Source organism: Enhydra lutris, unplaced genomic scaffold (assembly GCF_002288905.1).
Source record: "Enhydra lutris kenyoni isolate GAN:26980312 unplaced genomic scaffold, ASM228890v2 scaffoldscaffold55, whole genome shotgun sequence".
NCBI classification, from domain to species: domain Eukaryota; kingdom Metazoa; phylum Chordata; class Mammalia; order Carnivora; family Mustelidae; genus Enhydra; species Enhydra lutris.
The window spans coordinates 11,971,851-12,041,660 of NW_019154139.1; the positions used below are offsets into that span (position 1 = coordinate 11,971,851).

At 52.1% G+C, this 69,810-nt stretch overlaps 2 protein-coding genes across 4 annotated transcripts; one reads left to right on the plus strand and one right to left on the minus strand.

Moving 5' to 3' along the window:
* Nucleotides 1–8,952: 8,952 nt before the first annotated feature.
* LOC111157648 (apolipoprotein L6) lies at nt 8,953–17,966 on the minus strand. Its single transcript, XM_022519252.1, has 5 exons — nt 17,944–17,966; nt 15,405–15,486; nt 13,319–13,439; nt 10,548–11,379; nt 8,953–9,711 (listed from the first exon to the last, which is right to left on the minus strand). Exons 2-5 carry the CDS (start codon nt 15,466–15,468, stop codon nt 9,613–9,615), a joined length of 1,116 nt encoding a protein of 371 aa, XP_022374960.1. The 5' UTR covers nt 15,469–15,486; nt 17,944–17,966; the 3' UTR covers nt 8,953–9,612.
* A 6,987-nt stretch (nt 17,967–24,953) lies between these two features.
* Nucleotides 24,954–53,721, plus strand: LOC111157500 (myoglobin). 3 transcript variants are annotated; one of them, XM_022518946.1, is made up of 4 exons: nt 24,954–24,995; nt 44,541–44,643; nt 49,607–49,829; nt 53,247–53,721. In XM_022518946.1, the coding sequence occupies exons 1-4, from the start codon at nt 24,977–24,979 to the stop codon at nt 53,391–53,393; spliced, it is 492 nt and encodes a 163-aa protein (XP_022374654.1). In that variant the 5' UTR covers nt 24,954–24,976; the 3' UTR covers nt 53,394–53,721. The 3 variants fall into 3 exon arrangements, with proteins under 3 accessions (XP_022374654.1, XP_022374655.1, XP_022374656.1); XM_022518947.1 differs by lacking the exon at nt 24,954–24,995 and adding an exon at nt 40,420–40,448; XM_022518948.1 differs by lacking the exon at nt 24,954–24,995 and having other exon boundaries at nt 44,294–44,643; nt 53,271–53,721.
* The last annotated feature ends 16,089 nt before the right edge of the window (nt 53,722–69,810 follow it).

Genomic DNA, 69,810 nt, shown 5'->3' on the forward strand with positions numbered 1-69,810 from the left:
CGTAGGGTTGTGTTTCTAAAAATAGAAAATGAGCCCCCACCCCTGTCTAATTTTAGGAGGAAAAAAACAAAATGGTGGAGGTGAGTGGGGGGATGGGTGACACAGGTGGTGGGGATGAAGGCACTCGCTTGTCCCGATGAGCACTGGGTATAGTGCATAAATGTGCTGCATCATTACTGCACACCTGAAACTAATATAACACCGTATGTTAACTCCCTGGAATTAAACTTCTAAAAAATAGAAAATGACCAAAAACTCACTATCCTTACTTGTTCCGTTACAGTTCTAGTGCATTATGGGCATAGAGTGCAACCTAGATAATTTCTTTTTCTGTTTTTCTAATTTCTTGTGATTTGCTTTGTAGACAAGGACCTGGCCTATTTTTACAAATGTTTCCAAACCCATCTGAAAACCTCCATTCTCTGTTTGTCAGGAACAAGATTATCAGTGCATAGCAAGGTTTTCCATTGCGTCACGTAGGAGGAAACCCTTCCCTTCCCTTTTCCTGTGCGGAGGGAGCTCCGAGAGAGGAACGCCTGGCCTCTCTTCATCTTCTCCCAGAGGAAGAGGGATTTGTCAGTTCATTTTTGTGGGAGTGGGTTTGTGCACAGCTCAGCCCTTTGCTCAAAACTCTCCTTAGGACCTGCCTGCTTCCAGGAGAGCGTGTGTTGGCTTCTGCTCCCACAACTACACGTGTCAGGGAGGCAAGCCCACGGCCAAGGCTGGCAGTCGCCCAGCATGCTGGCGCCTCCGAGGGAGAGCTGCCCACTTGTGGCGTGGAATCCTCAAGCCCTTGTGGCTTGCCGAGAAGGCTCCCCTCACTCTCCAACGGCCTCATCAGCCATGAAGGTCATATTTTGACCATCTCTCCATCAGCCTCATTGTTGTGTCTATTTCGGGGTTGCTGGTGTGAGCCGAAAACTCTGAGCAGTAGACTAAGAGTATAAGGGGCAAAATGATACCCGGAGATTGTGCTGCTAATGCCTACATTTGGGCCTTTGGCTTTGTTTATGTAGGTCATGTGTGGTTATGAACTTGGCAGCTCACAGAGGCAGGTGGCCTTGTCCTCACGAAAGGCTGCTGTCTCTCTCTCTCTCTCTTTCACAGGTATAGGTCTTGGTTGAACCAGCCTTTGGCCTTAGTAATCGGTGCAGCTCAGGAGGTAGATCAATTACAGGAAAGAGAAGCTCGGCTTATAGCTCTTCTAGATATTGATAGATGGGAGCGAGAGCCCATTTTTCCCCTACTATTAGGGTAGTTTCTCAGCCAGGCTGTGCACAGCAGTCTCAAATTGATGTCGGCCATTAAAAATTCATGACATTAAAAATTCACTGGGCGATGATTTTTTTTTTAAGATTTTATTTATTTGACAGAGAGAAACACAGCGAGAGAGGGAACGGGAGAAGGAGCCCCTGGGCAACGATTTTGAGTAGACATTTTAGGGGTGTCTGGGTGGCTCAGTCATTAAGCGTCTACCTTCGGCTTAGGTCATGATCCCAGGGTCCTGGGATCGAGCCCAGTGTCAGGCTCCCTGTGGGGAGCCTGCTTGAAATTCCCTCCCCACCTTCCTCTCCCCTTCCCCACCTTCTTCTCCCCCTCCCCCCATGCATTCTCTCTCTAAATAAATAAACAATCTTTAAAAATGTGTAGATGTATCATTTAATCAGGCAGTTCCACTTCTGGGGGGGTGTACTCAAAAGAATTGAAAGCAGGGACTCCCCCCTGATATTTGTTCTCCCTTGTTCCCAGTAGCATTTTTCTCACAGCAGCCCACCGGTGGAAACAACCTGGTGGCCACAGAGGATAGATGGGTAAACAAAGCATGGTGCATCCGTATGACGGAGAGTTAGCCCGAAGAAGGAGGGGAGCTCTGACCCGAGGTCTGATGTGGACAGACCTTGAGGACATTATACAACGTGAAATGAGCCAGCCACAAATGGACAAATATTGTGTGATTGCACTTAAATAAGGCACCCAGAGTAGGCACATGCAAGGCACTGGTTACCAGGGGCCCCCCGGGGAAGGGGCTGCTGAGTTGGTGCTTACTGGGGACAGTTTCGGTTTCAGATGATGAAAAAATTCTGGACATGGACATTGGTGATGGTTGCACAACATTGGTGATGTGATTGCACTTTGTGCCGCTGAACCCACATATAGAAATGGTTTCAATGGGACATTTCATGTTACGTTTATTTTACTGCAATTTTTGAAAAAGAGAAAGAGAATTGCCATTTATCCAATTTAAAAAAATCCATTCGTGTCACGCATGAGTAAGCTGTGTTCATTCAGGGGCCCCAAACTCTGTCCTTCTTTCCTTTCCTTTTCTTTTTGTTTCCTTTTCAAAAGATTTTATTTACTTATTTGAGAGAGAGAGAGCACAAGCAGGGTGAAGGGCAGAAGGAGAAGCAGGCTCCCTGCTGAGCAGGGAGCCCGATATGGGGCTCCATTCCAGGACTCTGGGATCATGACCTGAGCAGAAGGCAGACGCTTAACGAACTGAGCCACCCAGGTGCCCCTCTGTCCCTCTTTTCTTAAAATGATTTTAAGCCACCTTCAGGACCAAGAGAAGGTACCAGGGAGGGGCCAACCCTGAATTCCTCAGACTTGTCTATGGGTTCCAAGGCGCATCACCATGATGAATGTCTTCATCCCAGAAGCATCCCCGTGGTTTTAGAATCACATACTCAAACCATGGCTTCACCTGAAGAAGGGTGGTAGATTTTATAAATAATCATTTTTAAAAGGAAGGAGGCAGAGGATTTGGCCAAGGTGCTGCTGGTCAAGCTGGAAGCAGGCACCTGCCCACAAAACCCCACAACGTTGTTGGGGGGTGGGGGGCTGCTGACCTCCCTGGGAATCCAGCTGGGCAGAAGCCACCTGCAGGGTAAGTCTCAGCTGAGAAGCCGGGCGGGGGACACCTGTGGTACTCGCCAGAAAGCTGCCTCTGGGGTGGTGTTGAAGTCACTGGGATGGATCCCCACTGACTTCCCTCTGATGGCTGAGCTCCACGAGGACCAGGAAAGGAGCTCACGCCGGAGCTGGGAAGCGATGCCTGCAGTGCGCCCTCTACCGACAAAGCTTAACATGCAGCCCGTTAACTAAGGAACCCGTCAGGAGCCCAGCACTCCAGGTGGGTTTGGAGCTGAATCGCGGTGTTGACGACGGGCACAGGGACAAGATGTTAACAGTTGTGAATCTGGGTGAAGGTCTCTGAGAGTTCTTTGTACTATGTCTGAACTTCCTGTATGTCTGGAATTATTCCTATGTTTAAGCACTTAAAGAACCCGTTTAGCTGAAAACCAAAATAAAACGTTGGGGAGGATGCTTTTTGACTTTAAAAATGGCACTGGACTCCGGAAGAGAAACTGATTTTGGACTTCTTTGATTTTTTTGGACTTTAAAAGATTTTGGTCTCTTTGAACTGTCATCTCGTGAGGACAACACGATTCGATTTCAGACTCTTTGAAGTTCTAATTTGCAAGGAGATCAAATTTTAATATTTTTTCCTAGATATTTGCAATGGAAGGGGGTTTACAAGCAATGTGGGAGTTCTCGTTGTTGACTCTACTGTTGGACTATCTTTATGCTAAATCTTGATCTCACTGCACAATCTTTGAAGAGGTATATTCGACAGGGTTTGCTATCTCTTGGGATGGGAAATGGGGAAATTCTGGTTATAGGAAGAACTTGGAGTTCACTAATTAATGTTTTGATCTGACCCATTTCAAAACCTTTTGTCAGCTAGCTTCATACGGGCCACCAGCAGACCCAGGATGACCCAGGCAGAAGTGGTTGGTCCAGAGGGAGCAGACGGGTGAAGCTGAGAGCAGGTATCTTTTACTGGCTGGTTGCTTGCCATCTGCTGACTATGCACTTGACCGAGAAACCCACTGCTTGTTTAAAAGATGGTTAGAAGTATGGGGCACCTGGGTGGCTCAGTCAGTTAAGCATCTGCCTTCAGTTTAGGTCATAATCCTAGGGTCCTGGGATCAAGGGTCTTGTTGGACTCCTTGCTCCGTGGGGAGCCTGCTTCCCCCTCTCCCTCACTTGTGCTCTCTCACACTCTCTTTCTCTCTCAAATAAATAAATAAAATCTTAAAAAAAAAAAAAAAGGTTAGAAGTAGTGGAAGGATCACTTATTCCCTTAGTCCTATTTCCATGTAGAGGAATTCCATCCAAGTAAAGCTCCTGGCCTCTTTCCACCCGTGAGCAAGTTATATGGTGGACAAGTTGGCCAGAAGGAAATGCCATGAATTTGAGGTCCTCTGGCCTTCCAGGGCACTCAGTATCTGTGCTCCTAAGCTTACAGGGTTGGCCGAAGGTTGTCCAGTACTGTGCATGGCAAGGGGTGAGGCCATCTAATTGAGGAGTGAAGTAGAAGCAAGCCAGCTTGGGTATGCAACCCAAAGTCACTTCCTCCAACAACTCTAATCAAGCTGATACTTTCATCTCCACCTGCCTGACTCTGGTCTATTTCTTCATTGGCTCTGGGTCTTCGGATTGAGCCCCACGTTGGACTCCCTGCTCAGCAGGGAGTCTGCTTCTCCCTCTCCCTCTGCCCCTCCCCGCCCCCTGCTAGTACTCTCTCACGCGCTCTCTCTCAAATGAATAAATAAAATCTTCTAAAAATTTTTCTGTAGGCACATTTAAAAGAACAGGTGGAACTGATTTTAAAAATACATTTAATTTAATGCAATCTGTCCAAAATGTAATGCAATCTGTCCAAAATGTTATCATTTCAACATGTGACCAATTAAAATTATTAACCGTATTTTTTTTTAAGATTTTATTTATTTATTTGACAGAGAGAGAAAGATCACAAGTAGGCAGTGAGGCAGGCAGATCAAGAGAGAGGGAAGCAGGCTCCCTGCCAAGCAGAGAGCCCGATGCGGGGCTTGATCCCAGGACTCTGGGATCATACCTGAGCTGAAGGCAGAGGCTTCAACCCACTGAGCCACCCAGGCACCCCTGGATTTTTTTTTTTTTTAATAGGCTCCACAGCCAGCATGAAGCCCAATACGGGTCTTGAACTCACGACCCAGAAATCATGACCTGTGCTGAGATCAAGAGCTGGACACAACTGACTGAGCCCCTCTGACACCCCATTAATTGGATATTTAATGTATTTTGTACACTATGCCTTTGAAATCCAGTGTGTATTTTATACTCAGAGCACATCCTAACTTGGACTTGCCACATTTCAAGTGCTCAATAGCCACATGGCTAGCGGCCGCCATATTGAACAGGACTGGTCTACATGGTCTTGCCTATCAGGGAAAGGAAGCTAGTTTTCCACCGTAATTTTGTCTAGGTGAATTACAACTGTGAATTAAGGCTATCTCTCCCTTTCTCCTCCTCCCCGCAAACACACATCTTTTTCATTTTCTCAAGAGACCAAGAAAGGGTTCAAATCACTTTCTGATACCCTTTCTGCTAGAGAGCTATTTCTTGGAATATAACATGTGCGTCCACTAGAACACGTGGCCATTTGGTTCTCTTTCAGCTGAAAGTTAGATTTTAGACTCAGGGGACTGTGATTTACAGATGACCATATTTCACATTTCATCACGAATTCAAGGGCCACCTGGAGCTCATGGTTGAGGGTGGACCTCAGTGAGCTGGGGTGACACGGGAAGGCCCCTTGAGGCCACCCCCAACTAGTCTGGGTCTCTGAAACCTAGTCAGAGCCCCTCCCCCATCCCCAGGGGACTTGGGGTTTAGCTTACTGACGGAGACTCCTAATTTCCTTCTAGTGGGATGGGGGGCAGGGCATGAGCAGGACGGTTGATCTCCTTTTTGCTGCTGTCACCGACCTCAGAACGGGCAGGACAAATTCATCGGCCACTTTGGGAGGCCCAGCATCTTGGAAAAGCCTGGAGCTTGTGTCCATGGCGGCATCGAGGGGCACCTGACAGCTGTTGGCTCCGTTCTCATCTAACCGTGCGATCGTGTGCGTTTTCTTTGACAGAGAGATTACATCTCAGATCCCATCGGCTTCTCAGGACTCCTGGGCCCCCCACAAAGAACCGCGCTCAAGCTGTTAGAGAGAGGACAGGAGTCGGGTGGGGTCCCCCTGAGCAGCACGGATGGCCAGCCGTGGTAAGGACGGGCATTTCTGTCACGTCTGCCCACAGTGGGCACTGCACCTGCACGCCCGCACGGATCCCCGGGTTTCACTCCGGCCTCACCTCGGGGCTCACGCACCAGAACGCGGACACCGAAGCAGGCAACCGAGGGTCGCAGGCGGCTCTCCGATCTCCACTCTAACTCACTCTTTTCCGTTTCCTCCCAGACAGTCCAGGGAAGAAACGAAAGCCCCCGCGGAGGGACGCCCTGTTCTGGGCTCGGGATGATTATGGAGAGCGCGCCTTTAGCGCCATGAGGATGCTCGTGCACGATATTAAACGTGGAGAAAACTGTTTATTCACTTCCTGTGGACGCACAACGAACACATCTTTTAGAACCTCTAGAAGGCAGAAGGAGAGGCTTATTGGAGCCGGAGTCGGGAAGGACAGCGGCCTGGGAAAGCCTCTTCACAGGGAAGAGCGTGCTCCGGAGAATGAACCGTGTCTACAGGGGTTCCGCCTTACTTACATCTTGTAAAAGCTCTAACCATGACAGATTCGCATGCAGGCAGGAATCCTGGGTTTACCAGAAAGGAATGCGGGCACGAGGAGCCGTGAAGGGCATCTCAAGGACAAGATGGCTTTCCTGCCCGGGGCCCGTTCGCAAAGCAGGTGTACACGGCATGGCGCATGCGCGGAGGGCCCTAAATCAGGCTTCTGATGGGAACCGTCTCTACACGGTCATGTTTACTTGGAAATCTAAAGTGGCTTCCCACGTATCTCAGGCCTTCAGAGAGTTTTTCTGTCCTCTTTCTGCTCGTGAAGAACTTCTGAGAGGCAGCGAGAACAGCAAAAGCAGGAAGCGCAGTGGCTCAGACATGGCATGGCGACCGTCTAAGCCCGCGAGGGGAAGGGGTGGGAAACGGGACTGGCAGGCTCTGGCCTGAGATGGGGACAATGGCTCCCTTTCCCCTCCACTCTTTATTTTCTTTTCTTTTTTTTTTTTTTTTAAAGATTTTATTTATTTATTTGTCAGAGAGAGAGAGGGAGAGAGAGCAAGCACAGGCAGACAGAATGGCAGGCACAGGCAGAGGAAGAAGCAGGCTCCCTGATGAGCAAGGAGCCCGATGTGGGACTCGATCCCAGGACGCTGGGATCATGACCTGAGCCGAAGGCAGCTGCTTAACCAACTGAGCCACCCAGGCGTCCCTCCCCTCCACTCTTTAAATCTTTCCTGTTTCCCATGATATATTTCACTACTGTATTGGGGGGGTAGGTAGAGACTCCCCCTTTCCCTTTATAGGGTCCTTCTTTATCCAGGGACCCCAATTCAGGGACTTTATTTTAAAAAAAGAAGTCGTAATAATCATGCAACAAGCTTTTGGCACACAGATAGTCATTTTACCACTATGCATAAAAAATTTTTTTTAAGATTTTATTTATTTATTTGACAAACAGCGATCATAAGTAGGCAGAGAGGCAGGCAGAGAGAAAGGGGGAGGCAGCCTCCCCGGAGAGCAGAGAGCCCGACTCCGGTCTCCATCCCAGGACCCTAGGATCATGACCTGAACTGAAGGCAAAGGCTTTAACCCACTGAACCACCCAGGTGCCCCTGCATAAAAATTTTTTGAAATAATCTAAATGTTCCTGAAAGAGGAGGGCAATCAGTGCAGCCCGGGCTGCTCTTCATCTCTTGCCTCCTTTCTCCATTCGCGGACCCCATAGTGCCTACCGCTCAGGCCAGCCTCTGGCACAGTAAAGGCATGTGACCCAGTCCTGACCAATCAGAGTGGTCTCTGGACCTCTGCCTGGCTCCTCTTCTCTTGGGAGCACCCAACTGGAAGGACAGCACTGGGGGGCGGGGGTGGGGGGTAGGGAGTTGTTGGAGGGGCTCTTTTCTGAACCTGATGAGGCCTGTCATCAGGTTGCCATGGAAAGACAAAGACCTGATGACATCATTTTTATCCTCTATCCAGACACACCTGAAACTTGCTCTACCCCTAAGTTGTCTTAAGCACGAATCAATAACCTCCCTTTTTTGTGTAAGCCAGTTGTAGGTAGCCTTTGGCTACCTAAAATGGGAAGTGATGACTAACACGTGTCTAATTTAAACGATTGCATATATAATCAAGAGAATATTTTGTAACATTAAAAAAAAATCAGTAAAAACTGAGTGAAATAGAGAATGGTAGGAAAATATTGCCAAGTGGAAACAGCAACACAGAAAGTTCTAGATCTGTGAGCAAATGAGGGAATTGAGAATGAGAGAGAGAAAACTCTGGGTTGTAGGAAAAAATCTAGTATGAATCTTGAGGGAGGGTCCCCAGTGGGCAGTCTCAGGACAAGTATGGAAGGCTTGAACACTTGAACACCCCAAAGCAAGAGAAGCACAGGATGGAAATTCTATGCCAGACTGCCAACAACCATCACCCTTGGTTCATGCATTATTTCTAACCCTTATGTGGTGCCTGGGTGGCTCAATCAGTTAGGAGTCTGCCTTCGGTTCAGGTCATGATCCCAGAGTCCTAGGATCGAGCCCCACATCGAGGTCCCTGATCAGCGGGGAGTCTGCTTCTCTTTCTCCCACTCCCCCTGCTCCTGCTCTCTCTCACTCTCTCAAATAAATAAATAAAATCTTTTTTAAAAATTTCAAACATAACTCTTATGTTTTACTTGCCTGAATTTTATTTTATTATTTTTTAAAGATTTTATTTATTTATTTGATAGAGAGAGAGCACAAAGAGGGGGAGTGGCAGGCAGAGGGAGAAGGAGAAGCAGACTCCCCCTTGAGCAAGGAGCCAAATACGAAACTCGATCCCAGGACCCTGGGATCATGACCTTAACTGAAGGCAGACGCTTAATCAACTGAGCCACCCGGTGCCCCTGCCTGATTTTTAAAAACTTGAATTTAATGTCCATGCACTGCTTTCAAAATAGTAGCTAAAACATAAGAAAGAAGTAGGTTGAAGACAGGTGATTTGGGAAGCCTGGAGAGGTCTTTGCAGATTCCGAGGACATCCTAAGTTGCTCTGAACTTGGGGAGGAGAGGAGGGCTCCTGGGCCTCTCTCCTTCCGGATGGAATCTGGTCGAGCAGGATCCAGTGAGTGCAAACCCCGGTCTCACCCAGCGTTACCTCTGATGGGGAAGGGAGGAGCACAGCAGGCAGCCGGGGCCACGGAAAGGTGAGCTCGAGGTGTCCCTCACCTCAGGGACCCTCTTGTCCTGTCCTCTGCGTGGGATATAGAGCCCACACGAATCGCTACATGCTTCATGCAGACCTACTGTGTGCACGTGAGGGAGTGGGACACAGGAGAAGCAGCGGGAATGAGGCAGCGCCCGAGCGAAGGGATGGGGGACAGTGAAGAAGCAACGTGGCGAAGGACAGGCAGGACAGGCGGACCTCGCCACAATCACTCACTGACGGCGCCCTCAGGCCACAGTTTGACCTCCTGGTGGCTAAGTCTCCAGGCATCGCCTCTGCCAATCCAGCCTGTCCCTACCCTGTCCCCTTTAATTCTGCTCAGAGGTGCCTGGACTCAGCCCGCCCTAATCCTCTTCTGTCACCACACCTGCCTGGGGGCGGAGCCAGAGACCCCCAGCTCCTTCTGAAGATGAGATCCTGGGCCTTTTCTCTTGCAAGAGGTTCTGTAAAGAAACAAAAACACCAGTCACTGGAGGGCGCTCGGGGCAGCCTGGCGGGCGGCTCTGTGTGCTGCCTCTGCCGGCAGGCTTCCTGGCTTGGTATCCTGACTCCGCCACCCCCAGCTGCGAGTCACAGAAGCTCCCAGTCTCCGACAGCTGGTGCTGGCCTAGCGGAATTTCTCCTAGTCCTGGAGGCTCCAGCCAGTTGGGTTTCTGGTGGGCCCTCCCCCCGGCTCTGCAGGCGGTCACCTTCTCACCGTGTCTTCTCACGGACTTTCCCTCTGTGTGGGCATAGGCAGAGAGAGAGAGAGAGCCCTCCTGTATTCCCTCCTCCTCTTAGAAGGACACCAGTCTCATAGGATCACCCCTTCCTAGGACCTGAGTCAGTCCCAGTTGCAGTCCCAGTTGTAGCCCCTCTGGGGCTGACGGCTTCAACCTGTGAAGGTTCGGGCATACATTTCAGTCTGCGACACTCCCTGTGGCTCAGTGGCCTCTTCTGCACACCTGGGAGGACCCTGTTTCCAGCACATGGACCTCCAGGAGCATTGAGACAGAAATAGAAGCCATGACCAGGTCTGTCCAAGACAGGTGCCATTATCATCGAGAGGTCCCTGATGTCATTTGGACGCCCCCTTCCTGGGCCACCAGGTGTGCCACATCCTCAGGAACATCCAAGAAAACCACACACACACACACACACACACACACACACGCGCGCGCGCGCGCGCGTGCGCACCAGCTCCCTTAACAACCTCTCCTTAAATCTTGGTACCCATAAGCCCCGGTTAGTTCTCCCCGCCTCCCTCCAGCCCTACCCACGAGGGACGCGGCAGTGTCACCTGCTGCTGAAGGCTCTCGTAGAGCTGAGTGAGTTCTGTCAGCTGGTCTTCCAGCTCCCAAGCATGGGCCCTCAGCTCTTCCGCCATCTTGGTTCTTGCTCCTTCCTTCAGTTGCCTCCAGTCGCTCAGGAGGGTGACCATGTCCTGGCAGAGGGAGAAGCCAGTCACAGCACCACACAGCACGCGAGCACTTTTCTTTAACAGCACCTCTGTGCCCTTAAAGACCCTTTGCACCTGCCTGCTCCTTCGGGCCGAGAGTTGGCGGGTGGTCAGGAGACGCTTGGCGGCAGTGGCCAGGCGTGGGTGGGCTCTGGCCGCCTGAAAGGCACATATGTTCCTCTTGACATTCCTGATGTTACTTCCGCAATTGAAGGCCTTCTTTCCGACACTCATGGCATGGAAGACCTTTCCCTGAGCCTCCTTGACCTCGTGGTCACAGGTGAACTCTAGGCTGCTGGCCCGGGTTTGAGCTTCTTGATTCTGGAAGTGTTCCATAACGTCAGTGAAGATGCTGGTGAGGCCGGCTGCTGTCCCCAGAGCTTTACCAGCGGCAGAGAGCACAAGACTTCCTCCTATTGTTGCTGGCGCGAGGACCAGACCCAGGATGCTCATGGCGTCTGAGACCACAGTGATGGAGGTGGCCACCATGTTGGCCTTGGTGACTGTTCTGTGGGCTGTGTCTATGTCATCTGCAAGGGCATGGAGCTCTCTAATTTCCACTTCTAGCTCCTCTTTGAAGATGGGAAACTCCTTCAAAAATATTGTTTCTTCAGCCGACAGGTCCTTATCTTGTTGCTGCACACCTTCACACAGAAGAATGTCCTCCTGGTCCCTGTGGGTGAGCAAAATAAAGGTTTTGCTTGAGTCTCTCAGATGGGAAAGTCACATTCTCAGTCAGGCCCACTGCGGTTTCTGGATGTTCTTGCCAGTCTTGAATCCTTCCTGCGTCTCCCTGATACCTCTGTCACCTCTCACCTGACCATGGGGGAGTCCCAGAGCATTGTTGGGAGCCGTAGCTTCTATGAAGAGAAGAAACACATAAGAGCGGTTTCTGGAGGGACAAATGGGAGAAACAGAGCCTTGCCTAAGAGATGGAGAAAGTGGATTAGACCCGAGGGGCGCGTGCAGCTTTATTCAAAGAGACTGACACCCAGGAGGGGCAGTGAGGGAATGCTGAGAACGGAGACAAAATAAAGAAGCTGGGACTAATGGGGGGACTGGTGTAGGGAAAGCAGGAGAAAGAGGAGACCAGGTGGAGGTGAGTCAGAGGGAGGAGAGGCCACATTGTGCAACGTAGCCTACACCGCCATGACCTCGAGTTCGGCTTCCGCAGTGGCCTTTGCTTCCTTCTGGGGTTGAACACTGAGAGGGGTGAGGTAAATTATCACTAATATTCCGAAGGTTCTCCTCGGCACTTGGCCAGCTTTATTGGATGACAGATAGGATGGGTCCTTCATGGAAGATGTCAGGGACAAAGGGCCTCTCTTCCCCGGGGGTCTCACAGTACAAAGTATTAAGGGATCTTCGTCACCCCAGCAGAGTTTGGCCTTTATGGGATAGCAGTGTCGGGGAAGAACAAGCCTATTCCTCCGGGCACTTTCCTCATGCCGAGGACCATTGGTGCATCTCCAGGGCGAGAGCTTAGGAGGCCCGGTGATGGCACTCACCGGCCTAGAGGAGAGAATCAGAACTGGAAGGAACCCCAGGGTCCAAGCTACTGCCTTTACTTGTCATCAGAGGGAACAGAAGCCCAGAGAGGAAACGGGACTCGCCCAAAGAGACGTGCAAGGTGGAGATGGAGCTCGGAGCCCACCGCCCCCCTGGGTTGCCTCTCTCTCCTCTGTCAGCCGATGTCAGGAGTTCCCCACCGGAGGCTATATGCATATACCTTTCAATCTCTCTCTCTCTTCACACACACACATATGTAATTTCTCAATGGAAAAGGTGAAAAACCAAATATACTTCCAAGGAAACCCCTTAGCGATAGTAACGAACGTACTCAGGCCCCGTGATCAGTTAATCACCTGCTGTAAATCAGTTCACAGTGCAGAAGGCTGCTGGGGGCTCGCAGGGCAAAGGGGGAAGGGATGAAGGCCAGGAGAGGGGACACTGCTGAGGACCCCTACCCTTTGCGGATGCCACAGTCAGGCCATCCCTGCCCTTGTGTTTCCTCAGGGTGAGTGGGGACAAGGAGACAAAAGGACAAGGAGGTGCAGGAACAGACAGCCCCACTTTGTGTCCCTGCCAAGTTTTGTCTTAGTGTAGCTGAGAGAGAACAGGTGCTGGGCTTCTTGTGCTTTCGAATGAGCCCAAACGTCTCCGATGTGGACTTCCCGCCACCGCGCTTCCTCACAGGGCCCCAGGGCTGGCTGACAGGTGCAGCGTGGCCGTCCCCCTCCAGAAGCCACCGCCTCGCAGACGGCTTCCCCGGCTCACTCAGCGGACTCAGGTGGACTGTCCACATTGTACTCGAAGTTTGTGGTGGGGGGTGTCGGCTGCGGAGTGGCCCCCCAGGGCCAGGCTCCTTCCATGTGGTGACACCAACGGGCTCTTTCGGTAACGGCTGCACCCACGTGGGCCCCACCCCAGAAGCGGGGCAGTTTCTGCCTTTCCGGGCCTACTGCCCGATGTCGGGCACCTGACGGATCTGGCCTTCTCTCCAAAACACGCAGCTTGGCCGTGGAGTACTCGTTCCCCTGTGGATATCAGGAGGATGCCTGGAGCGTTTCAGCTGGAGCCGCCCTCCCCAGGGACAAAGCCCTCCCCATTACCTCGGGCATTCCGTCCCTGCCTCGTCGTCCAGAGGCTCCTGCCACCCCAAAGTTGAGCTCTTTTGGTCCATGGGAGGATTAGAGGCGTGCTCGGGGGTCACACGATGTTCTGCTTGCACACCTGGAAAACAAGGTTACCGCAGGTGCCAGGAAACCTTGTGAATTTCAAGATACGCCTCAGGATTTCAGGTTACGTAAAATCAAAATGGTAATGAAATACTGGCAACGTACTAAATATTTGCAAACTACTGCCCGCAGTTGCTTTAGTGCAGTACGCACAGAAAGTCAAGTCCTCAGCTCAAGAATCTGTCACGTAGCCACATACCCGAGGAATCACCGCCCTGATCAAGATGTAGGAAAGCAGCTTTCTTTGACCCACTCGCAGTCGTACTCACCCCACCCCGGGGGGTAACCAGTCTTCCATAACCATTATCAGTTCGCTTGTTCTTAAACTTTATATAAATGGAGTCATTTGTTTGTTTGGCCTCTGTCACTCAACTTAGTGTGTGTGAAATTCGCTCCTGTTGCGGGTATCACTGGTTTTAAAAATGATTGCTATGGAGCGTTTCATTCTATAAATACACTGCAGGGCGCCTGGGTGACCCAGCCGCTTAAGCATCGGACTCTTGATTTCAGCTCAGGTCATGATCTCAGGGTGGTGAGATCGAGCCCTACGTTGGGCTCCAAGCTCAGTGGGGAGTCTGCTTGCCCTTCTCCCTCGCTCCTCTCTCTTTCTCTCAAATAAACAAATACACTACAATTTGTTGATCTGTTCTTCCGTCGATTGACATGTTTGGGTTGTTTCTGGTCATTGACTATGATGAATGAATTGATTATATTGATTAAAATTCATTTCACAGAGCATGGCAACAACTTACAAGGTCCCTTTGTATAAATTACATTCCAACAGACATTTTATATTCTATTAATAGTGTGAGGACTGCAAAAAATCCTGCCAGCGCATACAGGTGGGGTCTGAAATCCATCTACTTGCCAAGTGTTGAGACCTGGGGGCCAGGGATGGCGGGGGTGCTACGTCTTATCTAGAGAAGGGAGCACTTCGATTGGGTGCGTGCTTGCTTGCACAGAGTTGCTATCCATTTTTAAAAAGATTTTATTTATTTATTTGAGTTGGAGAGGGAGAAGCAGACTTCCCAATGAGTAGACAGCCCAACGCAGGACTCGAACCCAGGGCCCTGGGATCATGACCTGAGCCAAAGGCAGACACTCAACCAACTAAGCCACCCAGGTGCCCCATTGTAAAGAATGTAACCTCAGAGTTATATCCACTCGCAGGCTGGGTGGACTTTTTCACTAAGCTCCAGGGCACTGAATGGGCTAGCAGTGGCCTTGATCTAACTTAGATGATTGGAAAAGAGACTCCAGATTTGCAAGACAGAAAGCAAGGAGACCAGTTAGAAGCTGTTGTGGTGGTTAGAGCAAGAGAGGACAGCCACTTGGATGAGACTAGCAGACCAATGAGAGAGACTGTGTTTGCAGGAAGCCCCGGGATTCCTCAGGGGACATGGGACGTGGGAGAGCAGAGGCCAGGATGACTTCAGGCTGAGTCAAATTTGGGGCATCAAGGACTGTTACAGGGAAGATTTTATTTCCTGAGATGGGAAGGGTCGAGGTTTTCGGGCAGGAAATAGACTTCAGTTTGGGGTGGGTTAAGTTGGACGTGCCCATTAGACATCCAAGCGGTGCTGGATAGAGGATCCCTGTTCTGGTTGGGAGATTCAATCTGGGAGCCATCTGTATAGAAAGTACTTAAAGCCATGAAATTGCATAAGAACCATAGGAAGAAAGTACTGGTAAAGGTCAAGTGTGGTCCATGACTGAGGTCCGGAGTACCCCGACAGGTAAGCCCAGGAAGAAGACAAGAAAGCAGCAAGAAGTGGAGAAGGAACAGTGGGTGACGTACAAGGAGAACAAAGAATTTGACATTTTGGAAGCCACATCTGGTGTATCTTTGTATTTTTAAATGTTCTGGGAGGCATTCTCCTTCCCATCTTCCTCTTACAAAGACATCCGTGGATTCTGCTTTACCTTCTAACGAAAATGGCTGGGATGGAGGAAAGCTTACCTTGGCAGATTTCAAGGATCTCTGCTACTGTGAAGCTCAGAAGGGCGTCTCTGCTCTTTTCCATATCAGAAGAACAGGGAGTCTGGCTGGGAAGAGATATTGTTTTAACCTTCCAGAGGAGGAAACCGACCTATCGTTAATATAGAGACAGTGTGGTAAAGGGGATTGGAAGTCCCCCTCTGCCACTTACCAATTCTGAAATTTCAAGAAAATTAACTCACTGCTGTTTATTTTTCCTTCTCTGTGAACTAGCTAGGAAAATGCTAACCCCAAATAAATAAATAAATGTTGAGGAAAATACCAACCCCAATAAATAAATGCAGGAGGTCCTACACTTTCTGCAATTATAAACAGGATAAATATCCTCTATCGAAAGGAAAAGACCCTGATATCCATTTAGAAAGCAAAACCAACCACATACATGGCTTATAGGAGATAGATCTGAAGTACAGTGACCCAGAAAAGTTAAAACTAGAATAGACAAAGTTCGAGCAGCCCAGGAAGGTAGCCGTGTCTATGAAGGGTAGGTTAAGGGCTCTATATGGTGGGACTGTTGGGTATCTTAATTCTCGCGTTAACCACACGAATCTATACATGGGAGGAAATTGCCTAGAACTAAATACACACACATGCTCACACACATGCACGCACGCACACACACACACACACACACACTCCAGTGGGAGTCAAGCTGGTGGACTCTGAATAAGTCCGTGGTTTGTATCAATGTCAATTTCCCAGTTGTGCTACCCTAGGACAATGTTGCAAAACCTTACACCAGGGAATCCGAGTAAAGGGCTTACATAGGTTCTCCCTGTATTATTTCTTACAACTGCATGTGAATCTACCATTATCTTGAAATGAAAACTTAAAAATACCATAGCATCCACCTATTGGAATGGCTAAAATCCAGAACATCACAACCCCAGATGCTGGTGAGGATAGATATGGAGAGACAGTTACCCTCACGGATTGCTGGCGGGAATACAAAGACACTTTGAAAGACGGTTCCGAATTTCTTAGGAAACTAAACATACCCTGACCATGCGGTCCAGCAATCACATTCCTTGATATTTACCCAAAGGACTTGAAAACTTGTGTCCACACAAAAATCTGCTCGCAGGTATTTATAGCAACTATATTCATAATTGCCAAAACTTGGAGAGCACCAAGATATCTTTGAGTAGTGAGTAAGCAAACAGTGGTCCAGCCAGATTAAGGAGTATTAACCAGCACTGTAAGAAAGGAGCTATCAAGCCATGGAAAAACCTGGGGGAACCTTAAATGCATATGACTAAGTGAAAGTAGCCAGCCTGAAAAACCGTTCTGTGTGATTCCAGCTATAGGGCATTCCGGAAAGGCATAATTCTGGGGACAATAAAAAGAGCTGTGGTTGCCGGGAGCTGGGGGGAGGGAGTGGTTAATAGAGCACGGAGGATTTTTCGGGCAGGAGACTACTCTTCCAGATTCTGTAATGGTGGATGAACCCACCTCATTATACATTCGCCCAAACCCATAAAGTATACAGCACCAAGAGAGAAACCCAGTGAAACTATGGACTCTGGGATATAATGGTGTGTTAGTGTAAGCTCACCAGCTCTGACATGTGTCCCGCTCTGGTCTAGGATGTTGATGGGGGGGAGCTGTGCATAGGGGGAGAAGAGGGAGCCAGGGGGTGTATGGGAAATTTGTCCTTTCCCCTCACTTTTGCTGTAGATCTAAAACTATTCTAAAATATGAAGTCTAGGGGTGTCTGGGTGGCTCAGTTGGTTAAGCGACTGCCTTCAACTCAGGTCATGATCCTGGAGTCGCGGAATCGAATCCCGAATAGGGCTCCCTGCTCAGCAGGGAGTCTGCTTCTCCCTCTGACCCTCCCCCTTCTCATGCTCTCTCTCTCTCTCTCTCATTCTTGCTCTCTCCCAAATAAATAAATAAAATCTTTAAAAAAATAAATAAAATATGAAGTCTATTTAAAAAAAAAAAGAAAGAAAGAAAGAAACAGCCAAACACGCAGATACAACAGGGAAGCATTCTCCCTTCTCCAAGTCTACCCCCTCCCCCCAATAAACCTACAGTCCCAGGAACCCTGCTGGTTGTCTTTGCACTTTGGAAACAAGTCACTCAGCCTCTTTCTTTCGCCAAGGATGACCCTCATGGGAAACACGGGTCACCAGCGAGGACTCCTACACTCTGGGGACTGACCCTCTGGTCTAGCTCCTGTTGTGGGGGGTCCCCAGCTGGAAGAGGGGAGGTGTATTCTGGTCTGTCCTATCACCTTCGTAATCTTGTTTCCGTTTAAACTTCAAACAGCCCAGGAGGAGCAAGTCCTACCCTGATTTAAGATCAAAAAAGTTGAGCTTCAGGCCTTTCCCGAGGCCGGAGCCCTGGCAAGACCGGGACATGAGCCCCCGTGGCCCTGGTCCCAGACCTTTGTCCCCAGCCAAGTGCCTACAGCCCCCCTCCTCCGCCGCCGGGCTGTCTCACTGAGGCTTCGGGGGCCCAGGGGGAGAAGGACCCCCATCCCGTGCCCTGTCCTCACCTCTCCGGGGCCTCTGGTCTGGTGGGGTGCTGCGGGGGGACTGATGTGCAACGCAGAGTCTCCAGCAGGTTCTGCTGGTTTTCCAGCAGGATTCCACCCCCCCTCGGGGGAAAGCCCGAGGCTCTACTTGGCCTCTTCTGAGTCAGCTGAGAACTTGGATCCGAGCTTCGTGGGCACAGAAATGGCACAAACTGAAACAACACTTCCCGCAAGAGCAGGGCTTACGGAGAAATGGTTTTCACTTTTGTTTTCCTTGTTTACCTCTTTCTCTTCTAGCCCTTGTAGTGAAGGAAAGCGGCGCAACCGTAGGCAGAGGCCCCAGCCCCCGCCGCTCTGTCCTCGCGGTGTGCCAGGCGCAAAGACAGTGTCCAGCAAGGCGAGGACTCGGTCCACGGCGAACTGTTTCTCAACGGCCCTTGGCCTCGATTCCGCAGCTGTGAAATGGGTATCAATACAGCTCTTGCGGCCCCGAGCTGTGGGGAGGAGCCCCTCAGTGCCCAGTGTGGACAGAGCGCCCCGCCAAGGCGTCACCGGTGGCCGCTGTGGGTGCTGTCACGTCATTCTCCTACCCTCCGAGCTGGGGGACAGGCGAGGGCTGATGTCTCGAACCTGTAACTGTGAATTGCCGAAGTCGCTGAAGACCGAGATGTGTCTTCGTAATTTGGGTGGTGGAGGGACCTGACCCTGACCCCCCCCCCGGGCGGGGGGTAAAGACATGGTTTTTGAGTTTCCTGCTTCATTTGCATATTCGTGGCTATCTGGAGAAATAGTAGCATGTGACCGATCAGGGCGGCGAGGGGGTTGAGAAGCATTTCCGAAACCTTCCCCTGAATCCAAACCATGGGCAACTCTGAAACACAATGGGCCCCAAAGGTTTGAGATACAGGACTGTGGTTGTGACTCTCCTGCATTACAGCTGGGGAAACTGAGACCCCGGGGCGTGGACGTCAGTGGCTCCCCTGTGGCCACACAGCTAGGAAACGGCAGACCCAGTTCTGGCCTCTGTATCTGTGGGAATGACCTGCCACGCCGTTGTGTGCCGAGATCTGTGTCTCCGTGTGTGTGTGTGGTGGGGGGGGAATCTGTGTCATTTGGTCATGTTGATAAGGCGAGAAGCCCTGGGTTGTCTCCCCAACCCTCCCCCACCCTCTTCCAGAGGCCACACTGGGGGCTGTTGGTGGCAGACCGGGTGGCCCAGGCAGCCAGCCCCGGCTCTGCGGGTGTCCTCTGGACCCTCCGGGCAGGGAGGAGGGATGAGGGGCAGGTGGGCTGCTGAGCTGGGACTTGGAGGAGTCTGAGGTGCCCCAGAATCCTGGCCTCCCGTACTCTGGACAGAGGCTGTCCTCCAGCCGGGGCGGCCGCCCTCCGGCCTCCCTGTGGCTCTCCCTGGCAACGGACCCAGATGCCGAGGCTTCCCCCAGGGACCAAGGGTCCTCCTCGGGGACCAGGCTGGCCACTGGACCAGGCTGGTGTTTACCACAGCAGGGCTGGTGATGCAAGACCCCCAAGAGGCGCGGGGAGAGCAGAATAATGTCACGTGCAGGACGTGCCGCTTCTGGGGTGACACAGAAAACACGTGGTTTGTCACCGAGCGGCTTCATTTTGTAAACCTCACCTCCCCTTCCTCGGGGGCCCCGACCCTGCTGACTACAAACTCACCCGAAGCTCCCTCTGTCTCTTGCGATTTCAAACACACCGTTTTGGGCAAAGTTGGCTACTCGGCGGGTGAATGTTTAGGCAAATTCGTTGCCGTGCCCACTGGGGACCTGGCTCCAGTCGCTGGTGCTGGAGAATTAGGGAGCTGACGGCCAGACACTTCTGGGCTGCCTGGAACTGTGGTTTGATTAAGTTTTTCTAACACAAGTCCTAGAGATTGATTCAAGCTAATGTAACTGAAGAATGTTCTGGATCACCCCCGAGGCAGCTCCAGCTTCAGAGGTGCAGCGGACCCAGCAGGCCTAGGAGAGGGGCAGGGAGCAGGCCGCCAGCAACCTACCCCCAGGAGGATGCCTCCGGAGGCTCGATCTGTCACAACTCAGCCACCTGCCCCTTCTCGTCCATTGTGATCCTTTGAGAGAATCTGGTTGGCCCAGCGGAGGTCACCGGGTGTGTTTTGGGGTGTGGTTTGGTCCTTTGGGGGTTGCTATAGCAAAATACTGCAGACTGGACGGCTTGTCAACAACAGACACTAGTTTCTCACTGTTATGGAGGTCAGAAGTCCGAGCTCGTGACACCAGCAAGGGCGGGTTCTGGTGAGGACCCACTGTGGGGTTACACACTGCTGACTTCTCCTGCACTCACCTGTGGAAGGGACCAGGGAGCTGTGTGTGGGGGGGGTCTCTTAGAAGGGTACCCATCCCGCTGCTGAAGTGTCTACCCTCGTGACCTGTTCACCTTCCAAAGGGCCCACCTCCAAATACTATCTCATGGGGTGTAGGATTCCAACTCGGGAATCTGGAGTCGGGGGTAGAGACAGTTGGGCTCTACAGGCTGGGAGGTACAGTTAGCATGTTTTTTGGTCAGTGTGCCCACCAGAACCCTATGGGGTAGAGCAGAGGCAGTTACCCAAAGGAAGGGGGCGCTGTTCCTAAAATCGGCCAAGAAAGAATGCTGGGCAGGCAAAAGCAACAGGTGTCCTCTGTATCCCATCCTTTGCACTGTGCTCCCTGCCCACCCCCCACACACCCTCCTTCCAGGTTTAGGACTAAAGAAGTCCTTCCTTATGAGATGGGACAACCCAGATAGAGCTCTGGATGTCACTGCTTCTCCCCAAGAGCTGTACCGGAAGTCACACCCAGGGGTTGTATCTGCTGGCAATGATCTACCCAACGGACCCAGGGTCTCTGGGAGTTGCAATCTTTTGGTGATAATCTTTTTATGAAACTGGCATTCACGATGTTGTTGCCAGCTTCAAAAATATTAGTAAAAATGATGGCAGTGATCATTACAGCTTGAATGTACCGAGCACTTGCCATGTGCCAGGTGCTGTTCCAAGGGCTTCACAAGAACTAGCTCAAGGTCATGGCGGGTGTTGGTGATTTTCCTTTTAATTACCCATTGTTTTATCCCCTTGTCTTCAGCCAGCTCCTCACCACGTTGGAGTACTTTCCGAAGGGCAGACCCTAAGCTTCATGTGTCCCGGAATCGGGGACAGGGGGGAGGTAGCCTTCCAGCAGCTTCCCCCTAGCCATGGTAGGGCAAGCGGGCACGGACCCTTCTCCCCACGACACCCTGGGCATGTTGGCAATGGTCCTGCTTCCTTTGATAAACACAGTCAACCACCTTTGTCAACAACAGTCCCTCCCAAACAGTCTAGAAGTCCCTCAAAAAGGTAAAAATGCCATCAGTGGGTGAGTAGACGCATAAATCATGGCATATACATAAGATGGAATTTCATTCACCACAAAAAGGAATAAAGTACCGACACATACTAAAATGTAAATGAACCCCCAAGGTCTTCTGCTGCTAAATGAAGGAAACCAGGCACCAAAGGCCACATGTTGCATGATTCCATTTCCATGAAATACCTAAAACAGCTAAGTTTATAGAGACACAAAGCAGGCTGGTGGTTGCCAGGGAGACCGGAGGGAGAGGGCTTGGGGAGTAACCACTTAATGGGCATGGGGTTTCTTTTGGGGGTGATGAAAACATTCGGGAACCAGGGAGAAGTGATGGTTGCACCCCATTACGAATGTACTAAACCCTGGAGCACCTGGGTGGCTCAGTCAGTTAAGCGTCTGTTTTCAGCTCAGGTTGTGATCCCAAGGTCCTGGGATTGAGTCCCACAGCAGGCTCCCTGCTTTGGGGGGAAGCCTGCTTCTCCCTCTCCCTCTGCCTGCTGCTTCTCCTACTGGTGCTCGTTCTCTCTCTCTCTCTTTCTCTGTCAAATAAATAAATAAATAAAATCTTTTCAAAACCTCCCCAAAACGAATGTACTGAACACTGAATTGTTTGCTTTAAAATACCTAATTCGGGGGCACCTGGGTGGCTCAGTCAGTTGAGTGTCTTACTTAGGATTTCGGCTCAGGTCACGATCTAATGAGTTGTAAGATCTAGCCCCACATTGGGGTCTGCTGTCAGCAGGTGTCTTCTTGGGATTCTCCCCCTCCCTCTTCCTCTGTCCCCCCCGACACACACTAAAATAAATAAATAAATTTTTAAAAACTTAGCTAATTCTATGTCCTATGTATTTCACTTCGATTTTAAAAAGTCAGAAAAATGGAATCGGTCCGAAAAGTTAGGATTTTGTTAAGTAAATCCATCTTCTTCAGGATCCAAAAAAAAAAAAGAGATAAACATAGAAATACCATATAATCCAGCAATTTCAATCCCAGGTATATACCCAAGAGAAATGAAAACATGTATCCCAAGCTTGAGCATGAATATTCACAGCAACATTATTCATAACAGCCAAAGAGTGCATACAGCCCAGTGCCCATCACCTTGTGAATGGCTAAACAACATATGGTCTCCATCCGTACAATGGAATATTCCTTGGCAATACCAAAGAATCAGGTCCTGGCATACACTACGACATGGATGGACCCTGAGGTCATGCTGAGTGACAGCAGCCAGGCACAGAGGACCACACAGAGTGTCATTCCGTTTATATGGTGTTTCCGGAGTAGGCAAGTGCCTAGAGACAGAAAGGAGAATGCTGGCTTCCAGGGGGCCCAGGGGAGGGAGGAATGGAGAGTGATTGCTCATGGCTGTAGGGTTTCTTTTGGAGGTGATTCTGGAGATGGGCACCTGGGTGGCTCAGTGGGTTGAGCCTCTGCCTTTGGCTCAGATCATGATCTAAGGGTCCTGGGATCGAGCCCCACATTGGGCTCTCTGCGCCACGGGAAGCCTGCTTCCCCCCCTCTCTCTGCCTGCCTCTCTGCCTACTTGTGATCTCTGTCTGTCAAATAAGTGAATAAAATCATTTTAAATAAGAAGATGTTCTGGAGACACATCTGGTGGTTGCCCAACTCTAGGAATGTATTAAAAACCACTAATGTGTCCTTTTGATGGGTGGAATGTATGGTATGTTAATGATAGCTTGATAAAGCTACGTGTGCTGTTGGAAAGGCCAGCTCACACTTTCAGCTTGAACTGAACAATACTAAGTAAACTGGTGACCGTATTCCCCCTTTGGAGGAATATCAAAACCTCTAGACACGTAGAGCCTCAAGTCATGGGATGGGAAGCCACATTTTGGGACAGATGGTGCCCCTTGCCCCCCACCCAGTGGTTCCTGGGCTCTGCACTTTGGTTATTGGAAGAAATAGCACATGGGCTGTTGCTTGCAAGGATCCTGTGAGACAGAAGTCCACCCTACTCTCTTGCAGTCCCTGGCATGTCGGTTCCTGCAGATGAGCAAGGGAACAGCTGGGTTCCTCATCACCACAGGATCCTGCCCCCTTATACCTGTTAAGATGGCGATTATTAAAAAATTTCAGGAGCACCTGGGTGGCTCAGTCGGTTAAGCGTTTGCCATCAGCTCAGGTCATGATTCTGGGGTCCTGAGATCAAGTCCTGCATGGGGCTCTCTGCGCAGTGGGGAGTCTCCTTCCCCCTCTTGCTCTACCCCTCTTCCCACTCCCTGCTTGTCTTCTCTCTCACAAGCGTGCACTCAAATAAATAAGTAAAACCTTCAAAAAATTTTTTTGAGAAAACAAGTGTTAGCAAGGATGTGGGGAGACTGGAACCCTTATGTGGTGCTGGTGGGAAAGTAAAATGGCACCACCCATGCAGAAAACAGCATGGGGTTCCTCAAAACCTAAAACTGAAATTACCATATAATCCAGCAATGCCACTTCTGGTTATATATCCAAAAGAATTAGAAGCCGAGTCTCAGAGATATTTGCACGCCCGTGTTCATAGCAGCATTATTCACAATAGTGAGAAGGTAGATGCCACCCAGTGTCTGCGGATAAACAAAATGAGATAAGCGCGCACTAAAATATGCTTGTTTTAAATACAATATAGTCAACACATTGGGCGGACTACTGGTCATCCTTCAAAGGGAAGGAAACTCTGACACCAGCTCCGCCACAGATCAGCCTGGGAAGCTCTACGTGTGGTGAAAGAAACCGGCTACAAAAGGACAACCATGCTCTGATCCCACTTGGATGAGATCCCTAGAGGACTCAGACTCACGGAGACCGAGAGGAGGATGGTGGTTGTCGGGCTGGGAGATGGAAGGAATAGGAAGTTAGTGTTTAATGGGGACACCGTGTCTTTCAGTTTTGCAAGATGAAAAGCTCCCTGGGGAGGATGTTGTGTGTGTGTGTGTGTGTGTGTGTGTGTGTGTGTGTGTGTGTGTGTCAGGGCAGGGGGGTGGTGATGGCGGCAAGACCAGGTGAATGTACTCACTGCCACTGAACTGTGCCCTTGGAAGTGACTATGATGTTGATTTTGTGTAGAACTCTCCTGTAGAACTTGCTGTTCTCTGCTCCTGGGTGCCTCGTTCAGTGGGGCCCCGAGCTGCAGACAGGCACTCTCTCTTCCTTCCCAGAGCTGCCAGGGAGGTCCCCAGGATTGTACATGGAAGACAGCCAAGCGGCTGACAGGCACCCCCCACCCCTGAGGCACGTGGCAGTAGGGACACTGGCACAGCTACATCCAGCTGGGACCATCAGAGCAGGGCGCTTTAGGGCCACTATTGGAAAAATCCTAAACCACAGCTCCAGGGCTCATAGCCCGAAAGGGATCTTGTGATCCTTGGGCAACCTTAGCTCAGAAAGCGACCGCCATGTGCTGGAGAGAAGGGGCCTTAAGGAACACCCTGACCCTGAAATTCCTGGATTCTGGGAATCTCTTCCCTCCTTGCGTGCCTGGGGAGCACAATTTGCCAAATGCAGTGAAAGTTCCCTCCCCGTCCCCACAGCTTTGCAATCAGCCCTGGAAGCCCCAGGGCCTCAGTGGAAGGGAGCAGAGAGGCAGCAGTCAAAGGGCAGAGAGCACTGAACCCGGTCCTTCCTGCTTGTCCTCATTCTCCTCCAGCACCCTCTCCTGGTTCCTGCAAGGGTCCAGTGAGTTCACCTTGACAATGGGAAGACCATCACCAGGTATGCATGTCACTGCTACTGCTTTGTTACACACACTGGACTCACCTTTCATGGGATATTTTAAGATGCTCTTAGGGACACATTCTCCTCCTTCTCCTACCCCGCATGAGAAATCCAGATTTCTGTGATTGTGGGCTTGGAGGGATGGGAACTGCCAAGTGCAGAACATTGCACTGGATTCCTTTGCCTGGAGCATACAATTCTGCACCTGCTTCCTACATGTGCACTTCCCCCACACCAGCAAACAAGTCTCTGACACCAGAGAGATGACTGACTGCAATTTAATTCAGTTCTGATACTGTCTCCCCAGAGATGGCATCAGATCCACAGGTTAGGGGCTCAGTCCTGTAAGTGTGTCCCTCCCCTACCTGCAGACGGAGCCTGCAAGTCCAGGCTGTCACCTGTGTTTCTGACCTAGTGACTATAGATCAGAGGTCCCCATGACCTCCTCCTTGGGTTCAGTTAATTTGGGAAGGGGCTCACAAACCTAGAATGCCAGATTGTCACAAAAGGATCGAAGTCAGGAACAGATGGATGGAAGACAGGCACAGGGCTAGGTCTGGGACAGGGGTATGGAGCTTCCGTGCCCTCTCCAGTGAGAGGGAGAAGCAGACTTCCCGCTGAGCAGGGAGCCCGATGTGGGGCTCGATATCAGGAACTTCAGGCTTCACTCCATAGGCATGACTGATTAAATCATTGGCCACGGGGGATCAAACTCAAATCTCCAGCCTCTTTCCCTCCCCCATCCCCAGATAGGGGGAATGCTGAGAGTTCCAACCCTCTAATCACATAGTTGGCTCCACTGGAAACCAGCCCCCGTTTTCAGGTGATGTAGGAGCATTCTAAAAATCACCTTATGAACTTAGCAAAAGACACCTTCATTGGGATTTAGGAAATCCCAAGGGTTTTAGGAGTTCTGTGCCCAGATTGGAGTTGAAGACCAAAAATCCGTTTCCCTTTTTTTTTTTTTTTTTTTGGTTTATTTATTTATTTGAGAGGGTGAAGGAAGGATAGAGGGGGAGAGAGAGAATCTCAAGCAGACTCAGGCTGAGTACAGAACCTGACGCTGGGCTCGATCTCACAACCCTGAGATTATGACCTGAGTCTAAGCCAAGAATCTGGTGCTTAACTGACTGAGCCATCCAGGCACCCCCAAAATATGGTTTTTTTAAAAAAAGATTTTTATTTATTTATTTATTTGAGAGAGTGTGTTTGATCAAGAGAGTACAAGCAGGGGGAGCAGTAGGGGGAGAGGAAGAAGCAGACTTCCCACTGAGCAGGGAGCCCGATGTGGGGCTCAATCTCAGGACCCTGAGATCATGACCTGAACTGGAGGAAGATGTTTAACTGACTGAGCCACTCAGGCACCCCTAAAATATGTTTCTTATTATAAATCACAATATCACAGAGAGTTTCACACATGAACTCATTCTGTCCACATAGTCCATCTAAGAGGCAGGGATATAAGCCCAATTTACAGTTGCCAAGACTGAGGCTTGTGGGTCTGGGCACCTTACCCAAGGGCACAGTGTCTGACACCACTAAGCGCCAGGGTTGGTGTTAGAATCGAGGTCTGCATGCATCCCTGTTCTCTTGCCACTAAAGCCCATCCCAGAAACCCACAGCACCCTTCCATGGAGGAATATATAGACGCCGACTGTATTCCTCACAGTGGCCTGGTCCGGCATGGGGGGCACGAGGCTGGATAGGAGGCCAAGAGCGTGCAAGGGGAGAATCCCAGCAGAATTTTTTGGGGGTTGCAAGTGGCAAACCCAACTTGAACTAGCTTTGGCAAAAACAATGGATTTATTGGAAGGCTCTTGACCGAGCTTGGTGGCTTTTTTGGTTTTTGTTTGTTTGGTGGTTTTTCTACTGTAGATCACAACCTTGAGTATGTCATGAGATGAATTTAGTGGGTCTCCACTGGTAGGAAAAGCAAATGGCATGGAAGACAATGGAAAGTATCAGAATGTATCATTCAGGGGCGCCTAGGTGGCTCAGTTGGTGAAGCATCTGCCTTCGGCTCAGGTCATGATCTCGGGGTCCTGGGATGGAGCCCTGCCTTGGGCTCTCTGCTCAGCAGAGAGCCTGCTTCTGCTTCTCCTTCCTCTGCCACTCCTCCCAGCTCATGTTCACTCTCTCAAATAAATAAGTAAAATCTTTTCTATAAAAAAAAGAATGTATCATACCTAATAATGGTATAAACATTGTTTCATGAAAATCATACACCTTTCAACCCATGCTTGTGTGTGCGTTCTGGATTGCCGTGTGCAGGTAGGTAGAACGTGAGCTGTTGATCTGGCTCATGAAACCAAAGGGAAATCTACAGGTTTCAGGCCGCTCCTGAACCTTTATGTCCTGAAATTAGGGACCTTATCATGGTCATAGGTCTCTCTCTCTCTTTCCTTTTCCTCAGCTCTGTGTTTCTTCTGGGGTACCAGCCTCATTCAGTCCCAGTATAGGTAGGTTTTTCCTGTAGCAGAGAGAACAAAATGTCATGCCTATTCCAACTCACGGCCTCCTGCTTCCAGGACTGTGGATGTAAGGGCATCTCCCCCTCCAGATGAAGTAAGAAGATTCTTTGTGTCCCACGTCCCGCTGGTTCCTTGTGGACGGGGCAATGGGGTTCTCTGATTCCCCAGCCTGGGTCCCATCCCCTGCCCCATAGCAAAAACAGCAGACCTTTTCTGGAAGTTCTCCCTGGAACCATGAGATTGGAGGGAGGAAGAAATGAGGCCCAAAAAAGGGGGTGTTCTTGTGGATGAGTCAACTCATGACTGTTCTCTACGATGGGGTCAGGTCCCGAAGTGGGGCTGCTGTTGATCTGGCCCAGGGACCGCCCGGATAGCATCTTGTAAAGCATTAGTTTGCCCAGTAGCTGATGCTCCAAGAGGGTCGGGGGTGGGATCTGGGCATCCTGTGGGTCTGCAGATCCCTGGCTGAGCCCACCCCCCATTCTGCTCCAATGGAACTGACCATCTCAGATGTCTGCTAACCTCTCCAGACGTGGGCTTCTGGAAAAGACAGCTGGTGGCCAGTGTTTCCAAGTTGTTTGCAGAAGGGCAGTCTCTCTGGCAACAAAACTTGCCTTCTTGCTTGGTCGGGGGTGGTGACATCTTACCCAGAGGCTTTATTTATGTATCCAAGGAACTGCTGGAGGTGGCTCCAGGAAGCCATGTGATGACCAAGGATACAAATCCGGAGGCCACCGGAGCCTGGTTGGAGGCCAGCAGACCCAGGTCGGCTCGCTTCCTGCTGTGGCTGTAGGGATACCTTTTCCCCTGCGTAGGAGGGCAAATTGGCTCTAGGGACTGGCCAGGGGGCTTGGGGGTCGAGGGTTGAGGGGTCCCCTGTGACCTCACAGGAAGTGTCTTCCATAGGGAGGAGCTCATCCTTCAGGAATGAGGCTTGCCCTGAAATCGTCAGCTCCTGCCCTGTAAAATGAGGAGATCCCACTCGGGGAGCTAGGGTCCTTTTCTTGGCTGTGACTCCAAGATTCTTAGAACCTAACGTTCCATGATTCGGAGATCCTGGAGACTGAAAAAACCTCCATTATTTTGCGTCCTTGACTATGGCCTTGGACCCAAGCCTTATTCTCTCCCCTTGGATCTTTCCAGACCCCCGCTTGCACGCAAGAAGGCCATCCACACAAAATGAGGCCTGGTGTCTCCCTGGCTGTCTCATGAGGCGGATTGCAAATGGGTCCATTTGCATACCCACCACTGGGAGGCACGGGGCAGGGACTGACCTTTGTCTTGTTTTCTCCTTGGCCATTCCCTCCTGGCACCGTGAACCTTTGTTGGCCCCACATAACCTAAATTCCACAGCTCACAGTATGTGAGGATCCAATCTGGTGAGAGGTAGGATGTGTTTTTTGCCAGAACTCCAGAGAAGTTGCGGTAGGCCTGGCACAGGACTAGACTCAGTCCCTAGGCAAGGCACACTTTGAGGCAGGAGGGCGAGCTCGTGGGAACTGGTGGCAGAGATGTGGAGCTGGGAGGGGCCAGAGGGGCCAGAAGGAATTTAATTTAGCTGTTGCCCCCTACTATGCCCCAAGACCACCCCCCCCACACACACACCCTTAGGTCCCTGTGACCCCATCAGTAAGGATAACGCTGCTCACTCTTCCTGTCTGCGGGTCCTGTCCAATGTGGTTCTCAGGAAGTGCTGCCAGAAAGAGGCCCATGGTTCCGCCCGGAGAAGACCAGCCCCGGCTGCCGGGATATCCCGCCCTGCCCAGGGTCTCACGTTCTGGATCCTCGTTCTAGATGCTAAAATTCCATGGGAAAGAAAGCGAGTGTTTGGCTTGACACGTAACAACCCAAACTCACCTCTCATCCCGGGCTATGCTGAACACAAGGGTTGCTGGCCAGGGGGTGGGCAGATTTGCAGAGTGGCCCAAAGGTCTTCCAGGAGAGCGGGGGCAGTCCCCATGGCCATAATCAACACCGTGAGCCTGATGCCCGTGAGGAGACCAGACCACCGCAGCCCAAGACCCGGCAGCTTGACTCCCAGATCTGGCCTGCTGACCTGTGCTCAGGCCGCCCTGGGATGGGGGGTCCCACATTACAAGAAGAGGGCAGACCCCAGGATTCTGTCTCAGCCACAGGTACTAGAGACCAATCCAAGGTTCTCTTTTGCCTCTTGGGTCCCGACCAGACCTGAATGTATGTGACATCAGACTGGCCATGACTCTGTCCCCCTTTTTCTCTTAGAAGTTCTTAAAACCTGGATTGACTCAAATGGCCCCTGGTCATTCGCTAGAGGTGGACCTGAATTCTGATTTGCACAGAAAAGCAAGACCCTGGGGCTCCTTTGATACCTGGGAAGAGGAGAAAAACTTCCAGCAAGGAAGAGCTGGGGGCTAGAAGTCATAATAATTTGATCACAGCACACATTTGACTTTACCCATAGCCTGAGCTCGCTGTCAATGGCACCCACAGTTTATATGCAATGACAATGGCCATCTCTCCTCCCCTTCCTATGGGCTCTGTGATAATGGCTTTCTATGCTTAGGTTAATCCTTTTAATAACTGCAGTAGGGCCAGTCTGCTGTTGTCCCTGTTTTACCAATGAGAACACAGAGACTTAGAGAAGTCAGTGATGTCCCCAAGGCCACAGATTGAGCAAATGACAGAGCTGGGGCCTGAGCGAGGCTGTCTGGGTTCTGAGGACAGAATTTTTTTTTTTAAGATTGTATTTATTTGGGAGACAGAGAGAGAGAATGAGAGCATGAACGGAGGAGGCACAGGGGAGAAGCAGACTCTCTGCTGAGCAGGGAGCCCACTACAGGGCTTGATCCCAGGACCCTGAGATCACGACCTGAGCCGAAGTCTTAACCAACTGAGCCACCCAGGCGGCCCTGGAGCCAGAATCCTAACCATTATTCTCTGCAGCCTCTGAGGCCAGAGGATTTATAGTTGGATGCATCAGTTTAAATCCCATCCAATGTTCCCTGGCTGTTCCCAAGGACAGCAGGAAGCATTGCCTGGAAAGAAAGCCTCAGGGGAAACTCGTTCCTCTTGCCCTCCCCATAGTGACCAGAGCCTCCTCTGGCCTCTGCAGAGAAGGGGATGGGAGAAGGGACACCATGAGCAGGCAGCACGTAGCCTCTTTCCCAGGGTGGGGCCTGTCCACCAGCCCAGGCCCCAGGCATAGAGCCAACCAGGAGAGGAAACTCCCTCCCATGATCATATTCTCGGCCATTCTGCACAGGAAAGGGCAGGCTCCCCCGAAGCCCAGACAGTCTCCAGATGGTTTTTCACTGAAGACTTTCCCAGAGAATCTTGGGAACCCAGGACAGACTGTGGGCTGGGCCAGAGCTCTGGCCAGTGTCAGGAGAACAGGCAGGCCCCTGGCTGCCCTAAGGTACCATGGGATCCTGGAGTGAACCCCTTTCCCTCTGCGCCTGCATTTCTCCATCTGCCGTGGGTTGACTCGTGATCCCAGAAAGACAGGTCCAAGTCCTAAGCTCAGCACCTGTGAACATGACCTTATTTGAAAATAGGATCTTTGCCAATGTAGTTAAGTGAAGGATCGCAGGACGAGATCATACTGGATTTAAGGTGGGCCCTGAACCCAATGACAGTGTCCTTAAAAGGACAGGAGAAGACGCAAAGACACACAAGAGGAAGGCTGCCTGAAGACCCAGGCAAAGATCTGAGGGACAGAGCCCCAAAGCAAAGGGCGGCTGGTGGCGGCTGGCAGGTGGGAGAGGCGGGCAGGCAGCAGAGTCCACAGAAAACCAGCCTACCCACGCTTTGATTTCAGACTCGGGGCCTCTGCAACGTGAGAGGGTACGCTTCTGCTGTTCGAAGCCCCCAGGTTGTGGTCATTCCTTTGGGCAGCCACAGGAATCCAGCCCCCCCATCTCTGAGAGAACAGATGGGACCAGCAAGTCCCCCCGGGGTTAGGAGCGGTCTATGAGCGCCTCAAACTTAGCTCTTCCTACCCTGAGAAGCTCGCAGCTGAATTGAGAAGCCAAAATCTGCAGCCAATGACTGCGTTTCAAGCTCCAAGTGATGTGCCTGATGTACAAGGAAGCTAGGCTGCCCAGACCCACAGTGGGGCTCCCGGTCTGGGGAGCGGAGGGTGGAAATTCATACCACAAAGAAGGATTCTCCACCCTGCCAGGAGCCAGAAGGTGGAGAGTAGGGCGTATTGGATGCCGGCCCTGGCAGGGCCACCTCCCGGAAACCCAGATTCCCAGCTGGGGTGGGCAGCCGGGACAAAGGGCCATGGGCCAGCATCTTCTTTAGGGGCTGCAATGGATCTGTGAAGGGACTCCTGGACTTCTAAGGTCTCAGCTCAAGGGGTGTCAGGCTACCCAGGTCAGAGCAAGGGGTGCTGATGGCAAGGTGTAGCCCAGGGCAAAGGGCTTTGCAGGCCTAGAAGGGGGGAATTAGGAGACGTGGGAACCAGGAGCCCAGGCAAAGACCCCTGAATTTTCATGGGTGGTCAGGGCCTCACTTTCTTCTCCTGGAGCTGGACAGAGCAATCCTAGCCTTAAAAGGGGTATAGGAACTGAAATGAGGGGATACACATTCAATGACGGACAGAACATCTGGCCGAAGTGGTACGAAGACAGGTACCACTGTCCTACCGGGGAGCTGTGGCTTGAATGGCAGATGAGCTCCAAAGGAGAAGTTCACTTTCTTCCCAAGTCTGTGCCCCGTGTCTTCAACCAGTAAGGTTGGAGTTGGACAAGCCTCGTTCAAATCCCAGCTCTGCCCTTGCCTGGGAGCGTGGCCCTGGGAAAAAGGGCTTCTCTACGGACGTTCCTGACCACATCCGTGAAAGGCAAGGATAATCTTGATACCAGGATAGGAGCGTGCATACTGTTTGGCAGACAGTAGGTGTTTGACACTATTTCTGAATAACACATGAATTAAAATAAAGGCAGCTGTGTGAGGCCAAGAGCACTGACAATAAATGTGGTAAGAGGTACAGACAACAGATAGGAGGATCCAGGAGAGCGAGCATTTGCTCCTCGGAGGTGATCAGAGAAACTGTGTCAGTAGGAGTCTTCTTATTGCAAGTGACAGAAATCTAACTCGAACTGCTTTGTGCACAAACCAGAATGTTATGCCAATGTAACAATGACTATTTTGAGTAAGCACAATGCACTCCTACTTCAGGGCCTTTGCACTTGCTGTCCCCTCTCAGAATACTTTTCTCCCAGATATTTCCAGGGATCTCCCCTTTACCTCTTTAGATCTTTATCAGATACATTTAAATTTACAAATTAATTTAACCAACAGTCTGTATGCCTTTTCACTATTTTATTGCTTTATTTTTCTCTGTAACGTTTATCATCATTTAACACACTATTTTTATTATTGATTTTGTGCATTGCCTTTCTACTTACACCCCCTTCCCCACTACCATGTAAGTTCCACTAAGTAGGATTTTTGTCTTTTTTTTTTTTTTAACTGTTGTAGTTCTACCACCTAGGACTAGGCCTTGCATGCCGTAGGTGTGATGGTTAATTTTATATATCAACTTGACAGTTCCGCAAGGTCTTTCTTTGGGGTTATATATCAAGCTTGTGCTGGCCTTTGTTAAAATAAAATCCCTGGGGGTGGGTGGTGGAATCCCATCTAGTGACCATTAAGACAAGTCACAGGGCAGACAATGGGGTTCAAGCTAGCTACATTTTGACTGAGGGGCAATTGGTTGGAAAGTTCTGGAACACAGGGTATGCTCTCCAAAAGCACTCCAGCTAAGCCATAAGTAGAATGAGATTCTAGGCCTTCAGGGGAAGAGGTCCTAAATTTTTACATCTTCACGAGTTGGACACTTTACAAAGCATTTCCCCATCCACTATCTACCTGGTTCTGAGTGGTAGGAATTTCCTTATCCAATAAATACTTATCAAGAACTTCCTGCTTGCGGGGTGGGGGTGGGGTGGGTCAGGAGGACCAAGTGGGTCTCTGCATACAGGACTTAGGGCCCTGCCTGGGTCCTGGCCTGTCCGCAGAGCCTGCTTATGTGCTGGGGGAGGGGGAGCGGGGCAGATATGTCAACATGAACTTGGCCTGTAGGAGATAGAACTACAGGATAGATATGGTCCCTGTTCTCATGGGCCCCACAGTCCATCAGGAAGAGGGACATGATTCACTAATTATAAACAGGTTTAACATTCAAACCATTTCAATTCAGATGTTCAGAAAAGGTGATTTCTTTAAGAACATCATTTCTTTATTAGCCGTAACCGAGACCCGGAACCACAGCGTATTGAGTGCTGACTCTGTGTCAGGTCCAGCTGAAGGCATTTTATCGAGTTTACATTTCACAACACCCTGTGAGGCAGGTACCTTTATGATTGTCATTTGGTTGGCAGAGCAAGAAACTGAGGCACAGAGAGGTTAAGTAACTTGCTTGAAGTCACACAGCTAGAAAATACCAAAGCAGAGTTCAAACCCAGTAGTCTGGCTCCAGAATCCACACCCTTGATCCCCGTACGTTTATCTCTTGCTTCTAAGCACCCCCTCATTGCCTTGAGATGGGGGGAAAAGGGGGCAACTTAGTTTGGGCCAGTTACTGGGATCTCAACCTTTCCCAGTAAGTGTTCATTGCCGCAGATTCTGTGTCCTCTGCTGACCCTGGCCCCAGCCCCTAACCACCACCACACTCACTCCTCTTCAAGAACGATGCCAAGGGGGGGCACCTGGGGGGCTCAGTTGATTAAGTGTTTGTCTTAGGCTCAGGTCATGATCCCAGGGTCCTGAGAGCGAGCCTTGCATGGGGCTCCCCCACTGAGCTTCTCCCTCTCCCATGTCTGTGCACATGTTCTGCGCTTTCTCTCCATCAAATCAAAAAGTAAAATCTTAAAAAAAAAAAAAAAAAAAGTATGGTGCCTGCCTATGGGAGGAGAGGGGGCAATGGGGCTTTGGAGAGGGTGTGCTAAATGACACATGGTGTAAAGATTTCACAACCATTACCCAGTTTACACAGATGAATATCGCCATGTAGGTGAAGTACAAGTGTCTGTCACCTGGTCTGTGGCGGATGGCCCCCGGGAGGGGCTGGCAAGGGCAACGGGGGACACCACTCCAGGCCCAGGTGGTCCCAGAGTCTGACTGGGGAGTTGCGGCCTCCTGGTGCCAAGGTCAGAGCCCCGGGACGTGCTGGCCCAACCGCCCACGGCAGAGGTCACAGGATAGGCCAGAGCCCTGTTCAGCTCCGAGGGCCCCCAGTCCAAAGTGGGAAGGCCAAGGATTCTGTGGAGAAAGAAGCCCTCGTTGCCACCTGAGCCAGGCCAGCTGCCTCTCCAGGCTGGGCCACCGCGCCTAATTTTAGCTGACCTGCTGATTCATGGGGGATGGCTCCCTCCCCCACCCCGGGGCCAGCCCCGGCCAGGGCCAGCCGCGGCCACTCCTCCCGGCCTGCCCAAGAGCTGCCAAAGTTCTTAAAGTTCAAGGTCATTCCCCATCTGCTCCAAGCCGGCCTTCCAGCCTCCTCCGTGACCAATCGGCTTCACCAAACTTTGGGTCCTGTCGACTAGTCTTCTCAGGGTTTCCCAAACATTCTGGAACATTCCTGCTTCCTTAAGTCCCTGGACCACCTTTCAGGTCCCCATTCAAATGCGCCCTTTTGGAGGATGCCCTTCTAGACATCCCAGACCAAGGGGCCACCCCTTGTTGGCCCCCTGCACCTGCCACCTTTTCTGGAGCGACCGCGCTCCCCCAGAGGACAGACCGGGAGCTCCTACTACGTGCTCTGGGGAGATTAAGTCATCAGTTACAGGAAAGCTTGATGCCCAGCCCCTCTTTCTTATATTTCCACTAGATCACAAGGCATTTTACTATCTCAGGCCGGGACAGTGGCTGACAGCGTGCTGTGTGTCACCAAGCCTGTCTCCCCTCCTCGGGGCCCAGGGGGAGGTCTCACTCCCAGCCTCCCTGGAAGCTGGCACGCCGTGTGGCCATGATAGGCTGACGGAACAGGGCAGGAAACGACCAGCGTTACTGTCAGGCATGGCCCCCAGACCCTCACACTCCCTTCTCTCTCAGGGGCTGGCCTGCTGGATACGGAGGGAGCAGAGGCCTTCAGGGTGCTTGGGACAGAGCATGGGGTCCTGGATCACTGTGCGGAGCTTGCATGGGACCGGAGGGGAGGGACAACTGAACCCAGGGGCAGCCGGTGCTCTAACGAGGGCACTAACGTGCTCTCACCCACACCTGGTACTAAGTCCCGTCCATCCACACCCCCCATGCGGCTACCTTCTGTTCCATCCTCCACGTACACACCTGACCCTGTCCTCCCTCCTCAGAATTTCCCGGGGTGCCCCACTGCCCTTGGAAGTTTCCTACCCCGTCCTCTTCCTCTCCCAGAGCTTCACACTTGGTGTGTCCCCCCAGGTCCTTCTCTTCTGCCCTCGGCACCCTCTCTGGAGTGGTCTTGGCTGCTTCCTCTACGATGACAGCTCCCTCAGGCTCTGACCCTGGGCCTGACGGGGTAAACTGAGGCTCCTCCAAGTCTCCAGATAAATTCCGGATGTTCCGAGCTACAACTCCGGGTAGGGGGCAGGGCGGGGGGACGTCGTGTCTCAGCAGAATGAGGTCAGGGAATGAATTCGCGAGAAAAAGATCGAAGTCACACCAGTGAGAAGAACAGAAATATCTCCCGTGGACGAAGTGGGCTTTGGAGAAGGGAATCATTCTTCGCCGCTCTGAGCTGGGTTTGATTTCAGATAAACTGGAGAGAGCTCAGCTGCAGTCTGGGGTGTGGGTCCACGTTTTCCTTTGTCTCCGGTTCCTCTGTCCCCTCCCAGGCAGCAGAGCTCGTGGCCCCTCCCTGGAGGAGTTTTTGGGAGCTAGGACCTGGGCTTTGATCGTTTTCAGAGGGAAGGGAGGAGGTTTGAGGAAAAGGCTGGGAAGGGCACAGCTGCAGGGTGCTGGGCAAAGAGGCTGGAAGGAGTGGGGCAAAGGGGAGAGAGCCCAGGGGCTCCCCCTGGGAAGGGAGGGCTCCTCCCTGTGACCTGCTAACTGATGCCTGTGCCCGCTCCATGCCCATGTGGCTGGTACCTTCCAGCCAGGTGGAGGAGGGGCTCCTTTGTCTTTCTTGGTGGCAGGAGCCTTGTGGGCACTGGGGTGGAGGGTCAGGGAGGACACAACATGGCCACCTTGCCAGAGGACAGTCACGCCTCGGGGACACGTGTATCCCTACACCTGCCAGACAGATGTCCTACAGACACGCCAGAGGCGGCCATCCCAAGGAAGACTTGCTCCTCTGTCCTCCCGGTACCCCACCGGCCTTGGTAAATGGCGCCACCCTCTGCCCAGTCACACAGCCAGACTCTGACTCCCACTGCTGGCCCAGGGTCAACCACTTAGCTCCCACCCTCGGCCTCCCCCTGCAGAGTCTGTCCCTCTCCTCTTTATCCCTCGGCTCTGAGCCCTTCTTACAGGCTTCCTTCCCCAAACCAATCCGTGCCTGAAAAAAACAGATCATCAGGACAGTTGTTGCCTCTGGGCGATGGAGGAGGTGGGCACTGGCCAGGAAAGGGCAGGTGGGAACTTTCTGGGGGTGCTGATAATGTTCTCTATTCTGATAGGGGTGTGGGTTACACAGGTGTAGGAACTTCCAAAACTCCGTAAATAGACGCTTTGCACAGGTCCGTTTCATTGGATGTAAATTTCCCATCGGAAGAAACAAAATGCAAACAAATATTGAACTCTCATGATTGACCAGCAGGCCCAAAGATTCAGCAGGGAGGGAGGAGACAGATGTCTGCAATTTGCTTTGAAATGCCACGAAAATAAGCAAGACTGGTGGGTGCCTGGGGGGAAGGATGGATATCAAACTAGTTTAGTAAAATGTCAGTGGTGGAACATGGGTTGTGGGCATAGAGTGTTCGCTCTAAAATTCTTTCAACTCTGCTGCATGTATGAACATTTTCAGAATAAAATGTTGGGGGACAGTGTCTCCTGCCTCCAGACTTGTCCCCTCCATGACATGATACCCATTGCAAGTAGAATGATGCTCCTAGGACATCACAAGTCCCCTGGCCCTCTCCTGCTCACACCCCGCCAGTGGCTATCCGCTGGGGAGAAACTTTGGCCCCTGTGGCTTCAAAGGCCATCCGTGGTTGGCCACTGTTTATTTTTCTGCTTGTTTTTTTCCATTCCTTCCTTCCTCCCTCCCTCTTCCCACCACAGAAACACTAAAATACTTCTTCTTGCCTGCATATATCATGCTCTTTACACATCCTGTGGTAGAAATTTCTAGTATTTATCCAACCTTCATTTTCCTTTTCTTCCTAAGAGAACTCCCCCAATTTTTGTCTGGGGATATGGCCATATAGAAACAAACACTACATTTCCAGGCCTCCCTTGCAGAAAGCTGTGGCCGTGTAATGGGAAGAAATATTTTTTAAAAAGATTTTATTTATTTATTAGTCAGAGAGAGAGAGAGAGAGAGAGAGAGCACACAAGCAGAGAGTCTCAGGCAGAGGGAGAAGCAGGCTCTCCGCTGAGTAAGGAGTCTGATATGGGACTCAATTCCAGGACCCCAGGATCATGATCTGAGCTGAAGGCAGATGCTTAACCGACTGAGCCACCCAGGCATCCCTGGGAAGAAGTATTGATTACAGCTTCCAGAAAGTATCCCTAGAGGTAGGGGACACAACTGTCTTACCCCTATGCCTTCCTGCTGGTTGGAATGGCGACACGATGGTTGGAGCTCAGGCAACCACCTTGTGTCAGGAGGTAGAGGCCATGTGTGTGATACAGCAGAGCACTAAAGCAGGCGTGGCTGGGTATGTGCCTTACCAACCCTGGACCACTACCCCTGGACTTCCGTATGAAAGAGGAATGAATCCTCTCTTGAGGAAGCCATGTTATTTTGGGCTTTCTGTCCCCCACAACCAGACCCGGTCCCAACCCACCAACTGCCATGCCCCTGAATGCTTTGACCCTTGTGCTTAGAATAGTCTTTCCTCACCTTGCTACTAGCAAACCCCTAATAATCCTCCAAATTCCTACTCAGGCATCACCTTCTCTGTTACATGTGCTTTGGTGGGAGTAATCATTTCCTCCCCAATGATTCCTTTGTTCCTTGTATCACAGTGAGCAATTACTGAGCACTTACTTACTGTATACCAGGGACCACACTGAGTCGGGCACATAAACTCTCTCTTTTCATTCTCATGAGGATGTTTGGGATAGCTAATTATTTTCAAAGTTCCCATTTTACAGATAAAAACCCAAAACCCTGAAAAGTTACAATAACTCTCCCTGGATCACAAAAGTAACAGGAGGCGGGGCCAAATGCCAAATCCCTCTGTCTGATTCCCTGTGGTTTGTCCCTATGCTGCACCATCCCGTTACCACCCTTATTTCAAAGCCCTTTATCACCTGTTTACACATATGTCCCTCCTGTCACCCCCTAAAGTCCGGGGACCCTGTGACATTCACCTTGGTCTGCCCGGGACCCAGCACAGAGCCCCGTCCCCGGTGAGCACACGTGTCCATGAAGTTGCACTGTTGATTCAAAGTCTCCCATCCTGGCTCTGGCACAAGAGGGCCTTCCCAGGTAGGGTCACCTCCCCAGCACTCCTTTCCCGTGTAGCCCCCCTGTATCCCTTGGGCTTTTGCCCACACAGTTCGCTACCTCTGCTGGGAGGGTACGCTCCCTCATACTTTAAGATCCAGTCCCCTTGCCACCTCTGCCAGCAGGTCTTCTCCACGGAGCCCATCACGCCCCCCCCCCACCCCTAGCAGGCTTCCTACCCTCCCAAAGCCCTTTGCTGCATTCCAAATTCCAAATTGGAATGCTGCAATCTCTGCTGCATTCCAAATCCCCCCAAGGGTTTCCTCCACTCGACCTCGAGTCCCTTGAGAGAAAAGACTATGGCTATTTATCTTTTAATCATTTGGAGAACACCTGGTCGGTGCCATGAATATAGAGTTGGAAAGAGACCGGCAGGGTGGATGGGCGAACCCCGGGGACCTAGTGGGAGGGGCAGAGCTAGAGGTGGAGGCTTTTCTCCTCGCCGCCACTAGATGGCAGCAGGGCCACCCCGCGCTCAGCTTCCCAACTGCCTTTGCCTTTGCCTTTACCTCCGGGGAAGCCAAGACCAGGGATGGACTCAGTTCAATAAAATAAACATTCAAAGAGCTTGCTGACCCAGCTCTCCGCTAGGCGTGCTGTCAGAAAGGCGAGAGGGAGAAGAAGGATCCAAAAGTTAGACAAGTCCCCAGCCGTGAAGCACGAACTCTTGAAACCAGACAGCCTGGGTTCGAATTTCGTGCCTGGCGTCTCCAAGCTGTGTGACTTTGGTGGTTACTTAACCTCTCTGTGCCTCCGTCTCCTCTTGCGGAAAGTGGGCTTTATAGAAGTGTCTATCAAAAAGGGCTGCTGGGAGGGGCAGTGTCCCGGAGTGCAGGGGGTTGTTGCTTTTGTATGCTTTTGTATGCCTGCTTCTGAAGAAGCTCGCCTGGCAGAAATGGGGAGCTCTCAGCCCAGAGCGGGAGAGATAAGATAGCACAGAACCTTGGTGGGGGCGGGGTGGAGAAAGGCACACCTGTTAGGAAGGGGGTGGAGTTGGGGAAGGCTTCATGGAGGGGGAGATGTTTTTTTGAGATGGGCGGGGAGGGGAGGGACGGTGGGCCGGGGCTGGAGGGGTGGGGCTGTGGGGGTGGGGCAAGGCTGAATCCGGGGACGGGTGGAAGGTGGGGCTTCTGCGGCCGCTGCGGAGGGGAGAGGAGAGGGAGGAAGGCTGGTGTCCCCAGGACACACCTGTTACTGGGATGTTGGGATCCTTGTGTCCCTGCCAGCCCTCTTCCAATAAAGCCCCTCTAGGCCTCCAGGGAGAGGAGGAGCCTTGCCATGTAAACTGTATTTTTAGTTCCCTGTGCCTCCGGCTGCTATAAGACACCTCTCCCCACCCCCAGCCCCACGGCTTGGCTGGAGGCTCCAGGAGGACAGCTGGGGAGAAAGGGAGACGTGGTCAGTACCATGGCTGCCAGGGGGCTGGGAGGAGTGGGGTCTGGGGCAAGCTCGGGGGTCCCGCTACCCCATCGAGTCCGCTCTGAGTCTGGCCTGGCGCTGGACCAGGAGGGCAGATGGCCAGGAAAGAGCAAGCTAAGCTGGGCGGGAGGGAGGCACTGCCCAGGCTGGCCTCCAAGTGGGCGGCTCCCAGGAGGAGGAGGAGAGAGGGAGGTGGTCAAGATGGATGGGACCCTTGGCTCTGAAGGGCCAAAGTCACCTTCTCCGTCGCTGGAGTCTTAAAGTCTAATCCTCCAGATACGCTGCTGGGAATTGTTGGCTGCCCAGCGGCCAGCAAACTCTCAGGTTCTTGGGGGAAGAGCAGCGTGTGGCACAGTCACCTGGGGAGTCAAACCTGTGTGTGTTGGGGGGAAGTGGAAGAGGGGGGATGCTGGAAGCCCCTTCCTAGAGAGTTCTTTTATGTGCTCAAGGAGAGGCGAGAATTGCTGTCTTGAAAATAGCAAAACTGGGCTTTTTTCACCAGGCAGCCTCCTTGTTTACCTTGCCAGGGGAGGGAGCTCATTTCAAGTCCTGGGTACAGTTAGTAAGGACCAGTCGTTGAACCTACAGCTTGCCTGGTGAGAGAGACTCTGCTGGTTCTCTGTATCCCCAAAGAGCCAGCAGAGCACAGACAAGGGAGTGAGCATGACAAGAAGGCATGTTTTTGGTTCCATATAAAGGAAACACTTTAAAGCTTTAGGTAGTGAGCTCGCTGCTCCTAGGAGAATTCAAGTAGATGCTGGATGATGACCTGTAGGGAAAATTCCTGCATGTAGTGGGAACTTAGACAATATGCCATCAAAGTCCTCTGTTAGTTTGAAGACACGATGACCCTATCCTTCTACAGTTCTCTACCTCGGCCTTTCTATGACTCTGGAGTCTAGAGCCCCCTTTCCAGAATGGCCAAAGTCGAAGACTTTGGCGCCCAGAATTTTAACTCTGGGATCTTAAGACTCTAAAATTTGAAGGCTTGAGAATGATCTTATACATCTGCGATGGTTGCATTCAAAGGACCCTGTGACATGATCTCCTGAGAAGAGAAAGAGGTTGGGGTATATCTGACTTTGAGGGGCATGCAGTTTTGTCCCCCAGGGTGTCAAAACCAACCCACCTCTGTGCATGTGCATGTGCGACACGTGAGTCTAAGGCTGCTGGAGGTTTTCCTCTTTCGTGCTTCTCCAGCTTCCTTGCCCCAACCATTTGAAGACTGTTGCGGGATAATTATAGCCCCCAAACAAAGCTGGCGACTCTAGGTAGCCATGGCAACTGTTAGGTAATGCCTGTTCTGTTGTAGAGATGTGTAAGTGCAAACAGATGTCAGCGCCTTCCTATTAGCTTAAATGGTAAAACTTAAAAGGTCCATCGACTTCAAAGCCACAGGTCTCCATGAGCCCCAGTTAATGGGGATGCCTGCCAAGAGGTGACAGCTAAGTATTAAACACTTTAGCATTGGTAATGATTTGATGAGCTTTTAAATGCTCAGGCTGTCCCCAGACAGCTCGGAGGCTGGAGATGGCAGAGCTTCAGCTAACCAGCCCTGCGTGGCTGGAGCGCATCCTTGCCAGGACCCTGTTCCCTCACCACTGGATGTGGTACCACGCCGCCCTGCCCTCCCCTGTCCCATCCTGCCCTGCCGCCGTGTAGGGCTCAGCCTCCATTGAGTGACCGGGATAAGGCACTGCACCTGCTAAGGGTCTGAGCCCTTGACAGACCCTCTCAGAGCTGCCTTCCTCTTGTTCCTGGGCCTGGCCTGGAGTAAGCCCTTAGTACGGGCTGCTGAACGGATAGACAAAGGATAGCCCCCTCCTTCACCCCCTCCCCATCCCTGTGGCATCTTTAGATACTCATTCTGCTATGACATCCTCCCCTGGGAACGGTGGATGGGCTCAGCATCCCTGGGTTGCCACAAACCTGGAGCACAGTGTCAGGGAGGGGCGCCTCTGGTTAGGAACGAGCTGATTTGATAAAGAAATAGAGCTCACCGAAATGATGCACGAGGGGTGCATTATGGTCACCCCAAATGGTAACTGGGCTAGGCTTGACAGAGAAAGGAGTGAACTCTAGGACCCTACACTAAAGAGCTCTCAGTTTGGGGTTCTTACTCTGTGCTGGCCATGAAACGGACTCTCTTCGATGCCACATTTTCTACGAACTCAACAATTCTTGCCACATGCCTTTGCTCATGTTTTGCCGAGGGCATCTGATTGGTGTAGCTAGTAGACACTGGCTGTTGGACGGAGCCCTGCCATTGGCTGCCGCGGGTTACGTGCCAGCCCTGGTCCAGTCACCCGTGACCAGGGGTAGCGTGGGGAAAGAACATGACCTACATGGTCACGGAGGGGCTGGGGCTGGGCCTTTGCCTTTAGCAAGAGCTGTGTATGTGGGGTAGTCCTAACTGACGTGTCTAATACAGACCCAGGACACCCAGGACACTTGCTTATGCTTTCTGAACCTCATTGTTTGCAGCTGTAAAATGGGATGATACTCATTACCTTGCAGAGCTATTGTGAAAATTAGATCTAATCCTGCCCAAGGAGGCACTTGGTAACCTGTAAAATCCTGTGTAGATGGAAGGAAGGGCCTGCGTACCTTGATAATAGCAATCCATTAACTGTACTGTAAGCTTATTCCTTTTATCTCTCTAAGGTACTGTGAGTTTCTTGAACACAAGGATGTGTTCGTTGAGTTTTGTTGTCTTTGGCGTGTAGCGGTTTCCAACAGTAGGTACTGTGTAACTCTGTGTTGGATGGATGAATGGATGGATGGACAGGTGACAAATGGGGGAATGGATGTGGATGGATGGGTGGATGGATAAATGGATGATGGGAAGATGGATGGATGGATGGATGGATGATGGCTAAATATAGAAAAGGCCAATCATCTTCACTTGCCTTTTGTACAACGGCCATCTATCTTTTTATTCAACAAACATTTATTCAGTTCCAATTTGGCACAGGGCCTTGTGTGAACTCCAAGAGATACATAAGTGAATAAAATAGAGCCCCTGCTCCTCTGAAAATCAAAATAAGGTATTTGGGAGCCTGGACTCAAGAACCTGACTTTCTGGGTTCAAATCCCAGCTCTCTACCATCAACTATGTGACCATAGCAAGTTTCCCAAACTTCCCCTTGATTAAATGAGGATAATGTCGTATCTATCATAGAGATAGGGCTGTTGGGGGATTAAACAAATACCAGATGTAAAGTGCCCAGAGTGCGTATCAGCTGCTGTTACACAGTCATGGCAGAACCAGCATGGAAACTACGAAATATGGCACAATGAAAGAAGGAGCATAACAGGAGAACCTACAAGTAAATGGAAGGAGGAAGAAATTAATTGTGCCTCAAGGCGGGAGGTGGGAGGTCAAGCAAAGTTTCTCAGAAGGAAATATTTGAGCAAGGTCAAGAAGGCCACGAAGCCAGAAGTTTTCTGGGTGGGGTGGGAAAATTCAGACTCCAAGAGCCTATGGATTCATCCAGCTATGGGCAAGAACCACCTCAGCTCCCTCCCCCTGCTGCCGGTTGGGCGAGGGACCCTCTGGCAAAGTGGTCTGGTTGTGAACAAGGAGACTGCTAAGGGCCATGACAGCCCCAGGGCCGGCCATGGTGCTGCTGCGCGAGCTTGGAAACATGACAGTTCCTCCTGGGATGGTTGACAACAGGGAGAGTTGAGTTTCAGGCTGATGGTGTTGGCCTTTGTGGTGCCCTTTCTGTTGGCCTTTGAGACTGCAGACAGTGGGCCAGCCTTCTCCCTGCTCTTGCCACATACAAAAACACCCCCACGCCCCTGTGGCCTGAGTTGTCCTACCTCCCCACAATGGCACCTGCCCCAAAATAGCTTCCATGTGAGAGCTAAAGAAAGGGAAAGATTAGACCCTGCATGCAAAGGAGGGAGGAGGAGGAGGAGGAGGAGAGAGAGTGAGCAAGCTGTCAAGTGATCGGTGTCAAGCTTCAGTGAAAGTATAAAATCCCCTTGGGGCCAGGCGATCTCAAACCCCAGCTGTCAGAGCCAGGACACCGAATCAGCCGGACTTGCTCTTTTTGTCTTCTTCAGACTGCACCATGGGGCTCAGCGACGGGGAATGGCAGTTGGTGCTGAACGTCTGGGGGAAGGTAGAGGCTGACCTCGCGGGCCATGGGCAGGAGGTCCTCATCAGGTAAAAGGAAGAGATTCATTGCCTCTGTCACTCACTCCCCAAAGATCAAGGGTGTGCTTGTAAGGTGGAACGGTTGCCTGGGGTTGACCAGTTGGCTGCGTCAGTTGCCTGGGGTTGACCAGTTAGCTGCATAAAACCCCCACTTGGTTCTCTTTTGCTTGTGTCAGGGGCTTGAGTCCAGAAAGGAAGAGAGGAAAAGAGATCCCGCCCATGCCTGTGTCAGCAGCAGAAGTCTGGTGCTCAAACGCTGGGTGCCTAGTGCGCACCAAGAGGACTCCTAGAATTGTAGACGGAATAAACGATCTCTTGGGCCCTGAGAGATCTTGTCCAGTCGCTTCACTTAATGGTTGAGGACAAAAAGGACCTGAGAAGGACAGGACCTCCCCTGAGTCACAAGTCCCTTAAGGTCTGTGAACTGTCAAGGCTAAGACATGGTCTTCAAGATGAGACCTGCAGTGCTAGAATGAGCTCAGCCACTGAGCAGCTGTATGACCTTCGGGAAGGTACACAACCTCTCTGAGTCCATTTCCTCTACTGTACAATGGGGGAAAATGCTGATATCTGCATTTTATAGCAGAAGTGAGAATTGAATAAGATAATGCTTGAAGGGGCCTGCTGCTGTTCCTGGAATATGGCAGCTTCGAGAGGATGTTAGTAATTGCTATGGACAGAGCCAGACTAAGGACCTTCACAGTATTATACTTAGAAAATAGAAGACAGGGGTCCATTTGTGACATTTGATGTTGAGAAAGTCTTGAACTGGAGAGCTCTGAAGGGGGTTGTCTCCAAGGGCATCTTCACTGCTATAGTAAAGGGTCCTGAATAAACAAACAAAATCCCAAGCCTTGTACATAAAGAATGGCCTGTGGGATTTTATTTTCCCATCGCCCTCAACCCCAGGTAGTGTTAGATCCCTCTTCTTCTGGTCCCATCTCTCGTGCTCTGGGCCAGCACGAGTCAAGTATCTATTTCTGCACCTGGGAGCAAGTGGGCCCAGAGCTGCCATGAGTGGATACGTTGTTGTTCACACTTTAATTTATAGATGAGTTTCTTCTACTTTGTGAGCCAGGATTTGCTCTTCCATTCAGATGCCTTTTCAGTCTCCCTTGGGCGTCACTCATTTCCAGCTCCCATGTCTGGGGAGAATGGCCAGTCCCGTAAGCTCTGTGATCTAAAGTCCAAGTCCTTAGTGGTCCACGCTAGAAACACCTGGGGAAGGATGGTCAAGTTCTTTGTTGACTCTGACTGGCATCATGGGGGTGTTTCCTGATGTCTTTCTCCTTCCATCCCTGACAGCAGGCTGCTGAGGCTGCCACAGGTCCTGTTTGGTAGGACAAAAGATCCTCCCAAGTTGACATCTGCTTCTCAGCCACGTTTGCTTGGACGTGACCTTGGACAAGTTACTCCTCCTCTCTGGGTCCCATTTGCCTATTGGTTGAGTGAAGCCATATCCTCGGGGGTCTCTGAGGTCCCTTTCTGCTCTCATGTCCAGGCATTCCCTGAGCCCATGCTCCTCCCCTGCTTGTGGAGAGAAGAGGCAGGGAAGTTGGGGTTGGGGACCAAGTTTGCCAAGCACGAGTCTCTCTGAGGTGATCTGGGAGCTGCCAGCCCCCAAGGCAGTGATTTGAAGGAGACTCGGGGTATTATGTCATCAGGGGAAACATTCCCTCCCTTCCCAGGGTGGAACAGGGAGACTGCCAGGGGCCAGGGACCAGGGATGAGACGTGATGCCCGAGACTCCAGCCCTTGGAAGGTCCCAGAAAGCCCAATGCCTTGTCACGTCTTAGGCTGTGGGACATGCAGAGACCATGCCAACTGCTTCTGCTCTTTTAGTGTTTGCGGACTGGGGAAGAGGTTCACCACCGCTCCCCCCCCCCCCGCCCCCGTGTGGAGGAGGGGGAGGAAATGCTAACTCCTGGGGCTGCACGTGCCTCTCTGGGAGCTGGCCTCTTGGTTCCGTTCCAGACGCTGAGCCTGGACTTCCTTACTGACCTTGGCAAGGTCATTTCTCCTATTCCCCTGATTAGAAGAGACAGCAAATTCTGTTCGGTTGAGGCTGCTAATGAAACACGAGGGGCTTCGCTCCAAGGACATGATCATAAAGGTCTAGAACATAAAAGCCAGAAGGTCGGTTGGAGAGCCTGGCTCCAGGAGTGGGGGGCCCAGGAGGGAGATGGCTGCTGAGTGTACCCCCTGCCTTTCCTTCTCTTGCCCAAACCCTTTCTGCTTTATTTATTTTTGATTTGGACAAGGAATTCTGAAGCCACGAGAAGTTTCAATCTCACTGCTGGTGGCCAATACTTGTCATGTTACAGGGAGGAAACATGGCCAGTGGTGGCTATAGATAGAACTCAATTCCCTGACCTGATGGCGGTGAGGATGATGATGGTGGTGTTGACAGTGGTGGCCATGGCGGTGATATGGGTGCCAGCAACAATGAGGAAGGGGGAGGATAGCACATTTTTACGCGGTATACACCGCCTGGCCCTGTGTTTAGTGCTTTGTGTATATTAACTCACTTAAGACTCACAAGTGCCTTATGAGATGGTTATGATCACCATCGTGAACAGAGAGGTTAAGGAACTTGCCCAGAGTCACACAGCTGGAATTCAAATCCAGGAAGCCTGGATCCTCACTTATCACAACCCTGTTCTGGAGCCCCATGCTACACACCAGCGAGGGGATTCCCTCCTCAGTCCCATTCTTCGGAGTGAAGCAGAGGAGTTCTGCAAGTCTGAGTCCTCAGTCTGCTGTGTGGGTGTCTGATAGGGCCTCAGGTCAGAGGACGGCTGGGAGGTGGCCTCCCTTCTCGCTGACTTGCCCGCAGGCCTGTGAAGGGCCAAGCAGGTGGACATAGGATGGAAGATGACAAGGCGAGTCAGACAAAGGCTTCTGCAACCGTAGAGAAAACCCATCCATCCTTCGCAGGGTGAGGCCTTCCTTTGTCCATTCGCAGGGACATGCCGTTAGGTAAATCCAGGTGTGGCCTTCTGTGCCTGCCTGGGGCTCCCAGGGACAGGACTGTGGGCTGAGGGAGGGAGGTGGCTGAATGGTGCCAGAATGATCTGGTGGGCACGGATCGGCCCAATTTTCCTGCACTGTTGGAAGTAACTCTGAGCTCTCTTGCCGCCTCACTGGTGGAGAGTGGAAGGTGAGGCAGGGGTCAAGCCTTAGAATTTGAAGGCTGAAGTATCAGCTAGACCAACCCTTTTGGTTTATAGATGGATGAATCAAGACCCAGAGAAGTTGAGTGACTTCTTCAATGTCACACAGCACGTTGGAGACAGAGCAGGGACCAGAACCCAGTTTCATAATTCTCAGTCCCATGTTCTTTCTCCTATACATCTGGGGGTCTCCCAGAATATCTGAGACCCTGGCTGCCCTGGGGACCTGGTCCTTGGTCCTCATCTGCCCCAGAGAGCTCCCTCCAGGGTCCCGACCTCCAACCTTTCCCTGTGGGGGCTAGGTCTCATGTCTGTCAGGCAGGGATCATTGTCACCAGATAATAAGAGGAGCTCAGGGACCCTTGGGTGAAAAGTGCCAGAGGTAAGCTGTCAGTGACACACACGGTTTGGCTGAGCAGGGGCCCTGGGGTAGTGAGGTGGTGATATTGGGCAGAGGGCATGGACAGCCCTGGGCATTCTGGAGAAGAAGGAGGGATTTGCTTCTGGGGGAAGGGTGCACTCCCTGTTGGTGCTACCCTGTGCACGCTTGTGTGTGTCTGGGTGTGCATGCACGTGAATATGGGTGTGTGCTGTGAGAAGCTTCCAGAAACTGGGGTGTGTCCGCAGCAGGGCTGGAGGCTGTGACTTAGCTAAGAAGCTACGAAAGGGAAACATTTCTGAACCCATTAGAGAAGAGGAGGGAAAGCCTGGACAGACAGGGTCATTCCTGCAAACATTTTGGGGTGTGACACGAGACAGAGAGCATGAGCTCTAGAACCAGCCAGTCTCTGCTGTGGGCTTTGCCACCAGCCAGCCACATGACCCTGGGCACATCACTTACCTCTGTGGTCCGTTTGCCCACAAGTGAAATGGGGAAAACCATTCCCACCTAGGTGGCAGCTAGGACTCCCTTTGACCAACACTCACCTTTCCACAGCAGGAAATACTAAGGTCCAAGTTTACAGGTGGCTGCTCAGGTTCAAGGGCAAATTCCCTCTGTGGCCAGATCACTGGCTCTCTGGCTGGAGCTGGGACCTGGTCTTTGGCAGGTGGCTCCCCCTGGGGCTTACCAACCCCCACTGTGAGGAGCCTGGGAGGGACAGGGAGTCTGAGCAAAATAAGCAAGAACTTTCTGAGCCTGAGAGTTAATCTGGAGTGGACCGGCCATCACAGGTGGTAGTGAGCCTCCTGTAGCTGGGAGTATGCAAGCAACTGAAGGATGACCCCATGCAGAGATGGTCCCCTGCATGATTTTTTTTCTTCCTTTCTTTTTCTTTTTCTTTCTTTCTTTTTTTTTTTTTTTTGAGTCACTCAGATCTGTTTCTAGCTGGCCCTTCCACACACCAGCCTTGTAACACTGAGTTACGCCTTCATACCTCTGAGCCTCTGGTCTTCCGGCCACCTCCTCTCCCTGATTCCAGTTAGTCACCTACTCTTCAAACAACTTGAGAAAGTTGGGGTGAAGCCAGGGACTAATGCAGACACGTCCTTCCTTCCTGCCTCTCCCAGTGGCAATGCAGAAGAGACGGGTCATGAGGATAAGAAAAACCACAAAGCTGAGTCTTTGTTGAGCGCTCTGCGTGTGCTGAGTGTATATGCTCTCATTGAATCTGCTCTGGGTAGGGACCGGTCATCCCCTTTGCTTGGATGAGGAAGCGGATGCCCAGAGAGGTAGAGTGACCCGCCCAAGGTCACACAGCTGGGAAGGAGTGGGAGCCCAGCCTGGAACTCGTGTTTGGCCCCTTCAGAACCCCATGTTTCATTCCTGTGTCTGATTCCCAACCACTTTGTGCCCACAGGCTCTTTAAGGGCCACCCCGAGACCCTGGAGAAGTTTGACAAGTTCAAGCACCTGAAGTCAGAGGATGAGATGAAGGGTTCTGAGGACCTGAAGAAGCATGGCAACACTGTGCTCACCGCCCTGGGTGGCATCCTCAAGAAGAAGGGGAAGCACGAGGCGGAGCTGAAGCCGCTGGCCCAGTCACACGCCACCAAGCACAAGATCCCCATCAAGTACCTGGAGGTGGGAAGTGGGGCCAGGGTGGGAGGGGGGGCCGGGGGGGGCGGGGGGGTGGAAGGACAGGCCTCAGAGGGATGCAATTTGGGTTCCAGTCCCAGCTCTGCCCACGGTATTCCTCTTTGTGATCCAGGGCCCTCATCTTTGAGATGAGCTGTCGCTTACTTTCCCTTCCTCACGGGGTCACTGAGAGTAAACCCACTTCTCCCCCAAATCAGTATGTCATCCAGGGGAAGAAGGGGAGAATGGGTATTGGGGGCACCCCTTGCATTCCCCTTCATAAGAAGGTACCATTATTATTGTATCCACTGGGCAGATGAGTAAACGGAGGCACAGGGAGGGCGATTGCTCGTCCCTGGCACACTCCCGGGATTCAAACTAGGGTTCTGTTCTTCCAGACCCCACCTCCACCTCCCAGCTCCTGAACCCTGTGCCACCCTGAGCCACAGTACAGTAGCAGGTGCTCCCTCCGGGTAGCCAGCAGGTGGCGCCATTGGTTCCAGCATCTTTACAGATGAAAAGAGAGAGCCCTGGGGTCCTAGGCAAGGGGAATTGGTTTGAATCTCTTGTGATGCGCTGAGAAGTAGGGTGGGCAGGGCCTGAGCTTCAGGTTCTGCCTTTATAACCAGTGGGGGGAGGGGTATGGTGAGAGGGAGCACTGAGATCTGGAGGATAAAGGGCCTTAGGGGTAGGTGCAACCCCTGGGAAAGGGAGCAGGGGGCAGGCTGGTGCAGTGACGAGGATAAAGACCATGGTCATGGCTACCCATAAGGATAGGCCACGGTAGGCAATCGTGGAATCACTGCATGGAATTCTCATTCCCTTCTGAGGTAAGGAACTGCATTCCGGGTCTTCTTTTTCTCTGACGCAAAGTAAGTGCAGAGGTAGGGAGTCCAGAGCTGGTGTGGGCACCCCACAGCCACCAGGGATACAAGCTCTTTCTGGGCTGCTCAAACTTGGCTCATGGTCCAAGATGGCTGCTAGAGCTCCAGCCATCTGATCCGTGTTCCAAACAGGAACGAGGAAGAGAGGAAAGCTCTCCTTTAAGGAGTCCCAGAAATCCCATTCAATAGTTTTATTGGCCCGAAGTTAGTTACAAGACCACACCCACCTGCATGGAAAGCGGGAATGGTGGTCTGTTGCTATTCCAACTACAGCTAGTGTTCTGTTACCAAGAAAGAAGGAGAAAATGGACATGGGGCAGGCCACTAGCAGTCTCCGTGCCAGGCAGGTACCCCTCTCATACCCACTTTACAGATCTGGAAACAAAGTCTCAGAGAAGTTAAGTAGCTTGCTCAGGGCCACACAGCTAATGAGCCAGTAGGCACGGTCTGATCTACCGGTACTTGGGAACTCAAGCTCTTAATCCCTTGTGGCACAATGTCGACCATCAACCATCACCACCTCTTCAGCCTCGCAGCCTCACCTCCCCGCACCCCAGCTGCCCCCGCAAATCATACAGAGAAAACCCAGCCTGCCCATCACGCTCAGCATCACAGACGTGAGGAGTGGGTCCCGCCTTCGAGACTCTGCATGCTGTGGCCTCTGCCCACCCCCATCTGCTCTTGGCAACAGACCCCTGTCCCCCCTCCAGGGCCCAGCTTAGAAGCCACCTTCTCTGCATGTGACTGTCAGTGGGCACCCCCTGTCTCTCCCCTGCAAAGCCACTTTATACTTATCCCTTGTCATGGCGCCCACCCGTCTGCACTGGGATTTATCTCTTTCCCCAGCTGTCTCCTGGGTGGAGCGCGAGCTCCCCATTTCTGAACCCCGGTGGCATGTGGTGGGCTCACAATACAACTTGTCTGCTCTCCCCTTGCACTCAGGGACATCCTTCCATGCTCTTCCTAGGGGGCGGCTGCTTCCCAGTGGGGTGTGACGGTGCCACAGTGGGTGCTGGATGTCAAGGCAACTTTTCTCAATTGTCCGGCTGCCCCAGCCCACACTTACCCGTCTATTAGCGGCTGTGCCCCAAACTCAGGAAAGGCTCAAAGGGGGGACCCGATGGGGCCAGCTGAGCCCCAGTTTTATGGTGAAGTCACCCATGGGGGTCACGACAGAGCAGAGCCTGGAACCTGGGTCTCCCCTGTTCTCCAGGGGGAGGATTGACTTCATGGCAGCCTGAACCCCAACTTTGTTTTGGGACATATGTCCAGGTCGATGTTCAAAGACAGGGGTTTGTGGAGCTGTCCTCGTTTCTTTCTTTCTTTTTTTCTTCTTTCTCTCTCTTTCCTATCTTTTTTGTTTTTGAGAGAGAGAGAGAGAGAGTGTGTGAGCGAGCATGGGGGAGGGGGAGAGGCAGGGGCAGAGGCAGAGGGAGAATCTGAAGCAGGCTCCATGGCCGGGGTGGAGCCCAGTGTGGGGTTTGATCTCATGACCCTGAGATCATGATCTGAGCCGAAACCAACCTTGGCTGCCCCCCTGTTGCTATTTCTAGGCAGAACCGTGTTCCCTGGGTGTTGCCCTATGTGTGCCTCCTAAATCCTCGGTCACCCTGTGCCCCCCAACCCAGCCACCTGTCTGTAGTCACCTGCACTTGGGGTGCCCTGAGAAGCTGGGAAAAGCCAACCGAGGTGCTGTCCCCACGTTTGTTCCTGGCTCTGGCAGCCGCTTGTCCACAAGCCCCTGGGTGCAAACTCCAGCTCTGCTGTCCACGTGCTATGTGACCTTAGGCTGGCTCTTCCCTGTGTGGGCCTCTGTAAAGTGACACCGCTTGGTCCTCCAGCCAGGGTGGTGGCTGGCATCAGATCTTGACTCCCTGTCCAGAGGCCCAGTAGCATTTTATACCCATGAGATCTTTCAGTCTCTAAAGAGCCGTGCTGTCGGTGTTCCTGGTAGTGATGCTGTGGGTGTCTAAGCACATGTGGGGATGGAGAGGCAAGGCTGGCATGGGGCAGGCTGGGTCCCAGCGGCAAGCCGCAGGCCTCGACCCTTCCTTGTCCTCCCTCCTTCTAGCCCACCAATAATTCTGAGCCCTTGCTCTGTGCTTGGCACCGAAATATGCTGGTCTACCCCCCGCCAACCAGCCCCCCCCCAAGTAGCCTACTTAAAGCAATAACCACACTAAGCCATCAAATGCAAAAAATTAAATACAAATGGAAATAGTTTCTTTATAGATTTTCTGACTGCAAAATCCTGGGCAAAGCCACGGGATGGGAGCATTTCCCTTCCTTTCTGCTGCCAGCAGGGAGGTGGTGTCCTGGGCTCCTGCACTGAGACGGGCCTGGTTCCTCATTGGCATCTATCTCGAGGGGTGGTAGGGAGAGAAGGAGTTAACCCGCAGAGACCCCTCTGGTGTGTAATACACACTCCATAGACGGCCGTGGAATAAAGAGAAGGTGGGACGCAGTCTGATTCCCATCTAGCTCCTAGACTGTGCGCCCCTGTGACCGGCGCCCCTCCTGTCTCCCCCTGCCCCTGCAGTTCATCTCAGAAGCCATCATCCAGGTGCTGCAGAGCAAGCATCCCAGGGACTTCGGCGCTGACGCCCAGGCGGCCATGAGGAAGGCTCTGGAACTGTTCCGGAATGACATCGCTGCCAAGTACAAGGAGCTGGGATTCCAGGGCTAGGTCCCTGGGCGCCCCACCCCACCCCCACCCCTTCGGGCCCTGGGGCCCAGGGCCGGGTGGGCGGTGATCTCCTGTAGCCGTGTAGTTTGCTTCTGAGTGTCTGCTTTGTTTATGAGAGGTGGGTGGGAGAGGCCGAGGGGCCGGGCTAGGCTGTTCTGGTGGCTTCGCAAGAGTGGGGCCTGGTCCTCGTGGAGGGGCATCACCCCGGGAACCAGGAGATGTGTGGCCCTTTGCTCACTTCATTTGCCTCTCTCCTAAACTCCAACCCCATTCCTCCAGCCTCCAAACTCAACCACACCTTCACCTTCACCTCTAATCCCAAATCCAAGCCATAAACCAAGGCCTGGCCATAAAGATGTTCTGACCCATCCCCCCCCCCCCCCCCCCCCCCCCCCAAATGTCCATCTGCAATGAGAAAGAGGTCTGGGCAGAGGGCGACCGTCCATCCCGAGAGAGAGGCGGCGGGGGTCTGGGATGTAAGTGTGCCTTCTCAGCGAATGGAGTGACTCACCTGGTTTTAATAAAAGACCTTGCAACATCACAGCCTCTCCCTAGTGATCTTCCTCTTCTGGAGCAAATGAAGGGGTCCCCAAGGAAGAAAATGGCCGGGAGGGTGTGTGCAGACAACATGTGCGGCAGAGAGGAGGAGAGGAGGGAAACAGGGCAGGAGGGAGAGAGAGACAGGACGCTGCCTTCCTTAGAGCACCCCTCAGTGGCGGGGACAGTGCTGGGTGCGGGGTGGGGGGGTCAGCCCTGTCTGGTGGTGGCGGTGGGCTGCTCAGCAGACCTTTGCAGTAAGAAGCAAACAGCTACAGGGTGCCCAAAGGAGAGGGCCCAGGGGGAGGTGGTCACCGTGGTTACAGCAACTTCAATAACACACCAAGGACACCGGCTAGTGAGTGGCAAAGCCGGGTTCAAAGCTGGGGAGGCAGCCGGGACTCCAGCTGGGGAGACAAAGAGGTGGCCAGCCGGTGCCGGGCACTGACCTTCTGGCCACAGAGAAAGGACAGACGCATGGGGAATAACTCACAAACACAGGCCAGGAGACACGATCCGTGTCTACATATGCTGCACACACAGACAGAATGTGTGATGTTGTGGCGGGGACCCAGAATAAAATGTTGGCACGTGACCATGGCGGCCAGGCTGCAGGTTGGAACTGAGGCCATGGACAGGGCCCGTGGAAAAGGTGGCCTGAGTCCCTCGGAGCATCCAAGCCGGGAGGGCCTCGAACAGCACCCAAGACTCAGGATACCAACTCTGGGAAGCCTCAAATCCCCAGCCTCATAAAGCTCCAGGAACTCCCAGGACAAGTGACCTAGTCACCCCTGCCCTTGAATCCTCGGGGCCCAACCCCCAGCCGTGAGCCTGACCTCAGACCAGGCCAAGGCAGCTGAACAGGGCGGGAGCTCCTCTGCTAGTGTAGACGAGTCCTAAATCCTAAAAGCTTCATCCATCGGGCTATGCAGCTGTAGCCACAAGAGCATGAGAGGGTCCTCCACCTCGGTCCGCCCCGGGCTTTGGGAGTTCTTCTGCTATCCGAGAGGGAGGGGAGGTTTTTGATTATGGCACCTGGGGAAAACTCCATTCATCTGTACTTATTTAGTCGGAAGCCCAGGCAGGGAGAACTTCTCTGTAGGTAAGTGTGCAGGATTTAAAGCTGAATGGGCTGGGCCTTGCCCTCAAGCAATTGACAATCTAGTCAGGGCACCCTGTGCTTGGATAATTAACTCCGGGCAGAAGAAAATGAGCGTAGCCGAGAAGGACCAGGCGTTCGTCATTCATTCTGCACGGCCTCTGACACATAGCTGCTGAGCACAGCCGGTGGGAAAATCTCAGTTTATACCTTGGACGTGCACAAAATGCAACTTCTTTTTTTTTTTTTTAATTTTTATTTTGATTTTGATTTGACAGAGAGAGACCCAGCAAGAGAGGGAGCACAAGCAGGGGGAGTGGGAGAGGGGGAAGCAGGCTCCCCACAGAACAGGAAGCCCCATGCGGGCTCCATCCCAGGACCCTGGTATCATGACCTGAGCGCAAGGCAGACAGTTAATGACTGAACCACCCAGACGCCCCTTCAACTTCTTTTTTTCTCTTTGGAATCTTCACTGTGGCTGCGAGGCAGACACTGATCTCAGCCTCCCTGAGGTTGCTCTCTGGTTCCGCATTTCCCTGGGGTTTTGGCTCATTCTAAGGGGGCTTACGCATGCGGGTGGCGTGTGTGGGCCGGCAGGTGGCAATCTGTTGCTGTCATCTGTTCCCAGTGGCCCTCAGGGATGCTGCACCCCACCTGGTCTTCCCTTAGAGTCCTCATCAGGCACTTGAGGAAACCCTGAGGCTGTCCGAAGCTCCTTCTACCCTGGCCACTTCTTCTTTGGGACATCCCTGCCCCATGAGGCCTTGACCTGGGACAGGAGGAGGCACAAGTCCCCTCTGAGTTTAGACCCCACGGGCCTGTCTGAGCTTTCCCAGCCTCCTCCAGGACTTGACAGGGGTGCGCAGGACTGCCCTGTGTGGTTGTATAGGTTGTGCACTCCACGAGAGCACCTGGTAGAGGGATCCAATTCAGGGGTGCATCCAGTCTGTGCCCCAGTGGCCAAGCTGTGCGCCTGGAAGGGGTGCCTTTTTCTAATTCGCACAAGGTTACCCTCCGAGCTAGCAGCGACCTCCAGCAAGGACACAAACTACTTTCTCTGGGGACCACCACCAACTGCCATCTGTTTCTTCCTCCTGACAGTTCAGAACATTACTTTCCAGCCCGAGAAGCAGGGACGCCTCACGATGTCCTCCAAATCTCTGCCCTTTCTGTGGGTTCTTTCTGGTCCTCTCAGGGCCTGAGCTTTTTGAATCCACAAAAGCACACGAGAGATGTGTTCTCACTGCTTTCGGCTGTCACGTCATTTTCTGAGGCTGGGGCTCAAAAGAGTCTTGCTGACTGAAAAGGAAAGAGCAAAAGAAGAAGAGAAATCCTGGGCAGGGGCCAGGGGGTGAGGGGAGTAGTGTTATATTTTACAAATGTAATCCCCCAACGGCATTTATCCTGTGTTGATTCAGTGACTGCTTTTGGAGCCAGTACTGGGGGCCAGGCTCCTGACTGGGACTAGTCTCCCAGGCGTGAGGAGGACTGGCATGGCCTCTGCTCTCACGTATCTTTAAGGACGGTGGGGTTGGGGGCTGGGGGGTGATATGCAGAGAAAGTGGGAGACAGAGTCAGAGTCAGGGAACCACGGTGCATTCATCTAAACTTTACTGAGGCCTGCATTGTGCCGGGCACCGGGCTTGGCTCTGGGTGGCCATGGTGAGGCCCACAGGCCTGGCCCCTGCCTTTGGGGAGTGCATGTAGAGCTCTGGGCACAGGGAGGCTGGCAAGGATGGATCCTGAGGCATCTGAGGAATTGGGGGCCCCCGTCGAGGCAGACCAGAGTCACAACGATGGCGGCCGATCCGTCAGTATTCTCCAGGAAACAAACCAAGAGGATTTATTTTCTTATATATAATATACTTTATAAATATGTATTTTATATATAATATAAACGTCTGAGATTTCATGTTTGAAGAGAGATTTTATATTTAAGACATGGATAACAAACTACGTAAAATATCAGGATAGAATATCTAATTCAAATGTTGCCTTTCCTACATTCATTATCTCCTTCTAGAATTCCTGGATTTTGTTGTTGTTGTTGTTAAGATTTATTTATTTGAGGGGCACCAGGAGGGCCCAGTCAGTTAAGCAACTGAGTCTTGATTTCACTTCAGGTCATGATCTCAGGGTCCTGAGATTGAGCCCAGCCTCAGGCTCAGAGCTCAGCGAGGAGTCGGCTAATGTTTCTATCTCCTTGTGCCCCTCCCCATGCTTGCTCTCTCTCTCTCTCTCTCTTTCTCTCAGATAAATAAATAAATAATTTAATTATTTATCTCCCTTTTTCTCTCAAATAAATAAATAAATCATTTGAATTAAATTTAAATTAAATTATTTATTTGAGAGAGAGAGAGCAAGCAAAAGGAAGGGCAGGTGGAGAGGGAGCACAGTCCCCGCTGAGAGTGTAGCCTGATGCCGGGCTCGATCCCAGGACCCCAAGATCATGACCTGAGCTGAAATCAAGAGTCAGCCGCTCAACTGACTGAGCCCCCCCAGGCGCCCCTAGCATTCCTGATTTTTAGATTGACTCACACTCTCCTCCATGACTCTTTCCTGTTTTCCACCTTTTTGCTATGCTGCCCTCTGAGTAAGGATCTCTTATTTCCTTGCTGAGTTCTACGTTTTTGAAGTTGTTCCAGTGTTTTTTATCCAGACTTACCAGCATCAGGAGAGCAGTGTGTTTTGCCCTACCTAGTCTGCTGTGCTTCCAGAAATGGAAATCCGTGTCAGAATTTATAATTAGGAATTTGGGTTGGTTTTTTTTTTTTTTAAGATTTTATTTATTTATTTGACAGACAGGAATCACAAGTAGGCAGAGAGGCAGGCAGAGAGAGAGGAAGGGAAGCAGGCTCCCCGATGAGCAGAGAGCCCGATGCGGGCCTCGATCCCAGGACTCTGAGATCATGACCTGAGCCGAAGGCAGAGGCTTTAACCCACTGAGCCAGGCACCCCAAGGAATTTGGGGTTTTTAAGTCCATTTTGTTTCCCTGGTTTGTTTTGTTTCTCCCATATCGGACACAGAGGGCAGGGGTCCTTTGCGTTTTGCTCACCTTTGCAACCCCGGCCGCCGGCCCCGTGCCCCGCTCCTTCCCAGCAGCTCAGTGAGTGCCAACTGGGGACCTGAGTTACATGGCTCTCTTTCTTTCACGGGCAGAAGAGCATGTGGTCTACTCTAGATCATTTTTAAAATAATTGATTCAGGAGGCCCCAGGGGAGCCTGGTTCCGAAAATCTGGTTGCTGAAGTTGAGTTTTGTGTATGTGTCTGTCTGTCTGTCCATCGCCGGGTGCACCACCTCTCCATGAGGACGCCTGGTGTGTGTGCATTTGCTTGTGTGAGTGTGACAGTGACCGCTCATTTGACTCCTCCCCTCCCTGCATTTCTGAAATCCGCAGGAGTCATGCCCCCAGGACCACCAGGGTGACCTTCGCTCAGGGACGCACAGGCTGGCTCTGCGGCCTCCGCCTACGACTGTGCTCTCTGGGAGCAGCTGGGCTGAGGAGGTGCAGGGTGAGAGAGCTACGGGGGGCCTGGGTCCCATCTGGAGAGCAGAAGCCATAAATTGTCAGGAGCCCTGTGCGTGACGACTCCTTTGAGCTTTCAGCAAATCTTTAGCTAAGCAAGCTAGAGGCACCAGGTGCCATCCCAGCAGATGCCGGCCGGGCAGACGTCATGGGGCGTGCCACACGGCACACAACACACACCCGTGATTGCCATTTTATTGGTAGTCCAAATTGTACCTTACATTTTGTATTTCCTGGTGTGGTGTCTCTGTCTCTGTCTCTGTCTCTGTCTCTGTCTCTCTCGCTCACACACACACACACACCATCCATTGTGTCATCCCAGACAAGCAAAAGGTGTATCTTCAAAAAAAAAAACCATAAAACTTTCACCTTGCATCGCCCCGCATCAATTCTGTGGCGTCTGTCTGACCGCAGATTACCCACAGACGTGAAAATTCTTTCTGTGCTGGCATTTCGCACAGAAATAGAAACGCAATATCGAGCCCATGTTAACGCATTTAGAAAAGTAGGCTCTTCACTGGAAATATTTCCGCTCATCAAAGGACGTCGTCTCCTCAGGGAAAACTGGCATCTTGTCCAAGGCACGGAGCTCCTGATGGTCTGGTCGGTGGCCTTTGCTCCGCGTGGTGGCAAGTGTTGATTTTAATCGGCTCATCAAAAGTTCTCACATGAAGTGTTAGATGTATCAGATTCAAAACACTCAGAAGGCAGAACGGCTGCCTCGCCACATGCTGTGGGGAGAGGAGGTGACTTCGCGGGCCCAGTGAGTTTGCTCCTGGGTTATTTGGAGCCTCAGGGCTTGAGCCCCATGGAACCCAGTGTGTCTGACACACATCGCGGAGGGCGTTGGGGAGGAGGAGGAGGGGTGTTGGATGGGTGTCCCCGAGTCACCCAGGGCAGTGGTACATTTCACCAATGTGTGTCATGGGTTTCTGGATCACAGTTTATTAGAAATAAACCAAATGGGGCTATTCTGCTAGAAAAAGTTTCTACAGCCCACTAGCTTAGAAGGATGGTTCTCAGTGGGGCTGTGTTGTCCCTAATGGGGGCATTTTGTGTTTTTGTGGAAGTGTCTTGTTGCAGCAATGAGGAGGCTGACACGTGGTGGGAGGAGGGGAGGAAGGGATACCCGGTGTTCTAGAATGTGCAGGAAAAACACACATGGCAAATCTCCCCTCCATGTTCTAGGCCAAATTCTAGAACTTATAAATCCATTATCTTTGAACACTTTAAAAATATGTTGCATTGCTGGGGGGGGGCAATGATTTGACTGGGAACTTTACCAAGACTTGTTCACCATTTCAAAGAAATGGGACCCCCCCCACGGCAGGGCCCCGGGCCCTCAGAGTCATTATGGACGTCTGTCAGGATTCTGAGTGTCCTCTCCTTTCCGGAACCTAGTAGGTGGCATTTGAGTGGATGTGTGTCACTTCCGGGGGTAGTTGTGCAAGTCGGTGTCTGGTCTCCACACCCCTCCCCTGTCACAGAGGTTATGACCGCGTGTGTCTACGTGGAGCCCCCGCTGTAGGCTGGGTCTCTCCAGGAGGAGAAGAGCCCCTGCCAGCCATGATGGACATGCAATGTGATGAGAATAAACTTGTGACATTGTGATAAATTGGGACATTTGCCGCAAAGCCCAGCCCATCCCACCTGTGCAGCCACTGACCCCACATCCCAGGGCACGTGAGGATGGCATACGGGGAGATTCTATTCAGAAGTGCAAGCACCTCACCGTGGCATATGGCCTCCGAGGCCATCAGATAGGTTATTTAAAAAACATTAAATATTGGGCATTTGGGTGTCTCAGTGTGTTAAGCATCTGACTCTTGATTTCAGCTCAGGTTGTGACCTCAGGGTTGTAAGATCGGGCCCCGTGTCTGGCTCTGTGCTGGGCGTGGAGCCTGATTGAGATTTTCCCTCCCTCTGCCCCTTCCCGCTCTAAAAAAAAAAAAAAATTAAATATTGAAAAACATTTTATTTGATTATTGAAAACTTTATATATATTATGTGGTAAATTTTTTAAATTATGGATGTAGGTAAGTTATATTATCTGTAAGCCTCATTTAAGGACAGCAAGGGAGGTGTTACCAAATATTTATTATAAAGAGAGGGGTACTGTCTGGTGGCATTGCTAATTACTGATCTAGAACCTTCTGGGTTGGTGCCAGCTTCTGGTACTCCAACCGTACAGGGGGCTGGGGTGGGGGGTGCAGGAGAGAATATTCATGAAAGTTCTGCGATAGTTAGATAATAACCTTCAGAAAGTACGTGAGCTGGTTGTAAACTAGATGCTCATTAACACCATTGTGCATCTACACAAGGAAAAGTAATGACATCAAAGAGAAAACTGCGTCAAAACACCCATTAATCTACCACTGAGTGTGTATAATGGATAACCCTAGTACACTTAGAGACCCATGTGGCTCAGGTTCAGAGCAATGTCATGTTGAAATAAGACAGTTCAATAACCAAAAATAATTAAGGAGCAATTCTAGTCTTGAATTTCTTAAAGGGCAATAAAAGAGCCCTCAGGACATTGGCCACATCAGTACTTACTAGAATTGTCTTTCCTTATCTATTTCTCTCACGCCTCAAGACAGCAGTAGAGGGGCACCTGGGTGGCTCAGTCAGTTGAGCAGTCAATTCTTGGTTTCAGCTCAGGTCATGATCTTGGGTTTGTGAGGTCAAGCCCTGCATCGGACTCTGGGCTTGGCAGGGAATCTGCTTGAGATTCTCTCCCTCTCCCTCTGTCCCTCCCCCTGTTTGTATGTTCTCTCTCTCTCTCTCAAATGAATAAATAAATCTTTTTAAAAATGACTGGGGCACCTGGCTGGCTCAGTGGGTTAAGCATCTGCCTTCAACCCAGGTCATGATCTCAGGGTCCTGGGATCAAGCCCTCTGTTGGGCTTCCTGCTCAATGAGGAATCTGCTTCTCCCTCTCCCTCTGTACCTATCCCCACCCCCCGCTCATGCTCATGCTCTCTCTCTCACTTTAAAAAAAAAAAAATCTCAAAAAAAAAAAAAAAAAAAAGACTGCAGTAGAACCTTCTTTCTTAAAACTCCTAGCCAAAGCAATTTTCCCCCTCTTACTCTCCATCTTCCATGACTGTATTATATACAACAAATTAGCTTCTCTCCCAGCAATTAGAAAATGGCCTTCCTCTTTAGGAAGAGGAGGAGGGCAAAAAAATGGACAAATAATCAAAAGATAGTCTTTGCCGGGTCCAGAAGAAGGAGATTCTGTAGATGTCCCACATTCATACTTTTTGTACCATTACAATGGATTAGAGTTTCTGAAAATGGAGCTGGCTGCCCTGGCAGGGAGTGAGCTCCCCATCAACAGACACAACCAAGAATGGACAGAATGACCACTGGCTGGGACCAGGCAACTCATTCAACATTTGTCATAGGCCCCTGTGCCAGGCACAGAGAGACAAGGAGAAACAAAAAGAAGAATAACACAAAATCTCCAGCTTCAGGCAATTTGCAGTCTAGGAAGAGAGAGAGAGAGACAGAGAGACAGGGAGGAGTGTCCACAGGGTACGGGGGTAAGCAGAGTAGGGAGACATGCTCAATATTCCCAGAGGGGATCAGGGAATGCTGGGTCTTGAAGGGTGGGCAGGAATTCCCGGTCCGGGGGGGGGGGGGGGGGGGGGAGTGAGGAGCGCGTGTGGTGGTGTGGGGTTGCGATGAAGCAGGTCCCATGTGGAAACAGTTGGGTGGAACCCACAGTGTGAAGAAGAACTGAGCAGTGGTTTTGGGGGATTCTGGGGGGCTGGGTGTCCTATGTGCCAGGCTCAAACATGGGGTGTGGAGGAGAGAGCTTCAAGGTCGGGGCGGGAGGAAGTATGTAGGCAGAGGGGTTGGTCGGAATGGGTTCTCTGAGCTCCCCGCCCTCCCTGCAAATCTTGGACCAGCCAAGATCTCCTCCATCACAAGAGCCAGTTCCTTAAAATAAATCCCTGTCTGGAGACGCCTTATTGGTTCTGTGTCTCCTGAGGACCCTGCAGTCACAGTCTCCATCCCTATTTCACAGAAGGGGAAATCAAGGCAGAGTGTAAGCGACTTGCCTTGGATGGCCCAGCTGAGAAGGGAACGGGGTGGCGCCCACGGTCTCAGCTGCCCCCTGCCTCGTGGGATGCACAAGCTGACGTAAGATGTGTGGCATGTCTCATCAACCTGGGGACAGATGGTCCCCCAACTCCCACATTTTTCAAAGGAAAGCCAGCTCGAAACTCTACTTTCAAATCAGCAGGAAGTCCAGCTTCTCCACTGAGGCCTCTGCTTTCTTCCTGCATTGTCCATGAATCCAGGGGCCAACTGAGTCCAGGGCGGGGGGGGGGGGGCAGTCTGGTTGCAAATGTGGGTGGGAAAAGGCCTTCCAGGCCCCCATCTGTCCCCCTGTGGCACTGTCTGGTGCTGCCCCAGTCCCTAGCCACCGGGTTGTGATCTTGCTACCTCTCTCTCCTGGTAGGGGCTGACGCTTCCCTGTCCAGAGACCTGGGTCCTGGAGTCCCGTCCTCCAACCTGCAGACACCCCGAGGCAGGGCTGATGACATCCGATAATATTTCCCAGGCAAGACTCACTAACCCGGCAGTCAAAGCCAAGAGACCAAATCCCCCGCTAAGTGTCTACAGGCTGGGCTGGCAAGAATCCTAATCTGTACGTGATGTTCCAAGGGCTACTGGGTTGGCCAGATCCGGGTCACTTGTATCTCACCTCTCATCTAGCGTGACAGTGTCTATGAGAAGCTGTTAACGAACTCTCTGGGGCAGAAGTGAGCCACCCTGGAGGGACCTGAGGTCTTTGCCACTCAGTAGAAACTTGGCTTCTTTTACATGGTGGCTTTTCTTTAAAAAAAAAAAAAAAAGAAAGAAAGAAAGAAAAGAAATTCCAGGGTCACCTGGGTGGCTCCGTGGGTTGAACCTCTGCCTTTGGCTCAGGTCAGGATCTCAGGGTCCTGGGATCGAGCCCCACATCGGGCTCCCTTCTCAGTGGGGAGCCTGCTTCCCCCTCTTCCTCTACCTGCTTCTCTACCTACTTGTGATCTCTCTCTCTGTGTCAAATAAATAAATTAAATCTTTTTAAAAAGTTCCTTATCATATATCCAATATGTTTAACTCCCCAAATATCTATGAATCGCTCACTGTTGTGATTTCTGTTGATGCATAACATATCACTCCAAAATGTAATGGTTTGAAACACAACAGTTCATTATTTCTCTATTGCCTCTCCTGGCTCTCTGGGTGGACAGGACTCAGCAGGGGGGTCCTGGCTCAGGGTCACTCACTGGGCTTTAGGTCTGCTACTCTACACTTCACTTTCCCCTCAAGCTCACATTATGCCTGCCATAGCTCCAGGCATCACATCTCTACCTGACAGCCAAAGCGAGGAAAATGGAAGTTTTTGCCTCATGTCCCCTTTTGAAAAGAAGTCATTCCTAGAAGCCCCTCTCCCTCCACTCTCACAGATTCCTTCTCAGCCCTCATTTTCCAGGACTCAATCACACGCCCTTGCCTAACTAAGCCAATCATGGGCAAGACCACGAAGGTGGCCTGAGGTCTCTGGGCTCAGGCTGGGGGACAGGCTGGATTCATCATCATCATCCCTGAGCATCACTGGTGACTCTCGTAGGAGACTCGTACAGCAGGGAAGATGTTGGGCCATGGGGAGGAAGCGAGATAGTCCATACTTGGCACTTAGCCGGGTGCTAAGATGTGGGGACACCCGGCGAGGGCGGGCTGTCACCCTTAACAGACTCAGGTGTGAATGCGAAAGAGTAACAGTGTTACCCAACCCTTAGCTGTCACCAACCCAGGTGCTGGAGCCGTCCCTGGCTCTTCCCAGGGTGTTAGCTGGGGCAAACGAGCGTGCTGCTCTGAGCCTCGTTTCCTTGCCTGTGAATGAAGATAACGATTTTCTTATGACTCACCCCAAAAACCCTTCCTGAGGATCAAAGGAGGCAACACACATCCCAAGCCTAGCACAGCGCCTGGCCAGGCGTTTCTGCTCTTTCTCACCTTCTTCGCCCAGGGAGGGGGGCCGCCGTGCTGGCAGCTGAAACCCGGCCCCTTTCCCTTGAATTTATTCCTGTCCTTTGTAAAGGGTCCCCAGGCTGCAGTTTCTCCTGGAGGAAGTGGGGAGAAGGAGCCCGTGTCAGGAACACCCCATCACGCCTGGCTCTTTGCTGAGAGAAGGTCCGCAGAGCACGTGGGAAGAGCGTGTGGGCAGCGAGGTCTGCTAAGCTCTGAGGGCCAGGGCCGGGATGAAGCGGGGTCGGGGGCCAGCCATGGGGACAGGCGAGTCTGGGGCGCCCGGACACAAGGAGGCAGGAGCCCTAGATCCTGCTGAGTGACCTCACAAAAACGTCTGCCCCTCTCTGAGCTCCAGCCTCCCATCTGCTGCTTGTCCCTGAGCTGATAGTGGGCGATTGAGGCTTAGGGCTTTATCTGACTCTGAAGCATCATGAGATGGGTGGGCCTCATGCCCCTAATCCATCAGAGTCCAGGGAGTGCCTGGGGTCACTTTGCTCAGATCTGGTTTACAGATAACAAAACTGAGGTCCAGAGAAGGTAAACCTTGATCTGGGCTTCCCACTCCTGGCCCTTTTTGGCCACCGGGCTGTGTTGTGCCCAGGCTAGGGGAGGGGTTTGTGCACGGGGTTGGGGGCGCTGGGTGCGCCCCTGCCTTCAGTCTGTCTCTGTCTTCTCCAACTTGCGCTCTCGCTCACCGTGTCTTCCCCGTGTCTCTTCCTTCTTTCTAAACCCTATTCTATTTTTTCCTCCTCTGCCTCCTTGTGTTTGTCTGTCTATCTCTCTGTCTATTCCTACCTCTGTCTCTGTCTTTCTTGTCTCTGTGTCTCTGTCTTTCTATGTCTCTGCCACTCACAGCCAGTCTCTATCCCTCCCTGCCTCCCCACCTCCAATCCCACGACTTCTCTGTGGCTTTCCAAACAGTTTAATATACAAATAAAAATAAAGTTTACAAGCATGCAGTGGGGGATGAGAACGGGTGGTGGTGCCTGGTGTGCAGGGCTCGCAGGGGCTTACAGATGAGTCCAGCTGTGCCCCAACCTTGGGTTCCGCAGGGGGCAAGACTGGGCCCGGGGAGCCTGCTGAGCAAGCCAGCCCAGCCTCAGACACAGAAGAGCTCACTGCATGACCTTGGGGCTCCCTTGCATCCGCCCAGGTTCTGATGCTGACGAGTGGTGTGATAGCCCACAGTCCTGGTAAAAATAGCCCAGGGAGCTGTGGCTGGCTTCCAGGTGTTGGCCTGCCCAGTTCTCTGAGGGGATAGTCCAGCGCCGTGCGGAGTGCGAACCCGCAGCCCAGAGTGGGTAAGTGACCTGCCCAAGGTCACAGAACAGGTGGGCCGGGACCTGGAGCCCGAGCCCCGTCTCTACTGCTAGCAGGCACTCTGCACAGCACCGGGGACCTCCCTGGCAGCCCCCAGGTTGGGCCAGGTCCCCCTTTCTGGGTCCTGCAAGCCCAGTGCCAAACTCCACTCCAGCACTCCCAGCAGTGGACCAAGACAGCTCCATTTTCCTGACTGCCTCCTGCACTTCCCTGTGAGCTCCTGGAGGCTGGCGGTGGGCGGTGGTGCGAGCGGCCTCTGCCCACACAATGCGCTCTCCAGGGATAAAGCCGTGACGATAACAGCTCCCATTCACCAGGCACTCATACGTGCTGGGTGGGCACTTTCTAAGCGCTATACATGTATTAACTTGCTACGCTCCTGTGAGGCAGGGGCTAATCCATACCCATTTTATAGATGAGAAGACTGAGGCTCAGAGAGGTTCACGGACTTGCTCAAAGTCACAGAGCACTGTTTGGTGGAGTCCGTATTCCAACCCAGGCTGTCTGGCTGTAAATGAAGGAGTGGATGAAAAAGTGGGTAGAAGTTTGGCGTTCAAGGTCCCCAAGGTCCTCTGCAACCCCAAAGGTCGCAGAGCTCCTCTGCCCTCACTGGTAGCCTGGGCTCAAGACCATTCCCTCAGATTCCATTTCCAGAGGTTTTTGGTGCTGGGAGCCTGGGATACATGTTCCTACTCCAAGACTGCCCCTTCCTGGATACGGGGACTTGGAGAAGTCCCTCTCCCTCCCCTAGCCTCGGTTTCCCCAGTCATAAGAGAGGAAACTCTACGGCTGTTCATTGAGTCTCTGATTCTTACGGGGACTGGTGGGATGGATCGGACTGGGGTGGGGGGGTTCCTAAGCTCAGAGCAGCCTGAAAGACCATAACCTAGAATTTGATTTCTTTGGGGGAAAGATAAGAACACATTTTAAAAATAAAACGAGGATTACAAGAGGATCTGAGGTTATCGTGTCTACCCGAAAGGGGCTTACCAGGAGGGGGGAAGGAGTGCTTCAACAAAAAGGGCACAAGGGCAGAGGCAGGTCAGCGGACGTGCCGGGCAGAGCTGCCTCGCCCTTGGGTGCTGGCCAAGGCAGTCCTGGCCCAGGCACCCTGGCATTGGTGATAGGTCTGTCCTGGGAGTTTCAGCCAGAGAGGACAGGTGCAGGGGAGGGGGAGAAGGCAGGGGGACAGCCAGCTCCAGGGCTTAGGCTGAGTCATCCTGCAGGGCTGGGGTCTGGGAGCTTGGGGGGGAGAGAGCTATTTCTAGACAGAGAGGAGGCAGAAGTGGGCAAGTCATCTGGGCGGTGTGATTGGACCAATCAGCAGGGAAGGGCAGAGAACTGGGGGCCTGCGCCTGCCTGGGGGGAAATTCAGCCACTGCTACCCCTGCCTGCCCCGCCATGTCCTTTCCTCCCCGGTGATCCTACTACCTGCTGGTGGGACTCTGTGCCTCCCCCAGCTCCTCTGCCACTCCAACACTGCCGTCCCCTGCCCCCCACCCCGCCCACCCAAAGATGCCCCTACCCTCTCGGCCTTCCTTCCACTCCCAGACCTCTGTCCCTCTGTCCCCTCCCCCTGACCCCAGGAGCTGTCCAGCAGCTCTGGGCTCCAGGCCTGAGAGGGCGGCCCCAGGGTCTTTGGAACCAGACTTAGTCCAAATCCACCCACCAACTCTGAGCTGGGTGACCTTGGGCAAGTTACTTGACCCCTCTGAGCACAGCTCCCTCACCTATGAAATCAAGAGAGCACCATCTTACCACAAAAGGGAAGGCTTCAAAAAGAGGTGCCTGCGGATGACCACGTGGCGTGCGGCTCCATTTTTAGAAACGTCCAGAAAAGGCAAATCCGTAGAGGGAGACAGCAGATGAGTGGGTGCCCAGGGCAGGGCAGACAAGGGAATGGGGTTTCATTTAGCAGGGTTTCATTTGGGGTGATGGAAATGTCCTAAAAGGGATGATAGCGATGGTTGCCAACTGTGAATATATATAAAAACCACTGACTTCTGCAATTTAAATGGGTGAAGGGTATGGAATGTGAGTTCTAGCTCCAGAAAGCTAGCGAAGAAAGGGAGATGCCTGGTCTGGGGCGGGCACACGTGGGCGCCCACCTGCCCCACGTCCTGGGCATGCATGGTGGCTTCTTGGCCAGGGCACGAGTCATTTTCCAGAGGGCAGAAGTCAGACGAGGTGACTTTGGAGGGAAAGCAGGGTGGGTCCAACTTCTACCCTCAGGAGGAGGCCACCAGAGCCAGGGTGGGCTGGGGGACATGGGGCAAAGACCTGGGACACTCAGCAGCCACTGCCAGAATTAAATTCCCAATTCTGTCTCTCTCTAGCTGGCTGTGTGGCCTTGGGCAAGTTGCTTAACCTCTCTGGCTGCAGTCTTTCCTGGAGAAATGGAGGTGATGCTCTTCCCAGTCCTCACTGCACGGAGCTGTTGTTAGGATAAATGACATCATCTGTGCAGAACAGAGGGTACAGGGAGAAGCAGATCCTGAGTGCTTGGGAAATAAGGGCTCTTTCTCTGGCTGGCGGAGGGAGGGGAGAGGAGGAAGGCTGAGTGAGCGGAAGGTCCCAAATTCAGTCCTGCTCCTGCCTGGCATGAATTATCCCCCACGTGGCTAACGCAGCAGGCTCTGCACGAGGGCCCCCATTTCCCTTCCCCCTCCATCCTCAGCAGTCACGCGCCCTGCTTGATGTTAGAGACCTCCTTTCTGGGTACCCTTTCGTTCATCTGTCCACCGACAGAATTGGACCAAAAGAAGCTTAAGGTCCCTGTTTCTGGTGGCCTTTGCCTCCTCCCTGGTCCCACACACCCTCTGAGAAGCTGCCTGTGGCTCTAGGATTCACGCCTGCCTGGCCCCGGGTCCCATGTCCTCAGTTTTTCACTGTCTTCTCTTGTCCCTCAAAGGCAGGAGCTCCTCTCTGCTATGTCTCCTCCATGCCTGGTGTGTCTCAAAGCAGACTCAACGGAGCATCTACCATGACACAGATTCACCTTGGGCTGGATGATTGCCCTTGGGCAAATCCTGGCTTTGGGCCTCAGTCCCCCCCCCCCCGAAAACAAGCCTGATAATTTCTGTGTCCTCTTTGTCTTCCAGGGAAAGAGAAAGACAGACCCTAGCATCTAGGGGCAGGAAGGGACCGTAAATGGCACTGAGTTCCACCCCAAATCTAATGCTTCATGACCCCTACCACACCCAGGCAATGCTTGCATACCTCTGGAGTGACAGTGAGCTCACTACTCATGCCACCCATTCTGCTAAATTGCTTCACGACAAGGACTGGCTCCAACAGAGGACACACACAGTAGCAGGTCCGAAGGCTCAAAAATAAACAGGGGCGAGGTGACACGGAGGCAAGGGCATTGCTCGGGTTTGACTCCTATTACCTCCTACTAGCTCTGTGTAGCCCCTGAGAATGACTTCATCTGTAAATGGCAGTCACAATGCCCATCTTGCAAGGTCACTGGAGACCCTCCCAGTGGGCAAAGGCCCCGGGCCCATGAACATTTGTCTCCTGCCATGCTCCTTCATTCTTGGGGAGCAGGTGCTGTCATCATCCAATCTTTTTCAGATGAAGTTTTCAGGAGCACAAAGAGGTTAATGAACCTGCCTGAGGTCACACAGTGAAGGTGACAGGTAAACCTGACCTGCGCCCAGGTCCCTCGTCCCTCACACTTCTCACAAGGGGCCTGGCCCAGCATAGCCCAGTTCCCCTCTTATGAAATGAGCACACTGTGCTCCCCAGGAGACCCTCTAAGACTCCCTTTCTTAGAGGTCAAGACGGGCTGGTGGTTTTCCAACGATATTTTTAGTCCGGCCCCCACCTCATTGTTTTAGATCCAGGGAACAGAGCCTCCGAGGTCCTCTGTGTGCCCCACCAGCTCCCCGGGG

What these genes read in the sequence shown, in the direction of transcription:
- LOC111157648 (XM_022519252.1), bottom strand. Translation starts at nt 15,468, where the DNA reads ATGGAAAAGAGCAGAGACGCCCTTCTGAGCTTCACAGTAGCAGAGATC. An exon ending in GCAGGGACGGAATGCCCGAG is followed by an intron (nt 11,380 to 13,318) that starts GTAATGGGGAGG and finishes GCTCACCCACAG; the next exon opens with GGACCAGGAGGACATTCTTC. An exon ending in ACGAGAGCCTTCAGCAGCAG is followed by an intron (nt 9,712 to 10,547) that starts GTGACACTGCCG and finishes GTTTCTTTACAG; the next exon opens with AACCTCTTGCAAGAGAAAAG.
- LOC111157500 (XM_022518946.1), top strand. An exon ending in GGGCAGGAGGTCCTCATCAG is followed by an intron (nt 44,644 to 49,606) that starts GTAAAAGGAAGA and finishes TTGTGCCCACAG; the next exon opens with GCTCTTTAAGGGCCACCCCG. An exon ending in TCCCCATCAAGTACCTGGAG is followed by an intron (nt 49,830 to 53,246) that starts GTGGGAAGTGGG and finishes CTGCCCCTGCAG; the next exon opens with TTCATCTCAGAAGCCATCAT.